At 43.0% G+C, this 71,824-nt stretch overlaps 1 protein-coding gene across 4 annotated transcripts; it reads left to right on the forward strand.

The window, feature by feature from the left end:
* Positions 1 to 24,718: 24,718 nt before the first annotated feature.
* On the forward strand, positions 24,719 to 54,136 carry NUF2 (NUF2 component of NDC80 kinetochore complex). 4 transcript variants are annotated; one of them, XM_053908947.1, is made up of 15 exons: positions 24,719 to 24,832; positions 25,405 to 25,514; positions 28,139 to 28,290; positions 29,542 to 29,616; positions 30,582 to 30,658; positions 31,155 to 31,216; positions 35,898 to 35,995; positions 37,137 to 37,210; positions 38,508 to 38,604; positions 39,889 to 39,951; positions 43,158 to 43,295; positions 45,283 to 45,423; positions 46,576 to 46,751; positions 47,846 to 47,981; positions 53,788 to 54,136. In XM_053908947.1, the coding sequence occupies exons 3-15, from the start codon at positions 28,168 to 28,170 to the stop codon at positions 53,920 to 53,922; spliced, it is 1,395 nt and encodes a 464-aa protein (XP_053764922.1). In that variant the 5' UTR covers positions 24,719 to 24,832; positions 25,405 to 25,514; positions 28,139 to 28,167; the 3' UTR covers positions 53,923 to 54,136. The 4 variants fall into 4 exon arrangements, with proteins under 4 accessions (XP_053764922.1, XP_019321270.2, XP_019321273.2 ...); XM_019465725.2 differs by lacking the exon at positions 25,405 to 25,514 and having other exon boundaries at positions 28,142 to 28,290; XM_053908948.1 differs by lacking the exons at positions 24,719 to 24,832; positions 25,405 to 25,514 and adding an exon at positions 25,613 to 25,810 and having other exon boundaries at positions 28,142 to 28,290.
* Positions 54,137 to 71,824: the final 17,688 nt, after the last annotated feature.

Here is a 71,824-nt window from a genome sequence, read left to right on the forward strand (position 1 = left end):
ACCTTTCTAAACATTATTTTTTATACTTTAAAGTGCTAGGGTTGGATTAGTTGGTTAGTTGGTCTCTTCCCGACCTAAAATTCTAATTATATAATCCTATTACCTTCTGGTTCAGTGAAGCTATGCCCCAATTCATATTTGACCTCACAAACAATATTTGACTATTCTCTCCTCCTATATAATTCTTGCCAGAGCTATTGTGCAAAATTTCTTCATCATTTACTAAGCCATCCGAATGTATTTGTCTCTTTAGGATAATCTAATTATGTCTTTGTTGCTAACAGAAGTTTATGGATTCTCTTGTAATAAATAGCATATTGAATATTACCATATTCAATATTATATTCATCTCTCTCATGGCAAAAAAATCCACATTCAAGTATCTTGTTCAGAAGATACGGCAGCTCATACAGAAAAAAATACATGAAGCTTTTATAGATCAAGACTTTAGGGCCTCCATAGCTGGAAGAGAAAAAGGTAAGCCTTTAAATATCATAAAAAGTGTTTCCATTCAATTCTTCTTTCCATAACTTCACCAGATGAAGGCTATTCTGTGAGATCAACCCAATTTGAATTTTTTTACTTACAAAAAAATTAAATACGGTCCTAGTCATGGCTGTTAAAATAAGAAGTATCACTTGAATAGAATTCTTTGGGCTTAGTAGTAGAGAGAAAAAGGCCCAAATTATGTTTATAAGTGGCAACCACCAGAATTTAATGATTTCAAATAACAGAAGAGTTGAGTCACACTCTGTTGTTCACCCCCTGGACTATATTGACTTAACCAAACGAATCAAAACATTTCTTTTGGAACTATATGGATCCCAGTGCTGCAGACTGTATTTTGAGAAAGAGAAACCAGGCCATTTTAAAAAAGTAGGGTCCTCTGTTGAATCAAAAGACTCAGCTACCTCATGTCAAATCTCTAGGTACAGCTTCATTGTCTTATTTAATGTGTTGTGAATTCCCAAGATAAAAGGCATAGATATGCCAACACAATTACTTTAAAAATTTTTTTTTGTTTAATGTTTATTTATTTTTGAGACAGAGAGAGACAGAGCATGAACGGGGGAGGGTCAGAGAGAGGGAGACACAGAATCTGAAACAGGCTCCAGGCTCTGAGCTGTCAGCACAGAGCCTGACGCGGGGCTCGAACCCACGAACCGCGAGATCATGACCTGAGCCGAAGTCGGACACTTAACTGACTGAGCCACCCAGGAGCTCCAATACAATTACTTTTTAAAACCCAAATGGAAATGGTTTTAATGTTGGACAACATTTAGGGTTAGACAAAATCTTTTCTATTTCCTCCGTCCTTATTTTTCTAGAAATCTGGAATTGTCAATAGGCCTAACAGCCATCTTATTTGTGGGACTGATACATCGATTCTTTGTGGTGCAGACTAGATGGTATTAAGGAAAGTATTGTGTGTTCAGGTTCCATCAGGCACATTATTCTGATAAAGAACCTTAAAAGTATTGGTATCATATATTTTTGCCGTTTAATCCTAGGTTGGCGGTAAAATCACTGGCCGTTGGAATCTGGGAGAATACGTTCCAAGGGAAATCAGGCACTTCTTTTTGGTTTGGTTTCTCGATTTATAATTTAGCCTGGATAATTTTCCTTTGTCTCAAATAACATTTTGGAGAGAACACGAACATTTTAAATAATGTCATTATTTGTCAAAGTAATTTGACCATATTAAGGTCATTCAGAAAATATGCAAGAATAAAAAGAAGTACACGAAACTGGCCCATCAGCTGATCTCTGGAGGCACCTATAATAAATAATTAGGGCTAACCTGTGCCCATAGAGTTTTGTCCTGCCTTAAAAAAAAAAAAGGATATTGTGAGCACTTCCTTTCTTAGCACTTTGAATAAAAAGGGAAGCACAAGATTTTCTGTAAAAAAATATATGACTGAAAACTAAAAATAGGAAAATAACCTGTTGCCTTAGTGGACTTAGCTCAAGAAACAAACAAATCATGTAAATTTGAAAAAAAGCAGGGAGCTTGAGCTATTTCCTCAGAAAGAGTTATAGAATCAGCAGAAACAGTGATGGTATTATGTTAGCCGGAAAACCAAAGGCATTACTGTGCTATGTAGGGAATTTGGAAACCAAACGAAATGGATCATCATTTAGGACCGTAATAACCAGAATTTTTGTCAGCTGATTCAACATACATATGTAGTCCAGAAAAGGGGCCAAAATGCTTGCACACTTTCCTCATCAGAATCCCCCACTGATTCAACAGAGACAAACTTAAATATTTTATAAAAATATTTATTTATTTTTGAGAGAGAGAGAGAGAGAGCACATGGGGGAGGGCAGAGAGAGACAGAGAGACAGAGAGACAGAGACAGAGACAGAGAATCCCAAGCAGGCTCCTAGCTATTAGCACAGAGCCAGATGCAGGGCTCGAACTCATGAACTGTGAGATCATGGCCTGAGCCAAAATCAAGAGTCAGATGCTTAACCGACTGAGCCACCCAGGTATCCCCAAATTTAGATATTAATGGCTAACATTTATAAAATGCTTACTTGTCAGCCACTGTTCTAAGTAATTGACATGGACTAACTCATTTAATTCTTAAAATAACTCTTGGAAGTCAGGACTACTATCTTCCTCATTTAACAAGGTAACAGATTCAACCTTAGCCATTTGATTCCAGAGAATCTCAACGCTAATCACCAGATTATCCTGCCTCCCAGATCGAGACATACAAGATCCTTTCTCTCTCCCTCTGGTCTTCCTCCCCTTTTTTTCTTCTTTTTCTGCCCATCCCCACATACTTGAATCCATTTTGGAAACCCTCTAGGCATTAAGGTTTAAAGCAAATATCCGGGCTCCATCCTTGATGGATGACATCACATAGATACTGTGCATCTTCAGAGCAGGCATTTTGTTTCTTAAATTCCTCAGAGTATGGTATTTAGAAGACAGAACAAGAGTTCTTTCTCTTGACAATTGACTGCCACTTGTTATTACCGTCACCAAGTCTCAATCTTTTTTTTTTTTAAATCAGTTCTCCATTTCACGGAAATGGCCAGAGTAGAGAAAAAGGAATGAGGAAGAAAGAGAATTCCCTCTTACCACACATGTAATTGAGAACAGGGAGCAAAATGAAATAGATCCACAATTGTTTTGTAAAAAGACAATTTAATCATAATTGAGTTTAAGATGAACAAATTATTCTGATAGCATCTGTAACAGCACACATAATGTTTTGTTTTACCCTATTTTATTTTTTGAGCTGGGAACCATTGATCGCCAAGTCATTAAGGAACATATCAAAGGTCGGTTTTGCTTGGGAAGGGGAAAGAAAAACACTGCCATAACTGTTTATCATTATCCATTTGTAGATGGGACTTTTAATTTCTTTCATTTCATTTCTGATTGATTTGACAAATATTTACTGAGCACTAATGATATCCTAATGCAAGGAATGGAAGGGGACCCAGGGCAGAGCAATAGGAACTGTAGAATGTACCTGTGCATCATCTCGTTTGGGGTGATAGGTCAAGTACATACCTGTGTGTATATCACAACTAGTTAAATTCCAAATTACTGTTATGATTGCTACTATGCAGGTAAAGTAGATCATTACTTACCTTGTGGCTTCTGGCAGGAAGAAACAAATTCATACTTCCCTGTAAAAGGACACTCACGTTTCTGTGATGGAAGCATAAAACTGACAAGATGGCCTGTTGTGTGTTAACCTTGTCCCTACTCGGAAAGTCAAACACGTGTTTCCCAAGATGGTGAAGCCAGTAGTATGTTCTCTGTTTTCTCGGGGTAGGCACTGAAGGGATGGAAAAGGAGCCATATAGTACAGCCCCTGGAAACCAGATGATCAAAGTGGACAGGGTGGTTGTACAAGAACACATGTTCCTTTTCGATCCTTTTCTATCTTTGGGCAAGCGCTCGGTGTTTACAATGCCAGTCTTCTTTCCTTTACAGATTTTGCATCTGGTAGGAAAGACCTGTGGGGAAGCCAGTTGCAGAATGGCCTCTGTTCCTTTTGGTATCTTTCCCAATCTTGCAGGGCTTTGCCACACCATAGGAGAGTGACAGCAAAGAACTCAGAGGTCTTTGACCCTGGGCGGAGGCGCACCATGGCAGAGACTTTCCAGTTTGTCTCTGCTCTGCCTCCACAGTTTAGGTACGCCACACAGGTCCCTTCGCTTCTCCCTCTCTGCTTCATGTGTAGAATGAGGGTAGTAACATCAGCACGGGGTTATTATTGTAATACACAATAAAGGAGCACGTACGGAAATACCTTGAAAAATACGTACAAGGTACTGGTCTTTGCTGATGGAGACTCTGCAAGGAAAACCGAGATGTCTTCTCATGTAGGGAAACCATCTGTGGCACCGGGATGAACGTTTTTGAGAAATAATGGTTTGGATTCTGGTTCCCAGAGGCCTCTGCTATCTTCTGAGAAAATGTCACTCATCTATGATTTTGATCTGGGTGTTATTCTTTCCTACCTGAAAGGCAAGCCAAGAGTTTTCTCCTACCAATGGTGTCTCCAGTGTTTCAGGTTACAACTTTAGTCGGTCATTGCTTGGGGAATATTTGGGAGAAGGGGCAGAAATTAACCTTGTAAGATGACTCATCCGTGTTTTCTTAAAAAAAAAAAGAAAAAAAAAGAAAAGCACACACTTACGAGGAGCACAGATTACTTCAGAATATCAAGTCCCACTTTTTTTTTTAACGTTTTTATTATTTATTTTTGAGACAGAGAGAGACAGAGCATGAACAGGGGAGGGCAGAGAGAGAGGGAGACACAGAACGAAACCACGAGATCATGACCTGAATGGAAACCAAGAGTGAGACGCTTAACAACTGAGCCACCCAGGCGCCCCTATTGCGTTTAACTTGTACTTTTTTCAAGGTAAACAGTAAACTTGTCCCTCTTCTAGAGAGGCAGAAAGACAAGGAGGAAGAAGGGGGTCACTCTGATATCTGATTCCCAGAGGGTGACTGACACTAATGACTCCTGTGGGGAGTAAGGCTTGTCAAGCAGATGGGATGGAGGCCGATGGTCTCATCATCGTCACCTCAGCGTCACCTGGAACAGAGAGTGATGGCTTGCACGTGGGGGCCACCCAGACAAACGAGAGCTGCGTTCTAAAGCAGCCTATTCTCAGTGTCCCCAGACATCGAGCCTAAGATGCTTCCATCCTGAATGTGACTGATCCTAATTCCATGCTCTGTGACGGAGCGGCCTTCGCTGTCTCCACCTTGACTTCAAAATGTCCATCAGCGCTCAAGCACTAACCAGGTTTTCAAGCGCCACCTCCAAATCATTTGATAAAATTGTCGTGGGCGTCGCCTGACCATTCCGTTCTTCCTTCGTGTTGCGGTCTTATTTTTACGTCAGCTGTTTTAAGGCTGAAGGTGCTCTCACAGTTAGCTCCTGGGGGCTCTGACAGACCTCAGCAGGATTCATGAGTCTCACGGGAGACGCAGCTTGGAGAAGGGGAAGGTCACCTTTATCTAATTGGAAATAAATCTGAGAGTCTCACAAACACGAACCCAGAACATTATTAAAAACAAAGAAGGAAGCAGGGCCAAGAATGTTACCCAAGCAAATCACTCAAGGGCAGGTCTTCTGGGACTGGTAAAATCACGTACGTTTGCTGAAAGCCTGTAGGAGTCCTCCTGTGTCACAGCTGTGCGCTTACTGAGTTTATTGACCCCAAATACCAAGTATGAGAATAAAGCTAAGACACAACTCACGCTGTGCTGTGCATAGGAATGAGCTCAAAGCAAGCTGCAGGCCTGGCACGAAAGGCAAAGGACTGGGTAGTTTTTCTTCCACTGCAAATCTATTTTAGATGCTCGGTAATGGGGACAGGAATGAGGTTGAGGAGAAAAGATATGAATAAAGGTAGCTACTGGCAATAATTCATTTGTAAAAGAAAAACGCCCAAATGGGGAGGCATTATCTGTAAACACAATTTCAGCAGTCCTGGCTATATCAGACTTTGACAGGATGCTTTGGGTGACTGTTCCTCTTGGTGCTTTTCTCACAGATCTTAGAAATATATCATCAATCTTTGTGGCCCATTCTATGTCGACAACTGAGACAGAATTCTAGCGGACAAAACCAGAAACAAGAAGAATTATCCAGAATGAGTCTCTATAATGAGTAAACTATTCTATTCCTGCTCCAGTCCCCCTTCTCTCGGGCTTTCACAGGCCATGAACACCAGACTCTGTTACCCCATCAAGCACAGAACATCTCTGAGATTCCCTGGTTCACCAGCTGAGCTAAAACTTTCACACCATCTGGACAGAGCAGAGATAATTAAGTAGAAATGCCTACTTTCATTTAATAATTACCCAAAGACACTCAAGCTCTTCCCAGGATACCCATTCAAACTAGATGATGTTTCGGGGCGGGGGGTGCCTGGGTGGCTCAGTCTTTTGAGCATCCAACTCTTGATTTCAGCTCAGGTCATGATCTCATGGTTCTTGGAATTGAGCCCCGCGTTGGGCTCTGTGCTAAAGTGTGGAGCCTGCTTGGGATTCAGTCTCTCTCTCTCTCTCTCTCTCTGTCTCTCTCTCTGCCCCTCCCCTGCTCATTCTCTCTCTCTCTCTCTCTCTTTCAATAAATAAATATTTAAAAAAATGATATGATATTTCAGGACAGAAATCTAGTTTTCCTTTGGTATTGAGAAAATCATTTGAGAGCAAATGTTTCACCCAAACGTTCCAAATATTAGCTTCTTGGCTTTTCTTTTTCTTTCTTTCTTTCTTTCTTTCTTTCTTTCTTTCTTTCTTTCTTTCTTTCTTTCTTTTTTTTTTTTCAGCTCAAGTGGGTATGTTGTTCCTTATTTTAAAAGATTTATTTCTTCATAAAGAGAAAAAAATGAATATTTTGAAAGGAAGTTTTCTATCTCCTAACAGCATCTTCACCTGTTACCACAAAATAAGACACTTGAGGCTAGAGGGGAATAAGTAGTAAGTAAAATAATAATTCACTTAGCAGTTAGTATTTAGTGAGCTCCTCCTGTGTTCCAGATATATGTTGGACTTACTCATAACATCCAAGCATAACTAGAGCGTTTTCGGTCCCAATTATAGATAAGGAAACTGTGCTTCAGAAACCAGAAATAAGATCATACAGAGGGGAAATGCGGATTTGAACTCACAGCAAAGCTTGTGATCTTCTCATTTTATCCCATTTCCCCTCCACTTACTATATTTGTTTTTTTTTTTTAATTTTTAAATTTTACTTATTTTGAGAGGGGGTGCGTAGGGGCAGAGAGAGGGGGGAAGAGAGATAGAATCCCAAGCAGGCTCTGTGATGTCAGCAGAGGGCCCAGCTTGGGGCTTGAACTTACTAACCATGAAATCATGACCTGAGCTGAAACCGAGAGTCAGACACTTAACCAACAGAGCCACCCAGGGGCTCCTTTACTACATTTGTTAAGATGGGCGTTTTCTTTTGTGAACAGAGATGACGCTAACGGACCATTTTTCTTGGAGATGATTGGTTGGGGACGATTCCTTCACACTCTCCCTTCTCTTGGTGTGTGGTGTCACCTCGGATCAAAAACCTTCAAGCACCCAGGACGACGCCTGAGCCTCTTCAGATTTCCAGCCCCCATCCATCCTGTCTCTGGCCAGGCTCCTGTGGTGTGGCCCAACTCTACCTCTCCAATCCCTTCTGCCATGATTTCCCTTCTCACAGGCAGACCACAGGCCCATGAAGTGACTAGTGCCTTCTCTTATTCTGTACTTTCCTACCTCCAAGACCTTTCTTTCTTTTTTTTTTTAATATGAAATTTATTGTCAAATTGGTTTCTATACAACACCCAGTGCTCATCCCAAAAGGTGCCCTCCTCAATACCCATCACCCACCCTCCCCTCCCTCCCTCCCTCCCCCCATCTACCCTCAGTTAGTTCTCAGTTTTTAAGAGTCTCTTTTGCTTTGGCTCTCTCCCTCTCTAACCTCTTTTTTTTTTTTCTTCCCCTCCCCCATGGACTTCTGTTAAGTTTCTCAGGATCCACATAAGAGGAAAACATATGGTATCTGTCTTTCTCTGTATGGCTTATTTCACTTAGCATAACACTCTCCACTTCCATCCACGTTGCTACAAAGGGCCATATTTCATTCTTTCTCATTGCCACGTAGTACTCCATTGTGTATATGAACCACAATGTCTTTATCCATTTGTCAGCTGATGGACATTTAGGCTCTTTCCATAATTTGGCTATTGTTGAAAGTGCTGCGATAAACACACGGGTACACATGCCCCTATGCATCAGTATTCCTGTATCCCTTGGGTAAATTCTTAGCAGTGCTATTGCTGGGTCATAGGGTAGGTCTATTTTTAATTTTCTGAGGAACCTCCACACTGTTTTCCAGAGTGGCTGCACCAGTTTGCATTCCCACCAACAGTGCAAGAGGGTTCCCATTTCTCCACATCCTTGCCAGCGTCTATAGTCTCCTGATTTGTTCATTTTAGCCACTCTGACTGGCATAAGGTGATATCTGAGTGTGGTTTTGATTTGTATTTCCCTAATGAGGAGCGGCGTTGAGCATCTTTTCATGTGCCTGTTGGCCATCTGGATGTCTTCTTTAGAGAAGTGTCTATTCATGTTTTCTGCCCATTTCTTCACTGGATTATTTGTTTTTCGGGTGTGGAGTTTGGTGAGCTCTTTATAGATTTCGGATACTAGCCCTTTGTCTGGTATGTCATTTGCAAATATCTTTTCCCATTCCGTTGGTTGCCCTTTGCACAGCAACGGAAACAATCACCGAAACTAAAAGGCAACCTCCAAGACTTTTCTAGGGCCACCAACTCAGCCAGGAAGGCCCTTCTCCCTGCCCCTTCTGCCTTCATGAGACTCACTCCTGCCACTTTCCCAGCCCTCCTCCAAGGCTTCCCTTACTTCTCGTGGCTGGAAGCAATTTCTCCTCGTGCACTTTTAGAGCATTCTCTGTATATTTTGTGTAAACTTATTCCTTTTCACACTGTAATATGGTATTTATATTTGAGTCTTATTTCACACTTTAGAGCCAAGGGAGGGTCTGTACCCAATTCACTGTTTTCCACAGAGCCTAGCTTATAATTTTAAGGATGCTAGATTTAGAAAAAAACTATATATTTAAAAAGGACATCTACTTAAAATTGAATTTCAAATAAAGTGTAATTTTTAAGTATAATTGAATATATGGGGTGCCTGGGTAGCTCAGTTGGTTAAGCACTGGACTCTTGGGTTTTGGCTCAGGTCATGATCTCGTGGTTTGTGGGTTGGAGCCCCACATTGGGCTCTGTGCTGGCAGTGTGGATTCTGCTTGGGATCCTCTCTCTCTCCCTCTCTGCCCCTTCCTTGCTCGCGCTTTCTCTGTCTCTCAAAATAAATAAATAGATAAACATTAAAAATATTTGAATATGTAAACTATTACATAGAACATACTTATATTTTTTAAAAAGTACCTATTCCTTATCTGAAATTCAAATGTAAGTAGGTATCCTGTATTTTACCTGGAAACTTTAAAAGTAGATATTCAAATTATTTAAAAAACTTTTTATTTATTATTTTTGAGAGCGTGAACAGGGAAGGAGCAGAGGGAGAGGGGGACAGAGGACCCAAAGCGGGCTCTGTGTTGACAGCAGAGAGCCCGATGTGGGGCTTGAACTCATGAACCGTAATATCATGGCCTGGGCTGAAGCCGGATGCTTAACCGACTGAGCCACCCAGGTCTCCCCTCACCACGTGGTTTTTGAATGAATGAATTTCGTGCAAGTCTCCAAATCTGACTGCTGTATCATTATAAGCTCAAACAGTCATAAATGACAGATAGCTTTGGAAAGGGTCATAATGGCAATTAAGCCCAACCTTCTAGTTTTAGGATTATTTTTCAAAGCGGGCTCTCTCTGAGACTTGCTGCAAATCACACGACTAGCTGGTATTGTTTTAAAAATATAACATAGATCCCTGAAGCTTTAGAGAGCTCTAAGGTTGGAGAGAACTTGAACCTTCTGGACGTACTCAGTGGCTCGTTCTGGGGTTTCCATGTATGACTGTTTCAGCCTCTGTTTTGCTGCCCTTATGTCTCTCTACACATCTGCCCATTGTTTCAAACTATGAAGTCTTAAGAATCAGGGACTGTCCTGTCTGTTGGGTCACTGGTCAATCCTGCACGCTAAATAGAATACAATTACAAAAAGACCCCTGCTATATGTCAATAGAACCAGGACGGACCTCAGGAAAGTGATGGAGGCCCCACCTCTCTGTCTCCTTGCCCTTTGGAAACTCAGCCCAGCCCACCGAGCTTCTGTCCTTACAGGGCCCCGGGTCTCTGGCCCTCCTTCCTCCCTTCGGAGGCTTCCTCCTGTCATCCGACTGCCAAGTGGAAAAACAACCTGACAAACTAAGCTGAACGTTAAATGCCGACATGGATTTAGTGGGTTTTGTGTGCACCTCCTCCAAGAACCAGCTCAATCGCTATACTTTGTGTGAGGACTCTATTGATTTCCCCCGGAGATTAACTGCTTCCTCTTGGGGGTCTATCACCACACTTCAATCAACTCCGTGGTATCATTCTTCACGGGCTGAAGTACAATTAGCTGTTTATAAACACACACACACACACAGACACACACACACACACACACACACACACACACACACATACACGCAATGACCTCTTCAAGAACAGGGACAATACCTTCTTTATATGTGTGCTGCTAACATCTAATATAATGTCCATCTAATAATAGGCAATCAGTATATATTTCTCCTATTTTGATAAGTTTATTGAATTGGGATTCCTAGGTGTATAACAGCCAATACAGTGACTCTCAAATGAGTAGAGGGTCGAGCACCGAAAATAGCCAGGAAAGAAGCTTTCTTCTTGTCTCATGTTCTAACGAGCCGTCTTCAGTTATGTCTAGCAGTCAGGCCTGGAGATTCCTTCTAAGAATAGGATTATGACTGGTTCAGGAGTGTTTACAATGCTAAGCATTATAAATCTTAAACTGTTTTTTTTCTTCTAAGTGTTGCCTCCAACGAAGCTGTTTTGAATCTCTTCTGTTTCTTTAATAGCATCTTGGGCAGATTCCATAACTTTCTGGCCACTTTTAATCATTAAAACACAGACTTGTCAGTTCAAAACAGGAGGGGAGAGGGTGAGGTTCTTACCCTACTCTCATTCCTTCATTCTGGGCCCATTTTCTTTGAAGTTGAGGGCAGGGAGGAGGGACAGGAGAATTAAAGGTCAACTTATAAAACCATCCCTATCCTGGACCAAGGTATAAGGCATTTCTGGAATTCCCCTGGTTTGGAATGGCTCTGTCCTTCACTGGTGGCTTCTGTTGAACCAGTGCTGGTCTCTCTGTAAGGAAAGTGTCCTTCGTTTCTTGGAGAGGTGTTCACTTGTCCCAAGGCTAGTCTAAGTCCAGCCCTGCTGCCATATTTTTTGGGGGGTAAGGGCTCCGTCCCTTGGTCCTATGGCTGCCTGAGCTGCTCTAGAGACCCTGCCCCCACTGAACCCCTGTATCCTGTCATTTGGAATGACAGATATGATGGGTTCTCTTCCTAAATACTTACGTTAGTGCCTTTGAGCCCTGCAGGTACAGGCTACACCAGCATACTTTCTGTATTCGTTAATATAAGAATAAGAATACAAATATAAGAATAAGAAATAGGCACTTTTGCCATGTTTACAAACATGCTCTTCCTCTGAATCCCTTGTCAGGTTTCCCTAAGGACTCCCTCCCCACGCTCCACCGTTTTCCAGTGGGAGCTCTACAGTGAGCTGCAGGCTGTACAGGTCAGCAAGGGACAAGGAGACAGACTCTCCCTTCTGTTGGCATCTCCAACTCTACCCAGGATTCTCTTGCAGCATATGCCCCTTGACCATCCTCTTAGGCAACTTTTCTTAAGTAGGGTCAGCGGCCCTCCCCTGGTCAGCCGTGAGCGATGCTCTAAAACTACATCACCAGAGTTGCGCCGACCCATGCTGGTCTAGAACTCCTTGCAGAACCCACTGTTAGCAAACCAGCCTGTTAGCAGCAGTCTGGGGCTTGGGCACATTTTAAAAGTTGTTTCTACGCTGATACTTTGTTATTCTTCTTTTAAAATTTTTTTTTAATGTTTATTTAAATTTGAGAGAGAGAGAGAGAGAGAGAGAGGGAGAGAGAGAACAAGCAGGGGAGGGGCAGAGAGAGACGGAGACGCAGAATCCGAAGCAGGTTCCAGGCTCCGAGTTGTCAGCACAGAGCCCAACGCGGGGCTCGAACTCACGGACCATAAGATCATGACCTGAGCCAAAGTCGGACGCTCCCCTGACTGACCCACCCAGGTCCCCCAGTTATGCTTCTTTCAATTTTAATCTTCACGTAGTCACTAAGTGCCTAGTTTAGAATTCACAGACGCTGTCATTCCTGCGAAAATTAAGACAATCCTCTCTGCTCTGTTGGATACAACAGAACATTTTTTTCTCTATGAAAGAGATCCAAAGTGTCACCAATTCTATCAACTTTCTGTTTGTTCCTTCTGAAGTTATCCAAGCAGTGCTTTTTAAGAGGATGGTTTCTAAGAAAAATAAAATGAATCACATATATTCAGCATGTTGCTCTCAAAGGGCATTAGTAATGCAAACATAATAAGTGATTAGTACTCAATTTTAAAAGTACAAATCCAGTAATTGTATTCTGCTCAGAGGGGAGCTGGTGCATTTGTCCTGGCTCAAGCCCTCAGGCTATTTATGGACCCTGTGCAGGAAGGCTTTTGGTTCATGATGTTGTGAACCTTGTTTTTTGGGGTTAAATGGTGTTCTCCAAGAGAGGTATATTGAAGTCCACATCTACAAAACCTCAGAATGTGACCTTATTTGGAAACAGGGTCTTTATGGGCATAATCAAGTTGAATGAGGTCATTAAAGTGGCCCTGATTCCAATATTACCCGTATCCTTAAAAGAATGGGAAATTTGGACACAGACGCACACAGACAAAGAATGTCATGTGAAGAGAAAAGCAGAGACCGGGGTGATACTTCTACAAGCCAAAGAAAACCAGAGACAGCCAGCAAACTACCGGAAGCCGGGGGGAAGCAGGGAACGGGTTCTTCCTCACAGCCTCCAAAGGAATCAATCCTGCTGACGCCTTGATCTTGGACTTCTGGTCTCCAGACTGTGAGACCATGAATTTCTGTTGTTAAAGGCAGCCTGTTTGTGGCACTTGTTATGGCAGCCCTAATCCATAAGGCCTTTCTCTTAATCTCTTAACTTCTAAACTCATGTACCAAGGGCACTCACCTCCCATTTGGGAGAAGCACCTATAGGAAACGAGGCTAAAACAGAGGGCAGAGCTCCTGGGATTCTGTGGCCGTGCTGCCCGAAGTGTGGTTTTCCTGCCCTTCCCCCTCCAGCCTCTTTACCTCACCCCCTTTCTGAGGCAAGAGACGTCATCACCCAGGAAAAATGAACTATAGTGCATTCTTTGTTCTTTTCCCTGAAATGAAATTGTTTTCTCCAACATAAATGTAGAATTCTACATCGGCAAAGTGGCAAATAGTTGGGGAACGTAACATATTTGTGAAACAGAAATGAGAACTTTTTGGCTTTTTTTGGTGGAGGGGAAGCACCCATCTAGAAAAAGCCTCTGCTTCACTGAGAAGGAAACTGAAATAATAGTAAAAATATACGATGTCTGTCCTCCTCTGCATATTCTCTCCACCCCCACTCCCATTCCTGGCACAGAGCTTCTGAAACCGTCGTAATATCCTCAGTGAAAAGGACACTAGGAAGATCTTTTGTTCTAATATTTGGTTTTTGAGCCTAGTTCCTGACACAGGGCTCCTAAATCCTTTGGAATTTCTCGGGTGATAGAAGAATCTTTTGTTCTAATGAGAGGACTCATGGTGGGCTTCGTGGTGGGCTTCTGGATAGCTTCAGGATGGGGGCTGGTCACCAGGAAGACGAAGCCATGATTAGAAGCTTAGAATTTACAGCCCTTCCCCCGTTCTCAGGGCAAGGAGAGGGATAAAGATTGAGTTAATGATCAATCATGCCTGTGTGATGAAGTCTCCATAAACATTCCAATACTACGGGGTTCCGAGAGCTTCTGGTAGGTGAACACATCCACATATCAGAAGGTAGTACCCCAATTCCATGGGGACAGAAATTCCCAGACCTCGTTGTGTGTCTCTTCATCTGGCTGTTCACCTATATCTTTTATCATGTCCTTTGCTATATAATAAACCAGTAAATGTTTTTCCTGGAGTTCTTTGAGCCATTTTAGCAAATTATTGAACCTGAGGAAAGGGTCATGGAACCTCCAATTTATAGCTGGTTGGTCAGAAGCATGGGTGACAGCCTGGGGCTTGAGACTGGTATCTGAAGTAGGGCAGTCTTTGGGTTGAGTTTTTTAAGTTCTTTTTGTTTGCTTTTTAATTTTTTAATGTCTATTTATTTTTGAGAGAGAGAGAGAGAGAGAGAGAGACAGAGTGTGAGAGCGGGAAGGGCAGAGCGAGAGGGAGACGCAGAATCCGAAGCAGGCTCCAGGCTCCGAGCGGTCAGCACAGAGCTGGATGTGGGGCTGGAACCCACAAACCGTGAAATCATGACCTGAGCCGAAGTCAGACGCTCAACTGACTGAGTCACCCAGGCGCCCCTTAGGGGCTGACACTAACCCCCCGGGCAGATGGTGTCAGAACTGAATTGAATTGTAGGACACCCAGCTGGCACTGGAGAATTAGGTGGTGTGGAAAAAACCACACACATTTGGTGACCAGCAGTGAAATGGAACGTTGACGGGAGTAACGGTCTTCCCTTGTCACTCACCTAGAGAAGAATAAAAAGTTAAGACATTATTTTGCACTGGCCAGTAATCTGCCCCAATTTGGGGTTCTGAAAATACAGTGCCTGACACATAGAAGTGTTCAATGAATTCCTGTTGACAGACAGTGATTATCACTATATTTATAATCTATACAAAATCTTTGCAGTCCTTGCCAAGTGTGATTTATCCTGGGGTTAGAGTCTTAGTTCTAACCATGCGAGTGGTTTGGCACCGTGCTTTCTGTCTCCAAGCCGAAAATGAAAACACAAGAGGGGTGAAATAAAATGTCCTCATTCCCTCACACAACTACACCCTTGCCGCAGTTGGTTAGGGGAGAAATAAAGTGATCTTGAGATAAATAATTCATTGTCACTCCGGGTAGGAGTGATCTCTGAGCATAATATAGCTGTTTTATTTCTAAGAAATAAGGTCAAAATTATGTAAATACTATGACCATGAAGTTTTCATGTAGAGAAAATAGTGGTTTTCTTAAGGAAATTAATGCTTAGGGTGGGGATAAATGACTAAATGTGTTTTGTTTTAGTTCATATTAACTGCAGGAAAAAAAAAAAAAACAAAAACTCACCCTCGGAGGACAGCAGGTCAATGAACGGAACCAGAAGCAAGAGGCAATCAACAAACAGCTAAAGCAGTGAGATTTCCTTTTAAGACAAAGGGAGAGACTGGGAGGTCTTGGGACTTTCCTCCCTTTGGAGAGACGGTAGGTCCTGGAGAAACGGGGGCTGGGAGAGACCTGGAAGCTGTCAAATTGTGGAAGAACAGGGTTGGGTATGAGACGATATCTACACAGGACACCTCTGAAGGCCTAGAATACCCTTGTGAGACTGCCAGCCCACCCAAAAGCCTCCAGAGGGTCATAAGGCCTCGAACAATCGAACAACACAAGGAGGCAAATTAGTTAGGTCAAAGGTTCCATGGGCTAAACCCTTCCCGAAGGAACTGCTTAACGCCCCTCGGGGAACTCTCTCATTGGATGCGTGTGTGTGTGTGGGGGGGGGGGGTGGGGGGCAGGGGTCGGGTTGCAGTAGCTACGGACAGATCTTTTATTATGAGGTTACTCGGGGCCCAGTTTTGGTTCCCTGCTTTCTCAGATACGTGACTATGAGTAAACTGTTAACGTTTTCTTACGTGATTTACACTGTTGGGTTTTCATTGGAAAATGGGCCTAGAAACGACTTCAGGCAGCTGTGAGCATTCATGAGTTAGTGCATGGAGAGGGACTAGAACCTGGGAGAGCTTCTATGAATCTGAGTAATTATTAGTATTAGAACACCACAAGTAAAAGATGTATGAAAGGGAAATGTCTTAATGGGCTATCCTGGGAACACTATTCGGTATTAATTTTGAATTTATATGGCCAAACTCTATTGACCAGGTCGAATCTGCTTGATAACAGTATTTTTAGAATACTGTTACTTAGTACTTACGTAGAAGTTGTTGATAAAACGTGGAGTCTCTTTCTTGAGAGAAAACAGAATTAGGGTCTATGAAAAGATGTTTGCAATTGAGAAGTGATTTCCCTGTAAGGGTTCACTAACTACAATGTGTATTAGACTTACCCTGAAGGTTTACTTGTTTGTTTGTTTGTTTGTTTGTTTGTTTGTTTAGAGGGTGGGCAGAGAGAGAGAGAAAGAGAGAGACCAAGTAGGCTCCACATTCAGCACGGAGCCTGATACGGGGCTCAATTCCATGACCATGAGATCATGACCTGAGCCAACATCAAGACTGAGCCACCCGGGCACCCTTAGACTTACTCTAGGTAAGAGAAGTCACTAGCATAAAGGAACTAGCATAGGAATGACAACACGACACAAGAACTATTGTTCTTGACAAGCTCTTGACAAGAGCTATTTTTCCCCCCAAGTTTTCTGATTTGTGACACTGTTATTATTGGTCTCACTGTAACTTTCTTTTCCAAAATTTGTTATGAATGATACATTTTAACATTATTATTTATTAATAGTTTTTCAAATTTTTTTTTTTTTTTAAATTCCAGTTAGCTAACATACAGTGTAATATTAATTTCAGGTGTAGAATTTAGCGATTCATCACTGACATACGACACCCAGTGCTCATCACAAGTGCCTTCCTTGGTACCCATCACCCATTTAACATATCCCACAACCCGCCTCCCCTCCAGTAACCCTCCATTTGCTCTACAGTTGAGAGTCTGTTTTCTGGTGTTCCTCTCTTCTTTGTCCCCCTACGTTCACCTGTTTTGTTTCTTAAATTCATTAATACTAATGTTTTTTCTTGCGACTCTCATAAACACCCTTGAAAAAACTGGAATTACCACAGGATGTTAAAATATCAACATTGGAAATACCAGAGTATAAAATTTGTATTTGGAAAAAAATGTCACATTGGACAAAGATTTTTATCAGTATCCAATTAGTTTGGGCTATTAATCCCTAAGGTATTCTACATTACCTAAGTTAAAACAAGATGTTGGTGTGAAAGTTGGGGAGAGGACACGAGAGGGGTTAGAACGTAACACACTATGTGTTTGCTCCCTTGGATCTGGTTTAGAGCTCATCGAAAATGAGCCAAGGACATGTATTTTATGGTTCTGACCTAAACATTCCATTTGAGTCCATAACAAAAATAAGGTTTAAACTGTTGCAAATGCACAGCTCAGTTCCCAAATCCACCAACAAAAGTGAACACAGCCAAGGAATGAAGGAGATCAATAGGTCTGGAACGATTAAAAGGCAGTAAAAGCAGCAGCTACTTTGACTTCAATCCTCTGTGTCTTCTTTAGCCTGAACTCTAAACGTGTAGTTTAAAGCCAATAAATTTAGAATCTAATTATCCCCCCCAGAACATTGTGTGCGATGCTTATCACTCTAATTCTGTTGACTTATGTAAAAGAAAATGAAATAAAACTTTCAAAGGGCATAAGGTTAACGTTAATGCAACCACGCCACCCAGTGAATATGCCGTGCATACAAAAATGTTCCTAGAATTTAGCATTTTCTTTAAAATTAGTGCATTTTCAGTAGACCTACAGCCCCAACTTTTCCTATAAAATCATGCACTAAAATAGTAGTTCAAAACAATATAAGAGCATTATACATTTCTACCTACTCATGCAGAATTACAGTTAAAATGTTCAAAGGCTAGTCCAACCCTTGTAAATAAAGGGTTTTGCATATTCGATGTAACCTCTAATGTTGGCAAGCAATAGAGGTTAGATGACAGGTGAAGGAGGCCCATTGTTTTCTGTCTTATGAAATGTTAGGCAGGCACAAAACAATGACATGCCTTTGCAGTAGGAAATGTTGTCTACACCTCACAATAAGAAGTTTCAAAGATTTTGTCTGATGCCATTCAAGCAACATGAGCTCATAATTTCACTTCAGCTTGCTATTTGTGGTTAGTCATCATTTTTAAGAAATGAATGAATATTATTAATAATTCATAGAAGTGGGTTGAATAATGGCATCAGTGATACAGCGAAATAATTTGTGAATTAAGTGACGTGATGTGGTCAAAAATGCTGTCATGATTTCAGGTAGGATTACTAGCCTACCTTCTACCAATCAGGCCATAGATATTGTTTTCAGTTTAAAGTTCACAAAAATTGAATAGACAACTTTTTTGGTCATCCTTTTATTTTGCTTAGAAATATAAGCCCTCTTAAGAGGGGGACGTATGAAAAACAAGGGAAGTACAATAAAAACCTCCTTTCACTCTGACCCCCAGTTTCCCTGCTCAGAGGCTACTACTGTTATTACTACTTTCTTTTGTTAGATGAATCATGTTTATTTATTTATTTTTTAAATGTTTATTTGCTTATTGAGAGAGAGAGAGAGAGAGAGAGAGAGAGAGAAACAGTACAAGCGGGGAAGGGGCAGAGGGAGAGGGAGACACAGGCTCCAGACTCTAATCTGTCAGCACAGAGCCCAACGTAGGGCTCGAACCCACAAAACATGAGATCATGACCTGAGCTGAAGTTGGAGGCTTAACTGGCTGAGCCACCCAGGCGCCCCAGATGAACCATGTTTAAAAAGGAATAGTTAATTTCAACAACAGACGTTTAACGGGGTGTTCAGTTTGTGCCAGACGTAGCGTTAGGTGCTAGGGAATCAAGTCATTAAGAACCAGCCCCGTGAAGTGGTTGAGACAGACACAAAACAGATCATTTCCATGTAACATAAACTTTTATTTTTTTTAAGTATGCAAAGAATCCACTGATCTCTTCCAATTGTCATGTATCTGGACATTTTCATGTGGATCTCCCACAGGCATCTCGAGCTTGACGGGTCCAAAACTCAACCACCACTCACCACCCAAAATGAGCTTCCCTCTGTAAATCAGAGAATGACACCCCATTTATCCAGGCGCTTGAGCCAGAAAACTCTCGCTAAACAGACATTTATCAAGCATCTACAACAACTACGGACTTGTGCTAGGCTATGAATATATGACGGTAAATAGGGTAGTTCTTGTCTTCACCAAAACCTGTTTATGAGACTCTGTCCTTGCTTTCTCATAATTCTGCCCTCCTTGTCCAATCAGTCATCAAGTTCTGCCTCTTCTACTTCTTAAATTCCTCTGAGACCTATTTCCATTACACTGGCAATACCCTAGGACAGGCTGCCCTCTTCTTTCCTCTGGATTACTACACTGATGTCCCAGTTGGTTTCTCTCCCTCTTGGACTGGTTTCCTTGCCAATCCTGAATTCCATTTTTCTCACAAATTTCAGAATCATCATCTGAAATACAGACCTAATCATGTTTATATTAAACCTAAACCTTCAAACTTTCCATCACCTTTAGGAAGAAGTCCAAACTCCTTAACTAGTCCTAACTCCTTATGACTAGAATACTCTTCATGATCTGGTCCCTATTTATCTTCTCAGTCCTGAGTCTACAATCTGTGTTCACAGACTGTGCTCTCCTATCATGCGTGGGCCTTCACACGAGTTGCTACCTATATCTTCAATGCTTGCCTCCCCTCCACCCCTACCTTTAACCTGGCCAATTTCTAGATATTCTCAAGCATGAAGCCAGTGAGACTGAACTGCATTAAAAAAATTTTTTTTATTACTTGCCTCCTTTCCCTATGAGAATATAAGATTGGTCAGGTCAACTATTAGATTGGTTTTTACCACATTTGTTTGTTCACTATTCTATTTCTAGTATCTAGCTCAGTATCTGGCATAAAATTAGGGGCTTAATATTTTTGTATGAATAAATGATTGCTGGGGGCAAGTCAACTAATTCAGACTGTGGAATAGGTAAAAACTTCTTGAAAGACATCTGAAAAATAAGTAAGGATAAGTAAGAGTCAGGCAAAGAAATCAGAATAGTTCAGAGAGTCAACAAACATAAGTCTCAAAGTATAAAACAGCCTCATGAAGGGGAAGTAGGTGTGATGGGGAGGTGAGGTTGGAAACATAGTGACAAGATCATGGAGGTCCCAGCAAGCCAGGCTATAGAGTTAAGACTTGATGTTGGAGGTGAGAAGAAGGATGGGCAGAAGAAATCTAAGCAGACAAGTGAAATGGTCAGGTTTACATTTGAAACTGATCATTCTGGCTGCTACTTATAAGATGAAGTTGGGGGTGTGGGCAGGGGTGGTAAGGCTAGAGACAGCACTGAGATAGTTGAAATGAAAGGGTCAAGTTAAATTTGGAATGGCTCATGCGCCCTCCCAATGTAACTATTTAGAAGGCAAAGAAATTATTGAAGGAGTCACCAGGAGGACATGACCGCTGGTTGACCTACGAGTTGGACGCTGGCAACTGGAGGCTCCCCCCCTGACCACCCTGCCCGTCCTTGGAACGTGCATCCAGCTTGCCTTCCCCCCTCCCAGAGGAGGTTCCAAGGACACAGCCTTGTGACAGTGATGTGGCGTGGAGAGCCATCTGGATTGTATATGTGACTGAAGGATTCTATATAAACTGTTAAGATTTGGCAGGCAATTGTGGAGGTCCACTCCTCTTGTGGGCACCCAAGACAAGCCTTGTGTGTAAATTCCCTTGCCGATTCAATGTGCTATGTACCAACCTGGAGTGGCCCATCTCCCCCAGCCCTCCAAGTATGGGTCTGGTTACACCCAGGTTACACCCGGCCAAGGAGTTTGTGAACCAACAGAAATAAAAGCCTGAATCTCAAGGGAGAAGTCAGGAATAGCAATAGATTTAGGCTCCATGAGCAAACGGATTAAAAAAGTGAGAGTGGATGATAATCCCAAGGAGAAAATATAGACAAAACAACAACAACAACAACAACAACAGGTTGGAACTTACACTGGTTAAGACCGAGAAAGAGCCAGCTAAGAAGTGGGAGGCAGGTAGAAGAAACAGGGAGGGAAGCAAAGGGAATTAAGTTTCAAGGAGGGTCTGTCTGCTCTAAGGTAGCAAATGTAGCCCAGAGGTCTAGAAAGAGAAGCACCGATGCATAGCATTGGTGGAGGTGGTATATTTCATTTTCTGAAATAAGCAAGGAGGTACATGTGGCGGGGAGGGAAAGGGAGAGGCAGGAATGTGTTGCCTGATGGCTTGAGTTTTCTCACTTCCCTGGAAACAAGACTACAGGAAATGTGTGTGGCCCCTAGACAATCTCTGTTCACATGAATGGGTGCCTGATGGCAAGTAGGGAGCAGGATCCAGTCTTAGGATTTCCCCTATTTTCTACCACCCTAGACCAAGTGAAGCGACTTTTCATCCTTACTTATCTCCCCCAAACAAAGCAGAGTAACAATTTGGAACCCAGCACTTAAAAAAGGGATTTACTTTAACCCAAAGTACTAGCTTTGTGTTACAGGATGCCATCGTCTAGCTGAGCATCCCCATCACGTGACTCAAAGGTCTGTTCAGTCCTTACAGGTCTGTCACACAATCTCTCTGCACTCTAGGGAGGGAACATGAAATGGAAATGAGAAAAGGTACAGGCATAAAAACTGCAGGTGAACGTGCATGTGTGTGAAGTGCTTGAAAAATACCTTTGGCCACACTGGCCCCCTCCTCCTAGAGAGAAGGAGGGGCTGGGAAGGGGTTGAGGGAAGTGGTAGTTTGTTACAAAGTTTCCTGAAAGCTGTTAAGATGGGAAACAGAGGAATGATAAATTAAAGGCACGTCAAGAATCAAGAGGTGAGCTGAAGCTGGAGACCAAGACTCTGTCATCTGTCCCCATGTATTATTTCCTCAAGGGTGCCAGGGTAGGGATTTGTGGGATCCATTCAGGGGTAGTTTTGACAGCACCCGGGTCAGAGGCACTGGACGCAGGGAGTTTGGATGCTGATAAACCCTGCAGTTTAGGCTGGGAAGGGAGGCAATGGCCTGAGGGCTAACAAGGATAATGAAATAAAAGTATAGATATTAGAGCATGTGAGGGTACACAGGTACCGAAAAACAAGAGGCCACAGTTGTAAAGAATGCTATAGGTTTCATTGTCTGCTGTAGTTAGTGTCTTTCTGGATGATGATGAAAACTCTAGAAAGTCTGAGATTTCTACCCTTCCAGTCTCTACCTCACTACCTCACACTGCTCAGTGGCAGGCAACTGAATTTCTTTTCTTTTTAAGAAATGTTTATTTATTATTGAGAAACAGAGACAGAACATGAGCAGGGGAGGGGCAGAGAGAGAGGGAGCCACAGGATCAGAAGCAGGCTCCAGGCTCTGAGCTGTCAACACAGAGCCTGATGCGGGGCTCGAACTCACAAACTGCGAGATCATGACCTGAGCCAAAGTTGGACGCTTAACCGACTGAGCCACCCAGGCACCCCTGGGCAACCGAATTTCTAAAAAATCACACTTACCCTTGTAACTGAGTTGATTTTAATAAATACCCATTTGCTTTTTCACACTTTTCATTCTAATAGAACTACCAAATCGCCACAGCTCTGGTAAAATTATCCCCCAACTGAACAGTTATGCTGTAGAGTTCTCTTGCTCGTCCTTCACCTCAGTTTTTCCTCCCCCATTGGGTCCATTCTCTTCTTGGCCTACACAGAGGTCACTCTTTTCTCCTTTGGACTCTCAACAGTTTACATATTTTGTTAAGCTCTTACCATTTGCAAGATATTTTACCAGGGACCAAGTATAAATACTATCAGTCAAAAGAACAGCTAACATTTTTTGATTGCCCACAATTCTTTCTTTCTTTTTTTTAATGTTTATTCATTTTTGAGAGAGGAGGGGGGAGGGCACAAAGAGAGAGGGAGACACAGAATCTGAAGCAGGACCCAGGCTCCAAGCTGTCAGCACAGAGCCTGATACAGGGCTCGAACCCACGAACCATGAGATCATGACCTGAGCAGAAGTTGGATGCTTAACCCACTGTGCTACCCAGGTGCCCCAAGGGCCCACAGTTCTGCCAGGTACTTTATAAGAACTAATTCATTTAATCTTCATGACACCCTGTACGTTGAATAGGAAGGTTATCTCCATTTTTGAACAGGTGGAGACCAGCTTAGGTTAAACAACTAGCCTGAGTCCACATAGGTAGTAGTAGGTAGTGTGATCGGGGATTGAAACCCAGCTACTTCTGATTCCAGACCTGTGCTCTCTGTCCTTCAGTGTCCCCACTTCCCCTGCCTCTGAGGAGATGTGCTCCCATAGAGGAAGTGTATGCACAAGTAATGAATTTTATCTGGCAAGTGCCAATGAAAGGTCGTTTTTCTCTCCTTTCCTCACTGACTCTCTGAGATCTCTAATATTCTATTTTCCTAACCTACTTTTGAGTTTTACTAAAAGTCTGACTTTGAGATTTACCTAAGTACATGGGCTTAGATAGGGGAAAATTAGCCCTCAACTACTTAATATGGAACGTATTTGTTCGAAACGGTATAGACTTCTCTGTGAATACGCACAACAAAGCACCAGAACGTCTACTTCCAACACAAGATTTTCAGCGTTTTCACTTTATCCAGTCCAGACTCCCCATCCAACATACGACCCTCACCAGCTAATACTCTACCCTGCCTGCAGTCAGACGCAGGTCCTATTATGGCCTCTCCGTGTCCCAAACCGCCATAAAACTTAAGGACTTCTCCAATGACAACTAGTCCAGTCTGCAACACTCTTGGCTTGTGATCATGTATGAAGTGCCCTTTACTGGGGGACCGGCACGTTTGGGGAACAGTTGGTGCTGGGAAGCACCTGCAGCGCCTGGCTTCTATGGAGAGATGCACGGAGGGAGGGAGGAGCTAAAATCGGGAGACCTGGGTTCTGCTACAGACAGTGCCGCTTACTGTCTTGGTACAAATCACTGCTAACCCCCGTTCGCCTGTCGGCAAAGGTGAACGGCTTTGACCAGACGTACTCGTGGGTTCCATCCACCTCTCGAAGTCGTGCTCACCAACGCCGGATCAGGGGGCCTGTGTCAGGATACCGGCCGTGCTACTCACAGACTACCGTGCGCGTCCTTGGGCCAGCTCCATAACGTCTCTGATTCAGATCCCTCATCTGATGACAGTATCTATTCGCCCCTCCTTCCTTCCCCCCTTTTAATGTGGCCTAACAGAACGCGTGCGCTCACGGTCAATATCAGATCATCGGTATTATCATCACCCTGGGACTCACCCTGCCCCACGGGGAGCCCTACATCCTCTCCCTTCTCACTCTGAGCTTGGCTCAAGACTCTAGGACGTCTTCGCTGGCTTTTGCTCTTCACCTTGGGCCCCAGACGCTCTCAAACGTCCGGGGGAAGGCCGCAGCACCCCACCCCCTTAACGCCCGACCCTTCCGGCGAACCGCGACGCCCCCACGTCCTGCGGACTCCAGGTCCGACTGGACGTCGACGCCGCGAAAAAGGGTTCCGCTTGGAGTCGGGCGCGCTCGCTTCGCAGCACAAGCCCCGCCCGCCTGGAGTCTGTTGAGCCTTACGGGCACCCGGCGCGGCCGCCGCGCAGGAAGTGGGCTGGGCGGAGGGGGCGGGACTTCCAGAGGAGGCGGCAAGTTTGAAAAGCGTCGACGGTTGTCGTCGGCCGACTTCTGCCTTCGCCTGCAGCACCTCCCGGGGCTCGCTGCTCTCCCGCGGGCGGCTGGCGCGGTAAGTGAACGCGAACGGACACGGGAGGACGGGAGGACGGGAGGACTGGAGCCCGGACGCCGGGCCTGGCAGTGTTTTCGTTGCGCGCAGCGCTGGGGAGGAGGCCGGAGAAGCCAGCCCCCGGGAGGTGGGGGCTCTTTGGATTTGGCGTTGGTCCCAGAAACAACCTAGGCTCCGTTCCTACGAAACGAACGAGTATCGTCTGGTGCCGCGTAGACTGTGTGAGAAGACACTTGAGCTGAAGCTGGCCATGTGCAGCTTGTGTTTATATGTACTGTTAATCCGCTTAGTTAGAAGGCGGTAGGGTTGAGATGCTCATCAACTTCCTGCAGATCTCCGTTGCTCACACATCGCTTACCCACAAAATCAAGAAAGGCAAACATACATACTTAACCCAAACGTCGAAGGAAAGAGCCGTACATGTATGGCACTGTGCCTGCGTGGGACGATCCTTTTCTCTGAACGACTTCGGGAAACTTTTTACAGTACTTAATTTATTGAGGTTGAGAGTCATTTCTGTCTGTTTTTGTTTATCGCCTTTGCCTCCCGGAATTTTGACTTCCATGAACTAGTTTGTGTTAGCAAGACGAAGTGTGTACAATTTAAGAGGTATTCTGCCAACGTCTACTCGGCCCAGCGTCTTTGGTGTTGCAAATACATAAGAAACCGGAGGGAGCATTAGCAGATAATCTCTGCTTCCTTGCTAAGCTCTCTGAGGGTCACTCTATGTATATTATTAGGTCATTTGTATGCTTTATCCCAGGAGAGAGCTCAGACGGTGTAGGTGGGAGGCCTTTCCCCCCACCGGCCAAAAATGAATCGGAACTGAAATTGAAATTGGAAATGGCAGATGATTCCAAAAAGAAGCACTGGGAGTTTGGGAAACATCTTGGAGGAGACCAACGTGAAACAGAAAAGTCATTGAGTTACTAAATACTGGAAGGTTTCAGAAACCAAGCTAAAATTTGAATTTATGTGGTGGGTAGGGTAATTGAAGTATTTTTGTAACGATGTTACTGAGGCATGTGATGTTTATAAGGGTTAATCTGATAACAGAGTGTGCAAGGCAGAGAGGAGAAGGATGTGCGACAATGATTACGAAGGTCTTTTACACCTGCTCTTTCTCTATCGTGACGATCCTTGATCCAGATGTAGCTTGTTGATTTTTAAATCTGTGACTTAGATGAAAATGTGGAATGTGTATTTGTGCTGAAAAGGACACCTAATATGTGAGGTGTGTCAGGATTTGGAGTCAGAAAGATGCGGGCTATGGAATGAAAGCTTGAATTTATGAGGGTCAGTGATGGGAAGTGCAAATCCTCGCCTAAGGTTCAAATAGTTCTCTAAGAAAAACATGGAGAAGTCCTGGCTTCATAAAAGTGGGTCACACTGGAGAAGTTCTGGGAGTTTTTAGTTGATCGTGGGTGTGTGCGTGAGTGTGTGTGTGTGTGTGAGAGAGAGAGGGAGACAGACAGACAGACAGTAAGTGCTACAGCGGTAGACCAGAGCAGCAGTGGCCAGGGTCACTGTATTGATCTGCTGCCCTCGACAAACCATCTCTGGAGTCTCGTGTTCAGTTTAAGCATCAGATTTTAAGAAGACATTGACCACAAAATAGTTGGTTTTAGAGGAAAGTGAGTAGAACGGTAAAGTCTCCAAAGTAATGTGTGAGGAGCGACTATACTTACATCATGCTTAACCTTAGAGAAGAGGCGGCTGAACAGGGACGTGGTAGCTCTCTCTCTTCACACTTTTGAGAGTGGTGTCACGTAAACAGAGATCAACATGCTCTTTGTAGCTGCACAGACTGGAAAGGGGACCGGTGGGTGAAGGTTACAACGCACGGATTTCTGCACAGTCTGCCCAAGAGTTATCTGATCGTTAGAGCCATAGTGAAGCGGGAAGAAGTTGCCTTGAGAGTTAGCGAATTTTGTGATGTTTGCACGTGTTCAAGCAGAAGTGGGAAGTTACTTGCCAATGGTCTTTCAGATTGGCTTTCTACGTTTATCAGAGTTGAGGCAAGTTACCGAAGCTGCTTTTTAACTGTAGTGTTCTAAGAAACATTAGGAACCTAAAGAATTGGGTGTCCAGAATTGTGGGTCACTTCAGTTTGTTTGCAAAATGGAACGTAGCCACACGGGATCTCCTGAGTTACGCTACTGCCTTACAGAGTGGGGGGTCCGTATGTAATAAACCGGGTGTTGTTAACTGAGTGGCGGAGGCAGGGGCTGCTCTCCGGTGCTCCTCCTGCTGTGTTACCTACCACTACTGCTGTTCTCCTGGGCACAGCTAGAAATACGAAGAAAGCGTTGGGTTACCGGGGCTCCAAGTGTAGTGTCAGTTCTGTAAACACAATCGCAATACACTGTGGCAGGCGTTAGAACAGTTAAAGGCTCTAGGGCAGAGTTTCTTAACCTCAGCGGTATCCACAATCGGACGGAATAATTCTTTGCTGTGGGGGGGGGCTGCCCTGTGCATTAGGTTGTTCAGCAGCGTGCTGATCCTCTGCCCATAGGTCCCAGTAGTGCCCCCACTTCAGTCCGGACAACCAAAGATGTCTTCAGACATTGCCAGATGTCCCCCCACTGGGGCGGGGGGGGGGGGGGGCGACATTGTGGGAACTACTGATCTAGGGGCACAGGCCGGACGGAGTACCTCTGAGGGCCCTGAGGGGAAAGTGGTTTTTGTTGTTTTTAAAGTTCTCTTCTCCGGTGATTGGAATTCCTACCAGTTACAGCATTCTATTCCTCCTGTATTGTTTCCCCTCTCTTCTTCCTATGTGCATCTTAAATCTTATTACCCGTCTCACTATGTGTACATTGCATAGAATGTAAGGTCAGAGTTCGGTTTTATTATGTGCCCTCTGTTGCTACTGTTTATATACAGCTTCTGCTGATAGGGTTGCCTCTGTATCTTGGTTTGAAGAATAATTCTCAGGACCAAACTTGTTAAACTCCATGCCCCCCAAATTTAAAAAAGAAAAAAAAAACATGCTTTTTCAGGTATATTCATGCAAAGTCCTCTTTCCCATATGAAAGAGAACAGCGTTAGGAAACTTAGAGAACGATGGTGCCATTTCAGAATAAAAGATATTTTAGGATCCATATATCCACATTTATAATTCAGATGTATGATGTAGGATTTTTATATATATGTCATTTGTGTTCTCTTACTGGGATGTTTGATGATAGTTATCACTACTATGAATATTCAACCTCGGCTTGTTAATTTTACTCCTGTTTATCAGCTTCTGGATCAAGAGATCAGCTGCTCTTGCCAGGTTACTGATTTTTGTTTTTCTTCCTTCAGACTCAGGCTAGCAGGACATTCCCAGGATGGAAACTTTGTCTTTCCCCAGATACAATGTAGCGGAGATTGTGATTCATATTCGCAACAAAATCTTAACAGGAGCTGATGGTAAAAACCTCTCCAAGAATGATCTTTATCCAAATCCAAAGGTAATATGTGATTTGCATGTGGGTGATGGCATTTAAATACAAATGAAACTACTTAGGTCTGCAGTGTTTGTGGAGAAGGGCATGTATGCTACCTTTTGATGTAAGCCAGTCATTTTAATCCAGAAGCAATCTCTCACTTCTTGTAATTTTAAAATAATGTTAAGTCTGTATCTGGGGTGACTTCTACATTTCCATTAGGAATTCAATTCTTTAATATGGTAGTTTTCTTTAAAAAAAAAACAACAACAAACCTTCTAAATCATAAGCGTATTAAAGTATATTAAATTTTTTATTATTATTGGAGTGGTGGTCTGAGTGCATTATTTATTGGTAGGGCTTGAAGGAACCTATTCCAGGTGGTTTCCAACCACAAAAAAATTGTTTAGAAACAATTCTCTTTGGAAGCTTGCAGATTAATTTTCTTGCATTGTGCCCCAAGGGGGGATTGAGTTGTTTTGACAGGCATCGTTCTTATTTCTTTAGTTATTAAATGCAAAAATGAACTATTTATGTGTCACAGAAAATCCCAGAGTCTCCTTCCATTTTCCTGTGTTGGTCTTGAAGTGATAACATAATAAAACCTGGTTTAATGATGTAGAACTCAAACTTGGTGATCTCAGTGCCTTTTTAGTTCTTTAAAAGGGAATGAATAATCTCCCAATAAATGAACTTGTATATGGAACAGAACAGGTTCTACAGGCCAGCGTTTGGCAACTACTGTATTAGAAAACATTTAAAAAATCCCAGGCTACCCTGTTAAGTTTATATCCCCAAGGTCATGGTGTTCACTTAAACTATTAACATCTTGGGAAACCTTAACATCTAGAACATGAACTAAGTTTGCCCATGGTCTTTGTTTAAAAAACGAAAAGAAAACAGAACACCCCACCCTCAGTGTGCTTTAATTTTTGCCACATGTCCGCAATCTGTTTTGAAAGACTAACCCTTCTTCCCTTCCCTAATGTGGATGGATTGCTTGGATTGGATTGGGTTGGATTGAATATACTTGCTCTCATTCTGTTCGGAAGCTGAGACAAATAATCTTATTCACCACCTACTACATCCGAACAGACTGGTAAGTGTAGAAGTGTGTTAAAATTTGGAAAAATTGAGTATTTCAAGGGCAATAGAGCCATTTTGTTTCTCTTTTCTTCTCTGCATCCAGTGGTGACAATATTGGATGGTGACGATGATAGTGACACAGCGTTACAGTCATGCATCCAAGTGTGAACGGTTGTTTTTCTCTTGTAGCCCGAAGTCTTGAACATGATCTACATGCGAGCCTTGCAAATAGTGTATGGGATTCGACTGGAGCATTTTTACATGGTGGGTTTAAGATGAGGCAAAATTACGTTCTTCTGCTGTATTTCTCTCGTTCGCATCGCATGCTGGTTTCAGGATAAGAAGTTCTTGACTTTGTTTTTAACAAAGTCAAAGGCTTATGTAAAATTAATGTCACCTACAGAAGAATCTTAGGCATAATAGTGGCTTATATTGATAGCCTTAGTAAGACAAGAACAGAAGTAAAAGACTTAAATGGCACGACTCCTCGACGCTGTGCAGGTATTCACAGACGTACGGACTGGTCTGCAGAGACAATAATGAACGACAGTGGAGTCTCCACAGATTCTGTTCTCTTCCGGGACAGGACTCCCAAAATAGGGGAGAAGATATGCACTAAGATTGGGAAAAAATGAAATGAGGCAACTGAGCTTTTAGCAAATTAGGTATTTCTAGTAGGAAAGGTCATTTTTCTTAATTTTGTCGTTGTTACATCTTCAGGGCATTATCTGAAGTTTTAACTAAAAATGTAGTATCTTTAGAATCTCAGCAGTATGATTACATGTTGTTTAAAAATCAAAGGCTTTGCTGCTTATTTGCTATGAAATCTTGCCAAGGCTTAGTTTCTTTGTTTATAAAATAGGGTCTTGTAAAAATTAAAAAAGAATATGTCCTAGCCTGTCCTAGGGTTCTTGTGAAAATTAAAAAAGAATATGTAGAAAATGCTTAGCCTGGTTCCTGATACCTAATATGCGCTAGCCTTACCCCTGCATTGTTTCATTCATTTGAAACATCTTTACTGAGCTCCTGCTGTGAACCTAGATTATAATATTAGCAACAACTCTAGTTTTGTGCTAGGATCTATATTGTTGGCTGAATTTAAAAATGTTTTTAATGATAATAGGATTATTTTAATGTTAACTTATGACTAAAGTTATCTTGAGGTTGAAGATTTTTCTCGTTTTGTCCAATGAGTGTGTAACTTAGATTTTGTGATGTGTCACATCTAGATGCCCGTGAACTCAGAAGTCATGTATCCACATATCATGGAAGGCTTCTTGCCAGTTAGCAATCTGTTTATTCATCTGTGAGTAAAGTGCTTTTATTTTCTTAGACCACCTACATGCACATGCGCATTACATTAAGCTTTCTTAATGACAGGGTTTCTTGGAGAGAGAATTTCTGTCATCTCCCTCTCCACTCCATCAGTACGTTCAAAATTGCAGACTTCGCCCCGGATAGAACTAACTGCTTCCCTCTGTGGCACTGTGAACCCTGCTTGCGATGGAAGTTTTGAGATGTTGTGAATCTAAAATTGTTGGGAGTGTTTTGAGTTCTTAAAGAGTCCTAGTACCTCTAAGTGTGTGTTGTTTATTAGAATTTATACCTTGGTATGGCATGAATACCTGTAGAGTGTGCAGAAAACATAGGTTTCTGTACTGCAGGATTATGCACGGTAGTAGGCTTCTGACTTGGTCTTTTGATGTTGAGAAACATCTCCAGAGAGCTCTCTGAAAATGAAATGTTTATGTCCTATGGTTTGTATATAATTTATGACATTCTTTCTCTCCTTCGTCTTCAAGGGACTCCTTTCTGCCCATCTGTCGGGTGAATGACTTTGAGATTGCTGATATCCTATATCCAAGTAAGTGGGAATTTGAAACAGTTTTTAATATCTGACTCCAATCTCATATATTACCTTAACATTAACAAATGTAAAAAAAAAAAAAACTGTAGGAAATTGGCTTTAGAAAGTGTATCCCATTCTTAAGGATGAATTTTTTCATATCCTATGACTGGAATTTTTTCTTTCGTAGATCTGCAGAAAAACTCTTTTCTTGATCTGTTTTTCTTAACTGCTTACATTTAAAAAACACTCTGTAAATTTGAAAATAAGCTTATGAGTAATATACAAGCTGTGATATTGCATAGCGGATTCTTCATACCAATTTTATCAAATGTAAGAATTACTTTTTACCATGAAGAGAATATCTTTTAGCACTGCTAAGAAGAGCCTTGATATTAGATTAAAATGTCAATTTCTCTTAACTATTTAAATGTCCTTAATTCGTTTGACTCTTTGATATATGTCTACTTACTTTTTAAAGTTTATTTATTTATTTTGAGAGAGAGAGAGAGAGAGAGAGAGAGAGAGAGAGAGAGAGAGAGAATCCCAAGCAGGCTCTGCAGTGTCAGTGCAAAGCCGGTGTGGGGCTTGAACCCAAGAACTGGGAGATCATGACCTGAGCTGTAGTCAGACGCTTAACCGACCAATCCACCCAGGCACCCCTGACTCTTTGATATTTCTATGTCAAGTTATTTTATGTTGCAAGAGATTCAGTGTGCCATTTAAAACTGGTTTTTTTTCCTCTTTCTGATGTAATTTTTTGTTTTGTTTATCAATGTATAATTTACACAAAATAAAAATTCACCAATTTTAAATGTATAATGAAGTGAATCTTAACAGGCATATAGAGTTGTATAGCCACTACCACAGTCAAGTACAGAGATTTCGATGACCCTGCAAGAGTTCTCTCAGGTCCTTTGCAGTTGGTTACTTCTGACCGACGCCCCTTCCCTTGCGACTGCTGGGCTGCTTTCTGTCACTGTAGTTTCTTGACTTTCCTAACATCTGATATAAATGAAATAATCTGTAGCCTTTTGCATTTGGCTTCCTCAACTTAGAATGCTTTTGAGATTCGTCCATGTTAATTGTATTTATTAGTACTTTGTTTCTTTTTATTTTGGGATAATATTCTCTTGAAAGTATAAACCACAACTTATTTACCCAATGATTTACTCAGGGACCCGTTGAGAGACATTCGAATTGTTTCCAATTTTTGGCCGTTATGAACAAAGCTGCTCGGAAGGTTAGGTTACAAGTCTCTGTAAGAACACGTGTTTTCATTTCTCCGGGTAAATACCTTGCGTGGTTCACGGGGCAAATGCATACTTACTGTTTTAGGAAACTGCCAAAGCGTTCGCCAAAGTGGCGGCATCGCACCATCGGCAACATCTGGTCATTTCAGTTGTTCCATATCCTCTCCTGACTTGCTTGGTATCAGAAAGGTTTAATTTTGGCCATTTTAGCGGCTACGTAGTTTTATCTCATGGTTTTAATTTTCATTTCCCTGATGACTAATAGCAACATGTTTTCATATACTTATTTACTATCCACGTATCTTCTCTGGTGTAGTGTCTTTTTGAATCATTTGCTTGGGTTTGTTTGTTTAATTAATTAACTAATTATATTTTGAATTGTCTTACTGAATTGTAAGGCTTCTTCAGATATGAAAATACATAACTTACCAGATATGTATTATGCAAATATTTTCTGCCCGTCTATTACTTGTCTTTTTAATTTTATAATAGTGTCTTTTGAAGAGCAAAATATATTTCCATTTTGAAGATTCTAATTGATCAGTTTTTTCATTTATGATTCATAAAACCAGTTTTTTGTATGTACTATTAAAAAAACCTTGGTTGCTAAGATTTACTCAGATACTTTGCTTTAAGCATATTATGGTTTTAGCTTTTACTATTTAATGCTTGAATTTTTATATATTATGTAAGGTCAAGGTTCATATTTTTTCCTTTTTGCATATACTCATCAAGTTATTCCAGCACCACTTGTTTAAAACAATATTCTTTTTTTTTTTTTTTTTTTCTAAAGTTTCTGTATTTACTTAGAGAAGTGGCAGAGAGAATAAGAAAAAAAGAGAGACTCCAAGCAGGCTCTGCGCTGCCAGCGTGGAGCCCGATGCGGGGCTCAAACCCGCGAACTGTGAGATCATGACCTGAGTCGAAATGCTTGAGTTGGACGCTTAACCGACTGAGCCACCCAGGCGCCCCTGAAAAGATTATTCTTTTCCCATGGAATTAACCTTAACACTTTTTGTAAAAAATCAGTTGACCAAACACTGCACACCTATTAGAAGAGGAAAAATCTGGAACACTGATAATATCAAATGCTGGTGGTTTATTGCCAAACTCCTGAGTGAGCTTTGGTGTTTCCTCTTTTTAGGGAACTTATACACTTCATTTAAGTTGGCAGTTTATTAACATAAAGTTGTTCGTAATTTTCCTGTATCATTTTTTAACAGTCTTTGGGCTCAGTAGTGAAGTCCCCTGTCTCATTCTAATATTTATCATTTCTTTTTCACTCTTGTTTTTCCCGGACCCGTCTGGCTAGAGGCTTATCAATTTTATCTTTTTGGAGAACCAGCCTTTGATTTCATTGATTTTTCTGTATTTTATTTCTTTTCTCTATTTTATTGGTTTCTGGGCTTATTGTTATTCCTTCTCTTCTCATGCTTTCTTTGGATTTGCTCTTTATTTTCCCACTGTTTTTTTTTTTTTTTTTTTAAGTAGAAGCTGAGGACATGAATGTGACAGCTTTCTTCTTTCCTAATACAGGTGTTTAGTGCTATAAATTTCCCTTTCGTCCTGCTTTAGCTGCATCCCACACACTGATGACAGGTTGTTTCTTCTGTGTGTTGTGCGCGTGTGTGTGTGTGCACTCATGTACACATGCACGTGTGCCTTTGGAGTGTAAATAAGCTTGTCTTCAACAGTCTGTCTTTAACAGAGTAGTCCTGCGGTCTTCTGCTTCTGGGGTTGAGGCCACATCCCTCCTGAGATACTTTTTTGCCTTTGGCAGTTGTTCCGGGGTTATCATTGGACAAAATCACTTTTTAATTCCTAATTTTGGTAGTTCTCAGACCACATATGTAGTTGAATTCAAACCGGAAATCCCTATGGTAGTCGGCTCCGGGTTTAGAATTCTCAGTGTTTGTCTTCTTGCCAGAGATAAGGCTAAGAGACAGTGTTACCTGACATTTTCCTCACTGGCGTGAGAGATTTTCTTTCCCTAGTCTACCTTTCCACTAGACACGTCGCCTTCTAGCATCCCACGTCTTCTGGGGCCTCTCCGCTCCAATTCCCAAGGCATTTGCAACTCTTCCTACATGAAAGTTCATAATCCAAACCACTTGCTTATTTAGTCTGGACTTACCTCTTTTGGTTCTCCTCCGTCTGGTTGCTTGTAAGACTTTCTCCTTATCGTAAGTTTTTAGCAGTTCGATTATGATGTGCTTTTTGGGGCATTTCTCTTTGTCGTGTTCCCCCTGACCCAACTTAGATTTGCTCACTTCCTTGCCTATGTCTATAGTGTCTATCAAAGTTGGAAAATATTCAGATATCTGTTATAAGTTTTTTCTGCCAGTTCTTTTGGTGGGGCTCCGATGACACGTTTGTTATGCTACTTGATGTCTCTCGGCTCATAGATACTCTATTCATTTTTTCTCTCTGGCCTTGTAGATAGGTTTGATTGTCCTGTCTTCATTTTCACTAATATATCCATCTCTCAGGCCGTTCTGCTGATCATCCCATCTGGTGTATTTTTCATTTCAGATATTTTTTAAGTATAAAAGTTTGATTCGGGCCTTAAAAAAGAAATTCTTCCCCGGGGCACCTGGGTGGCTCAGTCTCAGTTAAGCCTCACACTTCTGCTCAGGTCACGATCTCACAGTTCATGAGTTTGAGCCCCACGTCAGGCTCTGTGCTGACAGCTTGGAGCCTGGAGCCTGCTTCCGATTCTGTCTCTCTCTCTCTCTCTCTCTCTCTCTCTGTCTCTCTGCAACCTTCCACCCCCCACCAACCCTGCTCACACTCTGTCTTCTCTCTCAAAAATAAATAAACATTAAAAAAAATTAAAAATCATCTCTTTATAATGCTGATGTGTCTCTCTGTGTTCCTGAACAAACGATATCTGTATAGAATAAAGGCTGTCAGGAAGATATTAGTTTGGAGAGGCCAAGGCATCTAGAACTCATAAATTCTAGTTGCCTTGGGCTCCCCAAACTCCACACTCTATCTCTGTGACTCAGCAGGACCTGTGAGTTCTGATGGTGTCCTTCCCTCCCAGCCTGAAAAGTCCCAAGTAGCAGGCTGGTGCATGAACAGGGTTCACTCATGCGTTTGTCTTGGGGACTGCTGTCCTGTGGTGCCTGTTGTCCGGTGTCTAAAATCTGTTGCTTCATACATTTTGTCTGGTTTCCTAGTTGTTTAAGATGGGAGAGTAAATCTGCTCCCTATCATTCTCTCTCAGCCAGAAATGATTTGCCATTTTTTTTTCTTTTTTAGTTATTAATGCAAAGATCATTCTGATCTTTATATTAGAGCACATTTTTTTTGCACTTTGGCTAATTATAGCAAATTCTCGGTTTTATTCTATAAACTGAGCCACGTATATAGTGGGAGAGGATGAATTTTTATTTTCACATTGTCTCCAGGATTTATTTAAGGAGTCTTGCTTTCTGTTTTAGAGGCAAAACGAACAAGTCGGTTTTTAAGTGGCATTATCAACTTTATTCACTTCAGAGAAGCGTGCCGTGAGACATACATGGAATTTCTTTGGCAATACGTAAGATTTAAATATATTTTGGGGTCACATAGCAGATCAGTAACATCATTTATGAGCTACTAACCTGTTTTGAAATAGTTGTCGTGGGTATCTAATTGTCGTATGGCTGTTAGAGCCCAATTTATTTTAATATTTATGTGAAGTTGAAGATTTTAATGACTGGAAAGCCTCTCTCAAAAGGAGTTTTTCTTTGCTATTTGATCATGTTAGGGAACTTTTGTTCCCTTTTGTTTTCTTCTTGTAGCTGAGGCTCCTTTTCCTATATTAGGAATTGTAAGGGAAGAGAAATAGTAACGAATCTGTCTGTTTTTATTTAATTAGATATTTGAGGTTTGTATTTGCTTTCTAAAAAATAGCCTAAAAGGATGTTCTGTTTATCAAGCTTGCCCAACATTGTGTTACAAGATTCAAGCCAAGTAAATCACTCTAACAGATGGAAACTCGTTTCGTCAACAATTTAGAGAATTTGGAAAGATTATGGGTCATCTGTGTGATTTGTTTCCATCTGTCCTCAGTGTGGGGTTATCATATTCTTAGAAGAGTGCCAGAGGACCACCAGACAATTAGAACTTAAGCTCCAGCTACACTGAGTGTATATGTAAGTGCTTCCTTGCACAAATCCCGTTAAGCTTATACTTCCTCAACATCACACACTCTCCAGAGCTTACACACGTATTTGCTACACACACAGAAACATACAGTTTTGCTTGGCTGATTTCTCATTTTTTAAGCCACAGCTCAAACATCTGTTGGTTTCACGAAGCCCCGGGGACACTCCTCCCCAGCCGTTACCCACGTCGGGTTTGGGTGTCATTGTATCTAGTCCTGTAGCAGGTTGCTCTGCGGTCTTCCGTGCGTGTGTCTGACTCTTCAAGGAGCTACTTAAGTCCGAAGTGTAACTTCGCCTTCTTGGGTATTGTTCCTGGCACTTAGCGCAGTGCCTGCCTATGGTAGGAACTGGGCATTTGTGTGTGAACAAGAAAGTTTCTAGTTCACTCATCACGAATGCCTGTTCTCATATTTCTTATTTCTGGTGGTGAAAGATGAGGGGTAAGCATTCTGTGGTGTGAACCGGTAGATGTTTTTTGAAACACATCGCTGTTTATATTGAAAAGCACTAATACAAAATTTGCTTTAACAGAAATCTTCTGTGGACAAAATGCACCAGTTGAATACGGCACACCAGGAGGCACTGATGAAACTGGAGAGACTTGAGTAAGTCGGAGATTTACGAATAAGTACGGTTTCGGGGCGCAGAGTGAATCGCGGGTAGGACTTTGCAGTCCTGCGGTCCCCTTCAGGTCTCCCCCACTGCCCTCACTAAATAGCAGACGGTCTAAGTTTACCTGTTCTAAAAAGAAAAACTAGCTTTCCTTCTTTCTAACTCTTCGTACATAATATATTCTTTAACTTTATCCTTGTGGTTAGTGAAATTAGCCTGAGATGTGTAAAGCCGTGAACTTACCTCCTAAGTTGTGTCTGGAGTTACTAGTGTAGGGGACTAACTGGCCTCTGTTCCTTAAGGTCTGTTAATTCTGGGCAAGTTTTACTCCTTCAACAGAGCTTTGTTTTGCTTCGTTGGTCAGTGGGGAGAGTCATTCAGGAGTTGTGATTTCTTGGTCAGGTACATAGACTTTGAGCAGAGGGATTTTTTTTTTATCCCTTCTGATTTCTTGACGGTTTTGAGTTGACCTGCTTCAGGGAGAACATTCATCACCTGTCCGTGTGTAGATTTAGAGACAGCCGGGAGCTGTGAAGTCTAGGGGTAGGAGGCAGGTAGTAAAATGTAACAGGTAAATTTGGCGTGAGCCAAGGGGAAAGATGAGGAACAAACCAGGAGCAGGTGTTTCCAGCATGTGCAGCAGAACGGCCCTGTCCCTAACGAAGCCTGATACACACATGTACAAACCAGGAGCCAAAGGATGAGAGAAAAATGGGCAAAGGTTGAAAACGGGATTTACGGAGGAATATGTGCAAATAGCCAGTTGAAAGCATGTCAAGATTATTCGGCGCGCTAGCAGCCAGGGAAGTGATAGCAAAAACCACAGTTCTAGACCGCGTCTCAAAACCGAAGTTGAGAGCCACGCGCAGGGCAGAGACCTTTACGTGGGCAAGTGCTGGTAGGAAGGACGGGCAGAGTAAAGGAATGCGGGACCCAGGAGAGAGAGGGGAGGAGAGCAGCCAGGCAGGAACCGTCACGAACAGAAAGGGATGTCCCGCCCCTCGTATCAGGAGCCGAGTTAGAAGGGGCAGGTATGAGTGCAGAGGAGTCCATCCATAGATTGGGAGGTGGGAGGCCGAAGGAGCCCATCTGATTTTTATTTTCTGTGTCGTAGAGGTCAGGTCATCTATTTTAAACCCCTGTCACATGAAAGGATGAGAATTCAGACACATGAAAACAGTTTTTTGTTTCTTGTTTTTTCATCTGAGTTATTTGAGGACAGGGACGGTTTTGGCCTTGCACAGTTAAGAACTTGATATGTGTCATTTTAATCTATTTTGCTATGTTTAGTTCTGTTCCAGTCGAAGAACAAGCAGAGTTCAAGCAGCTTTCAGATGATATTCAGGAGCTGCAGCAATCACTGAATCAAGAGTTTCGTCAGAAAACGGTATCAGCTGTGTTGACCGTAAAAATGAAACAGCCAGTTAATCTTATCAGCAAAAATGGGTTTATGTGGGAAGAGCAGAGAGTTGCAGCTTGATACATGTCAGCTGAGCACGAGCCGAGGGCTAGTCGGACGAGGAGAGCGATGTTACTTTATGGAGAAGGAGGGGGTTGGGAGGGGCGACTTTGAAAGAAAGTCCACGGAAGAAAAGCAGAAGTTGAGGCTGCTGGTGGCTTCTCCTTGGCTGAGTGGCGCGGTGGTTGGGGGAGTTGATTCCCAGTGGAGATGCCATGAACCTCCTGCCAGCATTGGGCCTGCGGGTGCCGAGGCTTCCTGTAATTGACATGGAGTGGTGCGGGGTGAGGGCTCCCCCTCCTGGCCTCCCGACTCCATGTGAGCGAGGTCTCGTTTTATTTTCACGGTTGTTAGCTTAAAATTTAAAAACACCGCTTTTTTTTTTTTTTTTTGGTGGGTGTGGAGGGGTAAGGGAATGTTACTTCCAGTTGCTAAAGATACAGGGTACCTTGCTGTGCCCACTTGTGCCCCTTAGAATGGATGTATACTTCTGTTGACCATGAGTTATTTATTCGTGTTGTCAGAGTTACACGCTGTCTCCTTGACTAGAGTTTTTTAGGATTTCCCTTTTTCTGCTCCCGCCGTTCCCAAACTGTCCCATGGCACCCTGGACACCACAGCGAACCCGCAGGGGTGCTTCAGGATATTTTAAAATTTCAAGGGAAACAATGATAAGCAGCATCTGCCATACCCTGCTTGAACCACCAGTTCAAGATAGTCCACAGTTCCAACAACTCACATTAACTTCCTTTCGTGTCTTTGTGAACCTGGGTTTTGACATTGGCCATGCTAAAAAACCAGTACTACGTGAAAAAATCTCAGAACAGGAAATGAGAATGTCTGAGTCCAATCTGATTCCAAGATGTGTGCATTTGTGCAGTGTGCAACAGGTACACACATTCTATTTGGGAGTAGTTGTGGTTATTTGAGAATAAAATAAACATCTATTTCTTTCAATTTGTATATATTGCTTTTTCAGAGGGCTACTGAGTTGTTAGGACATAAGTACTTATGCACTTATTTGGACTTCACTGCTTAGTAGAGGAGCTGTTAGATACTTGTTTTGGAGCAGTGGTATCACAAATAGATAAGTTTGAGAATATATATTATGGTCTAATCCATTTAACTCCTCTTCTTTCTTACCTTTATGTTAGTGGCAAATTTAAATCTATTTTGAATCATTAGAGAAGAGTTGTTTGCTTTTTTCCTTAGATAGTGCTACAAGACGGAAATTCCCAAAAGAAGTCAGAGATTTCAGAGAAAACCAAGCGTTTGGTAAGCTCCTTTTCATATAACTAGCCCTGAAGGTTTGACTGTGTTATGTGAGGAATGTTTGAACTGTGTGTGTTACGGTCACATGTTTCTCCCTTTCTCCTTAAAACGAGACTAATTGAACTTTTCTCAATTTAAATACAATAGCTGACTACTGTCAAAAAACGGAAACACAGAAATGTGTGAGGAAAGCGAAAATCACCTGAAAGCTCCCGCACAGTCTGAGATGTGTCCCAGATGACGCTTGTCTCTGCGGACAAGCACGTGTGATTGTACACGGGGAATGCTAGACCCTTCACGCCTCAGACCTGCCTGCTTTCACGTAACAAAAGAGTGTAGAGAGTTAGCACGTCACCGTCGATCCTCATCATCTAAATGGTTACCCATGGTTGTGCGTTGGGCTAACGTAGCTACTTCTAGTGTCCTGTTGATAGACGTCCGCTGGCTTCTAATTTTTCTGCGATCGGACAGCAGCGTGTACGGGCTACACACGTACGGGCGTCGATATTTGTGCACCTGCTGCCCTTCATCTTGGAATAAATTCCCACATGTAGGATTTCTGGGTTAAGGGGAACACACGTGTAAAATCGACCCACCGAGGGGCCCCTGGGTGGCTCAGTCGGTTGAGCCTCTGACTCTTGGTTTTGGCTCAGGTCGTGATCTCAAGGTTTGTGAGTTCGAGCTCCGCGTCGGGCTCTGTGCTGACCGTGCGTAGCTTGCTTGGGATTCTGTCTCTCCCTCTCTCCTTCCCCTTCCCCTGCTCACTCTCTCTGTCTCTCAAACATAAATAAATAAACTTGAAAAAATATTTAAAATTGATCCACCTTGCTAAACTGACTTCTAAAAAGATATCAACTTGCATTTCTACTGATACAATATGAGTGTTCTTTTCCCTACACTCTTGCCAAAATTGGATGTTTTTAGTTTGCTCTCTTTGTCACTTTTGTAGGAAAAAAAACACCTCATTTTAATTTTGATTTTTTTTGATTCTTAGTGATTTCGACATCTTGATTCAATGGTTTACTGTTATTTCTTATTTTGTAAGCTATCTGCGTTCTTTTCATTTCATTTTTTTAATTTATTTTTTTAATGTTTACTTATTTTTGAGAGAGAGACAGAGCACAAGTGGGGGAGGGGCAGAGAGAGAGGGAGACCCAGAATCCGAAGCAGGCTCCAGGCTCCGAGCTGTCAGCACCGAGCCCGACGCGGGGCTCGAACTCACGAGCCGAGCCGTGAGATCATGACCTGAGCCAAAGTCAGACGCTCAACCAACTGAGCCACGCGGGCACCCTGCTTATTTCATTTTTTTTAAAGAAGATTTATGAGTTTGGGGTATTAACTATTTGTCTTTTAAATTCATCATTTTTTCCCCATTAGAAGGCTTATGTTTTCAATGTGGTAAAATGTATAGACATGGCCTTCATGGTTTGTGGCTTGAATTCTTTACGTAGAAAATACCGTCCCACTTCTCATTTGTTTAATCCCACATTGTCTCGTTGTACTTTTATGGCTTCCCTGTTAACACTGACAGTTTAGATCCACCTGAAATTTACTTTGGTGGAACATGTTCCTTGTTTTTCTGTCACTCTTTTTATTAGCAAAGGCTTTTATCTGAGTAGTATTGGCTGTGGTTCAGTTTTATTATTCATTTCTTTCTGTCCCATTTAAAGCTACATTAAAATAAAATCATTTTGTAATTATAATATCCAATCTAAGCTTTTTATAAAGGGAAAAACTGTGATGAAAGTCAGTATCAATTGGAAGGAAAGTGATCACTAGTTTTGTGGAGCATGAAGGAGCGGACAGTGGGGCGGTCTACTATAATAACAGACACACTGTTTCAAACATTTAACTTGCCTCCCTGAGTTAGTTGGAAAAAAGGTGAGATCAGTTGTGGTACTTTTTAGTTAAAAAAAATAACTTGTAGACAAGTTACACGAGCCACATAGCAGTACCTTCCTGTCGTGAAATACTCAAATGGCATAACGTGTGTATCGTTATATATGCAGGGAGAGACAAGGGACAGCGAGTGAGACACAAAGCCCCTCTTCTCTGGGCCCGCTTAACCTGCAGGACACACCTTCCCGTCCTTTTCCCTGACATGGTGTGCACCTGTGTAGAGGCATATGGTTGTCTTGCTTTTTCATTATTCTGCTTTCGTAGAAACTATTCCGTTTTGTGTTGTATGTTGATCTGTAATTGGTTCTTGCACTTCATATTTCTTGGAAACCTTTCTATATCGATTCATTGAGTCATAGAGTGTTTCAAAACAATGTAATTTATCAGCTAATACTTTGGGAGGAAGTTCATGTGAATATTTTTCTTTTTATATAATTTTAGACTTGCAGAGATTTTTTTAAAAAATATTTATTTATTTTGAGAGAGAGAGAGAAACATGAACAGGGGAAGGGCAGAAAGAGAGGGAGAGAGGGAGAATCCCAAGCAGGCTCCGCGCTTGAACCTACGAACCGTGAGATCACGACCTGAGCCGAAATCAAGAGTCAGAGGTTCAACTGACTGAGCCACCCAGGCGCCCTTACACTTACAGAGAAGTTTTAATAGCGTTTTCTGATGCCCTTCACCTCAGTTCCCCGGGTGGTTTGAAATTCGGGAGACTAAGGAAATTTGTTTTAATTCAGCGAGCATGTGTCGATCACCCCCCCAGTGCTAGTGCTTGGTGTGTGCTCTGGGAACACAAAAGAACTTTACACAACTCCAGGTCACCCAGCCAAAGTCAGCAACACATACGAAGTACATATGGATAGCGTCCCCTGAACAGTGATGGTGTTGTTTATAGAAGGACGTAAAGGCAGTGGGGGCAGGATTTCCAAGGATTAATGGAGCTCACAGGCGGCACAGGGCTGACGGTTTTCAGAAGGACCGTGCTGATCAGAGAGACATCGCTGGCACCTTCCGAGCCTAGGCCTGACGTTAGCAGGTCGTAGGTAGAGCGGGGCCCTGGTGGAAGAGGACCCTGGCGAGGACGGGAGGGGTACACGGCAAAGGGCCTTTGAATGTCCTCCTCAGGGGCTTGGTCTTCGGCCCACAGACGAATGGGAACAAATACGCAGGCGAGTGACAGGGTCGTAGTTGTACAGCCGCCCCCACCACGGCGAGCAGAGACCCCTTTCCTTTGTCCTTTTCCGTTGTCGTAATGGTAAGTTACCAGTTTTATTACTGTATCTAATATAAATATGTTTTCTCAACAGAATGAACTAAAATTGTCCGTAGTTTCTTTGAAAGAAGTGCAAGAGAGTTTGAAAACAAAAATTGTGGATTCTCCAGAGAAACTAAAGAATTACAAAGAAAAAATGAAAGATACCGTCCAGAAACTTAAAAATTCCAGGGTGAATTTCCTTTTTATTTAAAAAAATTTTAATGCTTTTCTCTATATGTATTTTTTCTTTTTAGCAACTCTTGCTTAGTGGTGTGTTAATTTTGTGCTATCCAGTTTATCTACATTTCTTTTTTTCTCAAGCTTCTTGCCCTTGTCTCTAAGATATAGCTCTTCTCTAAAGCAGGTGTAGGGAAAGGAAGTACAATTTTAAGACATTTGTTCAATTATACAACAAAGTTTTGAGACCTTGTCCTGGATGATCAAAATAGAAATTCTTTGTCCTTGTGAGACCTGCTTACTTTATATGATGGAGAAAGGTATTAAGTTTATAATCAATTACATAATTACGGATTATAATATGTATTATGAAAATGCGTAGGGTGTGCATGTGTTGGGGTAGGAAGTACATGGGAAATCCCTGTACCTGCTGCTCAGTTTTACTGTGAACCTAAAACTGTTCTAAAAATACTTTTTAAAAAGTGCCAAAAAGAGAAACGAACAAAATAATATGGGGTTCTTTGAAATAATGCAATGATGGTGGTCTAATTTAATATTTTGGAACTCTGGGAGTAGAGGGGGAAGGAAGTAGAAATTGATGCTGACATCTGAAGGATAAACAATGTTTATCCTACTAAATGCATGGAAGAGCATCTGAGGAGTGGGAACAGCATTTGCAAATTCTCTGAGGTAGAAGGGAGCAAGGTATATTCAAAGAATAACACCTTAAACGTAAGAAGGGGAATGGCATGAGGTGATGATAGAAAAACTGGCAGATTTTTCAGGGTGCTGGATTTTACTGTGGGAGCAGGACATACCACTGACTAGTTTAAAAGGGGGATGTTGGAACATGATATAATTTATGTTTAAAAAGATGATGGGTCACTGTGGGAGATGGATGGAGGTGGACAGGGACAGAAGTAGAAGTGGGTGGACAATTTAGCATCCTTTGTGAGGCAGGGTTTTTAAACTCCATTAAAGGAACATTTCTGGTTTATCTCTGAATTCGTTATTCCAGCCATTCCTGATCATTAAGATCCTATTACAGGAATAGACAGCAGAACGGAAATGAAAGCCAACAAATAGATCTGAGTATTTAAGAGAAAAGTGTAGTTTATTTAGTAAACAGTTCTGGCTCAGTTGGCCATTCATTTAGAAGAAAAGGGAGCTGGGTCTACACCTTGTGCCATTTACAAAAGTAAATTCTATGTGGATTAAAACTTAATTTTAGAAATTTTAGGAGAACATTTGTATAATCTTGAACTGGGCTAGATTTTTTTTTTTTTTAAATTAAGACAGGAAATCCAAATCTGTAGAGAAAAGAGGACCTATGGAACATGTTTATAGTGCATGAGAGGTAAAGGGGTTATATCTATGACACTCAGAGATGCAAAAGTATTTACAAATTGGGAAGAAAAAGACAACAGAAAAGTGAGCAGTCATCTGATGAAGCGTTTCACTGAGGACAAAGTCCAGTTGGCCAATAAGGTGGGCGGGGACGGGGACAGGCCCCTGGGAGAAGGAAAGGAAGCCTGTTGTTCCAGGGGTTGTAGTAAACATGCTCATTTTCTAATTTCAGAAGACGAATTAATCTTTTAAAAAGAATCTGCTGTAGCAATGGTTATTAGAAAGATGAACAGGAAGATTATCATTGGTAATACGATTGCCAGGAGTAATTAGGAGTAGTTTGAATATTAGCAGACACGAACTCTCTTAAACTCACCATGAATAACCTTTGGAAGGTACTTCAGTGAGTGATTTAGTAAAATTGTGGCAGTTCTCCACTGTGCAAGGATATCTGGCAATTAGGAAGCATAATTATATGTACTTAGACACGTGTCAGTAATAGTGCTTTCTCCCTGACCCAGAAACTTAATTGTTCTCTGCTCTTAAGCTTTCAGTATTAAGTGCAGAAATTATTTAAGAGCAGACACAGTACTGCAGTTTCATAAAGGAGACTATCACACTGGCTTTTATGTTTTTTGTTTTCTCTCTCAAAGCAAGAAGTGATGGAGAAATACGAAATCTACAGAGACTCAGTTGAGTGCTTGCCTTCATGTCAGCTGGAGGTACAGTTATATCAGAAGAAAATACAGGACCTTGCAGACAATAGGGAAAAGTTAACCAACATCTTAAAGGAGGTTTGTATTATGTAGCATTTTAATGCTTTTATTATGTAATGGTTTACTATAGTTGCTTGGATTTGCTTTTACTTTTTGTTACTATTTTCCTAAAGAAAAGCAAGGTCATCCTAGAGAATAATAGATGTGGCAGTGTATGCTGGGCAACGAAACATTCTTCTTTTTTTGTTTTTAAATACTTACCTTATTTTATATTTGAGAGAGAGAGAGAAAGAGAGAACGAGTCGGGGAGGGGCAGAGAGAGGGAGACAGAGAATCCCAAGCAGATTCTGAGCTGTCAGCACAGAGCCTAACATGGGGCTCGATCTCCCGCACCGTGAGATCATGATCTGAGCCGAGATTGAGTTGGATCCCGACGGAGCCACCCAGGCGCCCCAAAACAGTTTTCTTGTTGCACACAGTAGTGGGAAGGCCTATGTTAAACTTTCAGATGAGATGAATAATAAATTCAGTAACATGGCATATTGCCATGTGTATTTTGGGGGAAAAGTAATGGAATTTTAAACCTGTACTAATAGTTGCAAATGCGCCGTCCCTGGGGTCTATAAGGAGATTTAGGTTTACAATGTAGGCCCTGCTCTGGGAGTCCACAGGTATACTAATGTTACTTAAGTTTCTCAGGCTGGAAGCTTGAAAATCCTTTGTCACGTCTTCACTCTATCATAGTAATCCAGACTATCCCCAGGATCACTGACTTTGCATTTGATAAAGGACTTCTTTGAGGGAAGAGAGGGGTAGAAGGTGAGGTTGCCTGGGGTAACCTTTCCCAAGCGCGTACTCCCTTATCTGCCGTCTGGAGTCAGCAAGAAAAGAGTGAGGTGCACCTGCTGTAACGGTTCCTTGCACTTCCCCTTTCTCCTTGTTCCTCCTACCTTAGTTCAGGCCCAGCGCCCTCGGCACAGCCTCTCGGCCGGTCCTCCTAGCACATGGCTCTGTCCTCATCCTCACTGATGAGCGACCCCGTACGGACCCCTCGCCGGGTGTCCCGTCCTTTCCCAGGGTCCCCGGCGCCTTCCCGTGCCCTCCGGACGGTCCGGGTTTTTCTCATCTTCCAACTGTATCTTCGTAGAGCTCATCCAAGAAATAGACATTCCTCTTGTTTATAAATCCTAATGGGTTGTATTGACTTTACGTCCTTGTGGTAAAACGCAGAGCCTGAACTTGGAGGACCAAATTGAGAGTGATGAGTCAGAACTGAAGAAACTGAAGACTGAAGAAAATTCCTTCAAAAGACTGATGATTGGGAAGAAGGAAAAACTTGCCACAGCACAATTCAAAATAAATAAGAAGCACGAGGACGTCAAGCAGTACAAACGCACGGTGATTGAGTATGGAGTCATTGTCACTTCAATGTGTTAGAGAAAATAAGCGGGGAAAGCTAGCATGTTGTCACCTCCCTAAGATTCCAAAGCTCCTGTAATCTCAAAAAGGTGTCCCGCCTTTGGGTGACCAGAGATGAATTCATTATGAATCTCCTAATGCTGTGTGTGGATGGAGAGATGTTGTAGGTCCTCGGTTTTTCCTTTTCCGTACATTACACTAGTGTTTCCTTTGCCTGGTTCTCCAGAAGGGCCTCTGGTATCTCTGCTCATATCCGTGCCCTCTCGGAAGATGAACCGCCTGGCCCGTCTTACAGTCCAGCTGGGCTATGACATTATAGCATCCATGTTTTGTTTTGAGAAAAGGTTGCCCCCGTTTTTTAATCTAGTAAGAATTAATACTTCAGTAAGCATGTTATTGTTGTTAGCCAGTGTGCTTCCTGTCCGTTCCCTTTTGTTTGTTTGTTTGTTTATTTATTTAATATTTATTTATTTTTGAGAGCAAGAGAGACAGAGTGTGAGCCAGGGAGGGGCAGAGAGAGATGGAGACACAGAATCCGAAGCAGGTTCCAGGCTCCGAGCTGTCAGCATAGAGCCCGACGCGGGGCCCCAACCCATGAACCACGAGATCATGACCTGAGCCCAAGTCAGACACTTAACTGACTCAGCCACCCAGGCGCCCCAGAGACTGTATTTTTAGAGTACGCACCGCATGTATGCCCATAAGACCCATGTTTCAGCCTGTATATGGTGAAGATTTCCTTTGTTCTGCCTCATGCGGATGAAGAAAAAGGGCAGAAGCGGTGGATTTTGTATTTGTGGCCAATCCGCCTTGCAGAAAAGTTGTACTGATTCACATCCCCACCCGTAGTACAGGAGTGAAGACACCTGGGGGAGTGTAACTTCAAGTCTCCGCTTTAAATAATAGCCCTCGGGGGCTGCACCACACGGAGTTTGCATCCATTTGCTTTTATGTCTTGAGAAGGGGTTTAGGTTTGTCAAACAAATCGATGCGATCACTTCGGAGTCGGTATTAGAGTTAATGTTTTCCTTTTCAGATGCTTGAGTGGAATTAAAATTTAGCTGTCTCTGTTTTCCTTTAGAGATTGCAATAAAGTTCAAGAAAAAAGAGGAGCTGTCTATGAGCGAGTAACCACAATTAATCAAGAAATCCAAAAGATTAAATTGGGAATTCAGCAACTGAAAGATGCCACTGAAAGGGAGAGACTGAAGTCCCAAGTGAGTGTGTGTTCACAAGTGAATTTCACATCGTCTACCAGCTCACAGTGGCGGTTCCGTCACCCTCATCTTCGGGGTTGGTCCATTCTCTGAAGCAGAACTTGACCTCCTACGTCCTTGGGTTCTGTCTCCATTCACCTGTGTTTGTTTGTCTCCTTCGTACCTTTTCTTCACTGGTCTTTCCCCCTGGCCTGACTACAGTTAAGAGCAGGTGCTCCCGAAAGGCTCTGACCGTTTTTTGATAAGTAAACTTGCATAATGATCGTAAGTAATGTCCTCTAAAAAGTTTCTCTCCAAATGATTTATCATCAGTGTTCAGTGTGTTTGAGTTGTTACGTGAAACGAAATAGCTTAGGTTAGTCCCTGTGTGAGGAGACTTTTAATGGTATCTTTATCACAATTCCTGAAAGTTACTTACTGGTTTTATTCTTTGCTTGTTTCAGCGTATTTATTTTATTTCGTACATAGTTCCAAGTTTAATGAGGACACACATCTTGACTTCCACGTTTGTGTCTTCCAAAATGTCAGTGTAGTGCCAAACATAAAGTGTTTACCTTCTGTCCTTTTCTTAACTGCTGATGTCTCAAAGAAGTAATCTATTCCTGATGTGTTGATTAGAGCTCATTTTCTCTTAATCTTTTTTTTTTTTTTAATGTTTTTTTTATTTTTGAGAGAGAAAGAGCACAAGCAGGGGAGGGGCAGAGAGAGAAGGAGACAACAGAATCCGAGGCAGGCTCCAGGCTCCGAGCTGTCAGCAGAGACCCCGACGTGGGGCTTCAACTCGTGAACCGCGAGATCATGACCTGAGCCGAAGTCGGACGCTCAACCGACTGAGCCACCCAGGAGCCCCTCATTTTCTCTTCACTTTTGAAGTTTGACCTATATCCTCAAGACTGGCCCAAACTGCTACCAGAAATCACTGAAAACAGCCCTTTATCACGTGAAATCCCATGGCCTCTTTTTTTTTTTTCTTATTCTTCACCTTACCTATATTGCCATATTGGATCAAGGTTTCCTAAAACCCGAAAGCTGAAAAATGTTTAAATACTTGCCGTCACTACCTTCCACCATCCACATCCAGTTTGCCAGGAGTCAGAATGCTAAAAGCCACTGCAGACACGCCCCTCACCTGTTCTCGGGACTGTCATCTCCTTGAAAGAGGTTGTTGCACGGCCACTTGTAGGTGTGCATGTGCATGCACCGAAGGCTGTCTTGAGGCCACTGTGGAGGGAAGGAAGCAAGAAAGGAAAGGAAAAGGGCTGTGTTTCCCTGTGCCTGTCTGCCCAGTGTGCTGCCCTGACTTTTTCTGCCCTTCCCTTTTCTTTCTACATTTCAACGGCTTCTCTTTTTCCTGCCTCTTACCTGGATATGCACCAAGACTCAGCCTTTGTCCCTCTGTTTATCTCTAAAATGTGGCTTACAAAGATCTTAGAGGAGATACTTAATCCTCCTTCTTAACCAAATCACTCAATCAATTAATATTTATTTGTTATCACAGGGTCAAGCACAGTTAGTGAAGCAGTTACTGTGGGAGGACTTCCTGCCCCTCAGCCCTGCTTGCCTTATGTTACTGTGTGCAACGCAGAGATGTCTGGCCAGTAACATTTCAAGTTTCTCGACAGCAGCAATTACGTGTTTTTTATCATTGTACGTGAAACCGTGCCTAGGCGGGTGCCTTCTATGTAGTGTGCTTTTCATGAATATTTGTAAACTTGGATGGTCCTCTAGCATGAAATTGCTAAAACTGGCTCTGTATTAGAATTCAAACAGGAATTGCAAAATAAACACAACCCCCCACCCGGATGTCCTGAATTAGAATCCTCAGCAGCGGGGTCCACGGACTGGAATTTTTTATTGTGGCTTTTGAGAACCACTGATAGGTTCCGCTTCATTGTTTTCAGTATCACCGAGCCCATAACCACCCAAGCTGTTTTACCAGGACAGCTTTGGTTGTTAAAATGTTACTTGTCGTTTTTAGTTTAGAATATAATTTCTGTAGCCTAGTGAACCAGGATCTCTCTGGAACAAATCTGTATCCTCCTCTGCTTAATATCACTGCAGACATTTGAGGAGAATGATCATGGGTTCCTTCAGCCTTCTCATCTGGGTTAATGAGCCCCAGTTTTCCAGCCACTCTTTATATAGCTTAATTTTCAGATTCATTACTATCCTGTTTACTGTCTCTCCCCCCCACTCCGCCCCGTTTCCTGCTTGTCATTATTCTGTTTAAAATGTAGGGCCTGGTTCTAAACATAGCCTTCCAAATAACGGTGTGGCCAGCCCCCGAGCACGGCGCTCCTGTTAATGAAGTGTGATCCTGGCTTGGATTTGTAGAGCAACAGCTTCCTTGGCTCATATTGAGCTGGTGATCAATTAAATGACCCCTGTCGTTTCCACATGTAGTTCTGCCTAGTTAAAATGTCTCGCCGTGCTTTAATGCAGCCATTTCTTGGAACTTTTAATTTAGAATTTTATTACTATTTTTTCAAGGCTTCGTTTATTTCCTTCAGTGTGGATTTCAAAGGATCAAGGTCGTTTGAAATCTTTGTATCACTCACATTAACTGTTTTTCGTGGCTTAGCTGTCACCCGCACACTTGACCGACATGCCTTTTTCTCCAGAATAAGAATGTTGACTAGAATTGGGCCCTTTGCTGTGTTAAGTTTTTCTTCCTTCAGACTGGCAGAGAACCTCTGATCGAGACTTGGGAGATAGTTGTTGAAGGTGCCTGGTGGTTCTAACCTTTACCCAGTCTGCACTGTGATATCCGTTGGTTCTGAACAGGATGGGGGCGTCTGAATCCTTGGAGAATCACGATGCATTTTGCCAAAGAGCTCCTTTTAGCTTCTTTCATAAGCACCCTCCGTGGAAAGGAAAAGATGCACTGCGGTTGCCCAGTTATGCTGTGTGCGATTCTCTGGGACCCTAATGATCTTCACATTCCTTTCTTCCTTAAATATCCTTTTTCCCAGAGATACCTGCCTCTTCTGCTTCCAGTTACCACCTTTATTTGGACGGGTTTTCTCATAGTCTCTTCCTGTTCCGTCCAGTGGCCTCAACTGTGCTCTCTTTTGTAACTGCCTGCTGGATATTTTCCGTGGGCTTGCCCACCTCGACAAAAATAACGTTTTCAGAGTGACATCCAGATGACATCCAGCATCTTCCAGCAGCCTTCCTCCTCCTCACTTTTTCTTTCCCCCTGCCCTTTGTCTCTTTCCCTTTTACTCCATTTCTTCCCAATGTCTTCATATGATGGCATCATCACTTTCTATCACAAAGAGTTGAAATTTTGGACTTTGTTTCGATAATCCTGGTGTCCAGTCACCAAGTTAATGTTAGGATTTTTTAAAAGTCAGTGACACTGTTCACAACCACCCTTTTCTGGTCTACTTCTGTCGCGAAATTCTGTGATGCTCGTGGATTGTACCAAAAACTTGCTAAGTTTCTTCCTTGACTTAGGATTCTCTACATCAGATCTGCCCTAAGTGCTGCCAGATTCATCCCGCTGAATATCACTGTTGTTACACTTCCCTGGTGAAAACAGGAGCTCCCTGTTTTTTCTGTACTTTATTCATCCAGGCACTCGTTCTCCAAATGGCCTGTGCGCCTGCTGGGTGCCAGGTGCTACACCTGTCTTGGAATAAGTTGTGACTAAGGAAGGCATGATCCCTGCCTTCTAGGACTTTTATTTTAAATGTCTGTTTATTTTTGAGAGAGAGAGAGAGCAAGCGTGCGTGTGTGCACGAGCAGAGGAGAGGCAGAGAGACGGAGACGGGGGATCCAGAGTGGGCCCTGCGCTGACAGCACAGGGCCTGACGCGGGGCCCCAGCTCGCAAACCGCGAGGTCGTGACCTGAGCCGAAGTTGGATACTTGCCCGACTGAGCCACCCAGGTGCCCCTGGATACAGAATTTAATTGGAAACTAAAACTGCATTTGTTTGGGCTGTGGTTTCTTGTCATTAACGTCCTGTGAGGGCCATGAGGGTCGGCTTGCTTCTGTTGCTGTGCCCTGGAATGGGCTTTGATGCGTCACTCATTTAGCTGGCTCCATCTGTGGGCTTTGGTTCCTCCGTGAGAGTCTGTTCTCAGAAGGAGGGGGTTTGGGGGTGTTGAAGCGGTGGGTTCAGATATTTAGATTGTGTATCTTTATTTAAACACTTAGTTTTAATAGTTTTTCACGAGTACTGCCTTACTACCAAATTTATTCAGCTTCCTTTTTAGTAAGAATAAATGTACATTCCTATGGAACTGGGAAGGTAAATTGATCTATGGCTGCTGAATGTGCTGAGTTTTTTAAAATGGTGTTTACACAAGCTAGCAACTAATTCACCTTGTTTTTCCTTTAAGACTTAAGAAATAAAGCTTTCAAAAATGTTTGATTTATTTTCTTAATGATTCACATCCCATAGTTGTAGTAATTTGATGCCCAATTAGATCTTAGAAATCTAAATAAGACTCTTCTGTTTTTGTATTAGGATTTAATGACTATCTGTGTTTGGATTTGGGGAAGTGTTTAGCCTTAAGCATCTATTTGTATTCACGGCATCTTGAGCAGGAGTGCTCACACTTGCATAGATGTCAGAGTCTGGAAATAGTTTTGTTCTTTTTGGAAACACTGTGAACTGCAGTATATTAAATTATAATCTATATAGTTTGTTCAAAAACAGGTAGTGTCTACACTAAAACTTAAGCTTAGGTAAGTAGTGGGGCACCTGGGTGGGTGGCTCAGTTGGCTAAGCATCTGACTCTCCATAGCGGCTCAGGTGGTGATCTCAGGGCCCTGGGATTGAGCCCTGCGTCGAGCTCCACGGTCCACGGTCCTTGCTTAGTGCAGAGCCTGCTTGGGATTCTCTCTCTCCCTCTCTCTGCTCCTCCATCGCTCGCACGTGCACTCTCTCTGTTTCTCTTAAAACAAATACACGTTTTAAAACAAACAAAAAACCCCTAAGGTCAGTAGTAGACAAAGTATAGGTTTAAGAAAAAGTTAATGGGAGGGACGATTAAAATTAAGAACATTATCCCCGTCACACCCATTTACTGCTTTTTCTTCCCGTTGGAAAAGGACTGCTGTCTGCTATTTTGTTTCAGTGATGAAACTATAAACTTTCAGAATGCCACTTTTTCTTGTACCGAGGTTTGAGAATTGTTTTGTTCAAGAAAAAGGAATAATATGAAGGTCAAGATCATTCTATGTAAAGTACGAGAGAGAAGAGAATGCATGGAGGCCAACTGGCTTCTTTTATTTTATTCCATCTATAAAAATTGTTCTCTCGTGGTTTTCTAAATTCTTAGCCCATCCCCATGTTTCTATGAAAACTCATTATTGCTTATTAGAATTACCTGATGGCTTTATTAAAGCGGCTCTACCATGTATTTTCCAGTCCTCCCGATTACTTCTTAGACCTGCATACACAGCTTTTTAGTGGTGATCGGGGCCAGATGCACAGGGTGTAGTGGTATATACAGTCAGTAACCCAGGTACTTGCCTGGTACAGATGAAAAGCTCCAAAGTAGGAACTGTTCCTTGACAATTAGAAACATGTTCTTGACATCGTGGAATCCAAGGCATTGTTGTGCACATCTCTGCTTTCTTCTGAGTAGCAGACTTTTTCGTTGTGTCTGCCCAGCTTGCAGAAGGAATTTTTAAAACGAGCCGGTACACGTGTGCGTGCGTGTGCACATACGATCGTTGGGGCTTTAAAATATGACTAATGCATATTAACGAGATGGTTCGAGTTCTTGCCACTCATTATCAGGTTAGCTTGATGCATGGGATAATCCTTACTCCAGTTCATTTCCCACCTAGGAAATCTTTCTGAGTTTGAAAGCTGCTTTGGAGAAGTACCATGAAGGCATTGAAAAGGCAGCCGAGGACTGTGGTGCTAAAATCGAGGAGAAAACGGCTGAACTGAAGAAGAACATGTTCAGAACGTCGGCTTGATTAACGCAGGCACTTGTCTTTCCGCAAGCAGCTAGCCGCCTTCCTTTTACATTGGGAAAGAGGACAGTCGGTTGAAGTTCTTGGAAGTATCGGAAGCAGCACGTAATGTTGGCTCAGTCGTTTTCACGGGCTCTTATAGGTTGTTATTTTGTAAGAGAACACGTGTGATGTAGACTTTTATTAACTTACAATTAAAATAACCTGTGCAGCTGTTCATGTGTCTCCTCTGCCCCTGGTTGTCAGTAGTTGGAATAAGACAAAAATGGGTGCACTGGAATGCAAAATCTTCCTGTTGCCTTCTGCTGCCTTTGCTTGCTTTGTGGACATCAGGAGGTGTGGTATCACTGAGCAGCGTGGTCCGGGTCTTGTTCGCTGCTCACTTGGGCAACGCGCGTACATATTTCTGTTACTGCTCTGTGGGTCCTGAGAGACGGAACGGGTGAGCCAAGATTTGAACCGGGCTCTGTTTGGTACTGGAGTGCGGAACGTGTGTGCTGTACCACTTTCTAGCGTGATTACTTGCGAGAGAAGGTTTGAGTGTGGCGGTCCAGTTCTTCACTGATGCTTCACTTAAAAATAAACTGTCAGTTTTTCCACCAGCAAAAATGGGATTATTCAGTAATAGAGAATTGCAGTTCAGGACGTGCGGGCAACGGCGGGACCACAGGCGGGTCCGGCAAACGAGAGGAACACTGTCTCCGGAAAAGATGGATGTCGGGAGGGGTCGTTTGATCCCAGGTCCGTTGGAGAGAAGTGAGAGTTGAAGGCGATGATGGTTTCTCGTCGTCTGAGTTGCCAGCGTGGTCTCTTCCTGGTAGGAGATGCAGAGCTCATCGCTCCCTGTTGGATGACGATTCCTTACTGTGGACGATTCTTTTGTTGGGATCTGCAGCTGGCGTTCTTCCAGTGATTGATGTTGAGAGGTAGGGCTCCCCCTTCTAGCCTCCAGACCCCACTGTGGCGAGGTTTCCTTTTGTTCATGTTCACGGCGCCACGACACCTTTATGAGGAAAATGAGGTAAAATGTGCCAAGTGCCTAGAAGAGTGCCATGGTAGATATCAATACGTATTCCATATTAGCATCTGGAGTCATGGGAAATCCGGGTATTTCTGTCTCTGTCAGAGATAATAAAATATTAGTGCAGGTAGAGACCAGCCTTTCAGTGAGAGGAAAAGCCCTGGAATGGAGGCACTGGAGAAATCTGGGTGTCCAGGGAGGGATAGTTGGGCTAAGGCTGAACTATTGCGCTGTTCCTTTCTTGCTTCTTTTTAAATAGTTAGAATTTTAAGCCTTTAAAAGGTCTGTTTATGAGGCTAGGTAACAGGTGTAAACATGACCATGTCTCTTTTTATTTTATTTTATTAAAAAAAAATTTTTTTTTTAACATTTATTTATTTTTGAGAGAGAGAGAGACAGCGTGGGAGCAGGGGAGGTGCAGAGAGGGAGACACAGAATCCGAAGCAGGCTCCAGGCTCTGAGTTGTCAGCCCAGAGCCCGACATGGGGTTTGAACTCAGGAACTGTGAGATCATGGCCTGAGCTGAAGTCGGACGCTTAACCGACTGGGCCACCCAGGCACCCCTAAACAATTTTTTTAAATGTTTATTTATTATTGAGAGAGAGCACAAGTGGGGGAAGAGCAGAGAGAGAGGGAGACACAGAATCTGAAGCAGGCTCCAGGCTCTGAGCTGTCAGCACAGAGCCCGATGTGGGACTAGAACCCATGAGCTGTGAGATCATGACCTGAGCTGAAGTCAGACACTCAACCCACTGAGCTACCCAGGCGACCCTCTCTTTCTTTTTATATTTAAAAGTTTAACCCCCTGGACCTATCTCCACCTTTAAGCTGTTGTCTCCCACCCCTACGCCCAACCAAGATGCCATCTTACACTTGTCAGAATGGCTAAAATAAAAAAGAGAGGGAGGAAGCGTTGGCAAGGGTGTTGAGAAAAAGGAACCCTCATGCACTGTTGGCGGGAATGTAAATTGGTGCAGCCACTGTGGAAAACGGTATGGAGGTTCCTCACAAAATTAAAAATAAAATAGAATATGTCGCAGTAATTCCACTACTGGGTATTGGAAACACGAATTCAGGGAGCCACATGGGCCCCTATGTCTATGGCAGCATCATTTAGAAAGGCCAAGATAGGGAAGCAACCCAAGTGTCCATCGATGGATGAATGGACACAAGGTGTGTGTGTGTGTGTGTGTGTGTGTGTGTGTGTGTGTGTGTGTGTTTCAGAATATTACTCAGCCATAAAAAAGAATGAGATCTTGCCATTTGCAACAAAATGGATGGACCTAGAGAGTATAATGCTAAGTGAAATTAGACATATTATATGATTTCACTCAGGCGGAATTTGAGAAAAAAAAGGGAAAAATGAAAAACAGACCCTGGAATCCAGAGAGCAAACTGCTTCTCACCAACGGGGAGAGGGTGAGGGGAGGGGGATCAAGGGCACACTTCGCATGATGAACACTGAGTCATGGACAGAATTGCCAAATCGCGATATGGTACGCCCGAAACTAGTAATAGTTACCGTGACTGGTTAATTAACCTTCAAAAAGAACCGGATTTCTAGAAACCGTAATCCTATCCACGTGAATCTGCGTCCTTCTCTGCCCTTCATGACATTGTTCCTTCTATCCATGCTAATTTATTGGACTTTCTAAGATCACCAAAACATTGCTGATATCCAAGTTCCCTGGATACTTGTTCAAATCTCTATGTTTCTTACATTCCACCTGCCCGATACTTTTTTCTCTTTGTCTCCGTAGCACCACTTTCTTGGTTCTCTTCACTCCCTGTCCCTTTAAATGTTTTTCCCCCGGGGGCCACTTTCAACGTTCACCTCTGAAGTGTTTGTGTTCCAGGCTTCTGCCCTTGATCTCCTACCTCTTACTTTTCCTTGAAAACTTTTATCTACACCCATAGCTTCCACCACAAGCTAGAAACATCTATGCAACTCTTACTTGCACTACGTACGTTTAATTACATTTTTCCTGTTTCCCCTGAATTTCGCACTTGTATATCCAATAGTCAGTAGATGGTTTTAACCTTTTGGCATTCTGGTGGAGCTTAATGAGCCCTCTCAAAATGATGTTTTCTGTGCATGAAATAAAATGCAGGATTGCTAGGGCAACCAATTAGATTCAAGCACGATTATCAAAATACTCAACACACGTTCTGCTAAACAGTGTCACTAACTACACTCTGCCCGTGTTGGAAAAGTAACTCCTCTGCTTTCCCTCTTGTGACACTCGCCTCACTCCTTCATATCATTTAGTTGCAAGAGCTGTGGCTCGATGGACCCCACTCTGCCTCTTGTCACGTCTTCACCTGTGGTGCAATTCGCATCCTCATTTCCTGCCCGATGTTTGCCATGATCTTACCAGGATCCTGGTCTCACCACCCTCACAAAGGCATCGGGGCATTTTAAACATGCAAGTTAGATTATGTCAGCGATTTGTGCAAAGTCTTTTTGGATTTTCCAGCTGTGCCAGGGTGACGTGGTGACCCCACGGGGGAACCACAGGATAGTTGCGATTTGCAAAGGAAAACAGCGATAGTTGCTCCCTATTGGACACCATGGAAACTACTAGCCCAAGGTAGTCCAAGGTTTCAAAGTTCGATCACCCTGCATTCCTTTCCATGATACATCTTTATAAAGTGGGTTTCTGGCATTTGCTATGATAATAAGTATCACATGGAAATCATTAGGGAATAAGAAATGAGGGTAGTGAGGTCTAATCTGATTGCAAGCTTCCAGAGCAAGTTTCGAGAATGTGTACAATGCCCAACAGGCATGCGTATCCACTTAGTAACTGGTTATTTAAGAGCACAATAAAAACAGTCTTTCAGTTTTTGTGTTATTTTTCCTAGGCACACATTGTTAGGACATAAATGCCCCTTAAGTTGTTCTAATCTAACTACTTCTTAATGGACCTGTTTTGTTTGTTTGTTTTGTTTTGTTTTGGTTTGTTTTGTTTGGCCAAGGGGCACAGTGAAAGAATCTCTGAAAGACGAAGGGCTTCATGAATGAGAAAGTCATGGGACCCCTCACTTACAGGATAAAGTAAATGTGATGAGTTCTATTAAGACCCTTCTTAATCCAGACTCTGGCCTTGTCTCTCGCCATTTCTCATCAGAACTTTATCCTGGAAGCGGTAGCAAACTGGTTGAGTGTCCTTTTGGCGCATCTCACTTCCGTGAACTTGCTGTTTGCACGTGTTTTCTCCCTCAGCTTATGTTTCTCCTTCGTATGTTCATGTGGAGAGTAGTCCGTTTTCAAGTCTCAGTCCAAACTACAGCTGATACACCCTTTTAAACTTTATATCAGGTTTTCCTTTATGTCTGTTATTATTTTCATTAATTTATATCATTGTGAGTTTTTACACATCTTCACTTGCTACACTTAATGTTTCTTGAGGCCGTGTCTCCCCCAGTTCTCTCTAGTACTTTCTAGGGCAGCATCGTGCTAAGCACCCGGTAGTCACTTATGTTTAGTTAAGGCACTGCCATTTTTTCCTCCCGTGACCAAATAGTGTATCCATCGAGGTCAGGCTTATCTGAATCCAGCAAGAAACTTATTTCTCTCATCCTTTATTTGATTTATTTTTTATTTTTTTGTTAATTTTGAGAGAGAGAGAAAGAGAGAGAGAGAGAGAAGGCAGGAACAGGGGAGAGGCAGAGAGAGAGGGAGACACAGAATCTGAAGCAGGTTCCAGGCTCTGAACTGTCAGCACACAGCCTGACACGGGGCCCGAACCCATGAACCACGAGATCATGACCTGAGCCGAAGTTGGACACGACTCACTGAGCCACCCAGACGCCCCCATATCTTTGGTCTTTTTTCACACCAAACACCAATATATGTTCCGCTAGTTGAGAGCTTTACTCTCCCCCCCCCCCCCCACAAACAGGTAAAAAAACAAACACATTCAAGAAGCCCTCAGTGTAATCCAAATGATAACCTGTATTTGGCTGTTAACATTGAAGAATACAGTACAAAATTTGAAGTTTTTGTCCCAAAGCCTTCTTGAACATATATGACTTATGTGAGCGGCGTAACGTTTTCAAGTTTATTCGCGGGGAAACTAGTGCTCTGAAGGAAATAAATGGCATTGTGTGTGACACTCACTGCGGCCTGATCTTGAGGGACGTTCTGCACGTATTTAGACTCTAGCCCCTCTTGTAGGAATCCAGCCACTCAGCTGTATGTAGAGCAAATATTTAATTTCCAATTCAACTGACATATTTCAAGGAGCTAATCCATTTTATGACAAAGCAAGGGAAATTGAAATATGCACCTTGCAGGCTAAACTTAATACATCTGATTTTAGCTTCGCGGGATGTTTCCTATTTTTAGTAAGACCAGAAAAGTTTTATATGAAATTCCATTTCAAATTCAGGGCCCGCCACCTACTTCAATTAAGTTGGCTCTGTCCCTTTGATTGAAAACAGGACTCTGTTCTGCCTACCCATATTGCCACCAGGGGGCATAACGCAACTTGCATAACCAATGCTAGAATAACTTGGTTTTCAGATTTGAAAGCTGACAAATTTAAAGTGATAGCAACGACTGAAAAAAAAAACAAACAAACAAACAAAAACCAGTGTCAGAAAGAACTGAGAGACAATCTAGAGTCAAAATAGATTCGAAACAGTAACTTAAAATTATTTAAAATTTCGCTACATGGATAATTCATCCCAAAGCTCCAATTTCTGACCCAGTTTTATTATCTTTTTAAGATTATTTTATATTTTTTTATTAGAGTGTGTGAGCTGGGGAGAGGGACAGAGGAAGAGAGAGAATCTCAGGCAGGCTCCACGTTCAGGGCAGAGCCTGACTCGGGGCTCGATCCCACGGCCCCTGGGATCATGGATTGAGCTTAAATCAAGAGTCAGACACTCCACTGACTGAGCCACCCAGGGGCCCCTTAAGATTATTTTATCTGAGTTATCCTCCTACTGCTTGGTTCTGGAATTCTAGCTCAGATTCCATGCAACTCTTAAAACCGACTTTTCCTGAGACAAGAATTTGAGATACCCATACGACGATGAGCGAGTCACTTAGGAAACAAACCCAGATCGCCACTGGCATTGATAACTCAGGGACATTCTTTTTTTCCGAGAAGATTACTGGTCACATCAGTCCCTCACATCATCACCATCCTCTAATCCATTCACACTGCCTCCCCATAGATCTTCCTGAAATACAAACTTGGTCATCGCTTCCCCCACTGCTTAGGAATCTTTGCCGCTCGCCATTTCAGGATAACTCCAGGGCCCTTCGAAGGTCAATGCCGCAACGGAGGCAGTATGGTGTAGCACAGTAGTTCCCAGACTGTCACGTTTGTGAAACATGCCTTGATTTGGTGCGTCTCTGGGAATCTACTCTTGAAACAAGTGACTAAGCGACTCTAATAACAGGGAGCCTTGGGGATCGCTTTATGAAGCTTTGCTCTGTGATTTCTTTTGTTTCCTTCTTAATTTTATTATGTTAAAATTATTTATTTATTTTTATTTTTTACTTTTTCTCTAAATAGAATTTATTGTCAGGTTGGCTAACATACAGTGTATCCAGTGTGCTCTTGGTTTCAGGAGTAGATTCCCGCGATTCATTGCTTACATACAACACCCAGTGCTCATCCCCACAAGTGCCCTCCTCACTGCCCATCACCCATTTTCCCCTCTCCCCCTCACCCCCCATCAACCTTCAGTTTGTTCTCTGTATTTAAAAGCCTCTTAAGGTTTGCTTCCCTCTTCTGTTTGAAACTATTTTTTCCCCTTCCCTTCCCCCACGGCCTTCTGTTGCTATGTGATTAAGAGCATCGGCGTTAGAATTAGCCCTCACATTACTTTCTTTATCATAAAATGGGAGTAATAACTACGTCTCTAGCACATAAGGACCGAGGGAGTTTGGGAAAGCAATTAGCACGGTGCCTGCCACATAGCAGATATTCAAATGGCAGCAGGTGCCGCTATAGACATAACTGTTGGTAGATCGCTCCGGGGACCAATCTGATATGCTTTCTATCTTCTGCCCCACCTCTACTGCAATCCTTTACACCTACTTGGTGCCGAATGAGTAAATGTTTGCCGAATTAAAGAATCTGGTCTGCTTGACCACAATGGGCGCAAGACCCTAAAGCAAATAGTTCATAGGGAAAGAAATCAGCCTTGTATTTTCAGTGCAGGGAACAAAGGTCATGACAGTCTTATCTTACCAGGGAGAAGGAGCAGGTGCACGCGTAGAAAAGGCGCAGACTTCCCTTGGCTCCACAGGGTGTCGCTGCTGACTCTCCTTTCCAGGTTAAGCGTAGGTGTAAGAATGACATCAGGAGGGTTCTCAGACCTCGGGTTGATCAGAATCACCTGGAGGGCTCAACCAGCTTATTGCCCCAGCGTTTCTGATTCCGTAGGGCCGGGTGGGGCTCTAGAACGTGCACTTCAATCAAGTTCCCAGGTGAAGTTGGTGCTGCTGGCTCGGGGTCCCAGTTGCAGAATCACTACTTTAAGGGGCATCCACCCACAGCGGGGTGAGGTTTTTTTACAGGTCTTATGCGTGCAAGTCAGCTAGAGCTCTTCTCTTGTTAAAATAGTCATTTAGTAGGTCTGGGTGGGACCTGATACCTTGCATTTCTAAAAAGGAGGTGATCCTGGGGCGCCTGGGCAGCTCAGTCGGTTAAGCATCCAACTTCAGCTCAGGTCATGATCTCCGGGTTTGTGGGTTCAAGCCCCGCGTCGGGCTCTGTGCTGACAGCTCAGAGCCTGGAGCCTGCTTCGGATTCTGTGTCTCCTTCTCTCTCTGCCCCTTCCCCGCTCACGCTTTGTCTCACTCTGTCTCTCAAAAATAAACAAATGAAAAAAAAATTTTTTTTTTTAAATGTCTGTTTTTGAACGACCTTCAAACCCCGTGTTTACAGCTGACCAGCCGTGTGAACTGGGACACCCAGCCTAAGGTTCCTCGTTTGCGAATCAGGGACCGTAGCGTCTTTACCTCGCAAGGTTGCTGTGAGGGTTAAAATCAGATGATAAATGCGAACTACTTAGCACTCTTTGTAAACAGCTGTCATCACTAGTAAAGTCCAAGAAATAGAGGCGACGGAAATGGCTGTGGCACGTGTGAGGTGAGATTTTACAGTTCGAAAGAAATAGAATCTAACCAGAAAAACAAGTCCTACTGTACTCGTGATTCCAGCCACCCACTACCAGTGTTGACGTATTGCTTCAGCTCTATCACCAGGCAAAGGAGAGAGGATTCAGAGAAGACCGAGATGCTTAAAACCTTCCTTTCGACCAGATTCGAAGAAAAAAAATGTCATGGGAGCGTTAATCCCTCTTAAAAAGTTCTCCGAACTCAATTGCATTTTTCCGGGAGGGCGAAGTTGTCCAACGTCACCAAAGCAACTTTATATATCAGTTCTTTGGAAGCCAGAGACTGTGTTTTTTAATCTTTAGAACTTAGCACATAATGGAAGCGAAGTCATATTTGATGAACAACTGAGTGAAGAAACTTCACCGTATTCAAAGGTATAATAGGGTTGCCCCTCATTGGTTTCTTCCATGAATTCTCCTCCTTCCAATGGCTCCCCATGGTCGTAGTTTTAGAGCCACACATCCCACATTCCGGAAACCACTCCGTTCTGGGCAAACCAGGATGGGTGGCCTCCCTAGACATGTCTTATACATGAAGCCCTGTTCGCCCCTCGCTCCTACCCCTGGCTGGGCTTTCTTCAGTTTTACAAAGCCTAGGCTCCCTCCCCCTCTTCTTTTTTTTTTTTTTTTTTAATTTTTTTTTTAACGTTTTATTTATTTTTGAGACAGAGAGAGACAGAGCATGAACGGGGGAGGGGCAGAGAGAGAGGGAGACACAGAATCGGAAGCAGGCTCCAGGCTCTGAGCCATCAGCCCAGAGCCCGACACGGGGCTCGAACTCACGGACCGCGAGATCGTGACCTGAGCCGAAGTCGGATGCCCAACCGACTGAGCCACCCAGGCGCCCCCCTCCCCCTCTTCTTCACTCGGTAACTCAAACCACATCTACTAAGAGTCCACGTTATACCGGGTCCGATACGAATGCCTTGAAAGAAGTGAATGCGTGATTCCTGCTCTCAAGAAGGATCCCTGGATGTTTGTCAACTCTTAGACTTTCTCTCCGTCCACGTGTTGTTAGTTGTCCCGTTTGCTCCAATCCGGGCGTTAGTACTCCGTGGCTGTGTCACCAGTTAGGTCACCGGGGCCGATTCTTGTGGCACAGCTAGTCCGGCCTCTGCCAACAAAGAGAAGGATGACTTTTTTGCTTCACTTTTTTATGTCCAGGGCGAAGGGAAACTACCAAGGTTCCTGTGAGTGAAGATTCTTTTTCCAACTGCCCAGAAAGGTGGGCAGGGGTGCAAGGCCAGAGCGCATGCTCTCATACCCTACAGAGCATCTGCCCAGGGGTACACCTCGCCCCTCACACCTGTCCCTCTGTGGGATCTAGGCATTCGAGGAAAAAAACCCCTCTCATCTACGCACTCAGCCATAGAGCCCTTCAGCCCCTGTACCACATCCCAGGGCCCCCCTTTTGTAAGTGCAGTACCTGGAAAGGGAAAAAATACAAACCTTGGACTTTGGCTGGAGCTACTCCCCCTGGCTGTGACTTTTAACTATGTAATGACACAGCAAAAAGGTTGGTGGTATTCTAGAACTCTGTGTAACTTCTCTATATCTGCAATTTGAAATATAAAAATATGAGCGCTTGGGTGGCTTAGGCAGTTAAGCGTCTGACTTTGGCTCAGGTCATGATCTCGAGGTTTGTGAGTTCGAGCCCCATGTGGGGCTCTGTGCTGATGGCTCAGAGCCTGGAGCCTGCCTCGGATTCTGTGTCTCCCTCTCTCTCTCAAAAATAAATAAACATTAAAAAATTTTTAAAAAGGGGCGCCTGGGTCGCTCAGTTGGTTAAGCAACTGACTTCACTCAGGTCATGATCTCCCAGTTTGTGATTCGAGCCCCACGTCAGGCTCTGTGCTGACGGCTCAGAGCCCGGAGCCTGCTTTGAATTCTGTGTCTCTCTCTCTCTTTGCCCCTTCCCTGCTCGGGCTCTGTCTGTCTCTCTCTCAAAAATAAATAAACACCAAAAAATTAATTAATTAAAAAATAAAATATAAAAATATTCGAGATTTTAGTTATTTGGAAAAAAAAAATCCTCCAAATAGGATCTGACTTTTTTGGTCACTTTTAACAAAAGCGGTCAGATATTTATTAGCCATGTTTCCAGAATTTTGGAGCCCAAAGCATGAACTCTACAAGCCAGGGGCAATGCCAGCGACTTAGATCTGTAGATTCTGGCGAGCACGGTTTCTGGGTTCCCTTATGGGAAATACAAATACGGTTCTTTTCCCACCGTTGTTTCTTCTGTGGCTCTCTGGGATTTACCACCAGCCTTTTGCCCCATATATGTCTTGGTCCACTGACACATATTTTTTTTCTTTGAAACTCAAGACCCGCCTATCCTACCCCAGTCCCCGCGATTTGGCAGTTATATAGCATGCCCCGAATAGCTGACTTTCCTTAGCAGGCCCACTAAGTCTTTTCTGCCTCCATCAACCCCACGAGAAATGTCCCCTCGAAGTCTTTTAAATAGATCATTGGCATGTGTGGTGAGGCAGCCCTGTTCTAATTGGAAGGGGGTTAGGAATCCAGGTCAGACTTAGAGTACCCACTGAGAAGTTTTCCCTAACTCTTACGGATACAAATATTTCTCATTTTCTATTTTCCTGAAGGCGACGATTTTTTTTTTCTGGTTATAAGAGAATTTTTCCTAAGGAATTATAAACATCTGACATGGGGTCCCAGCCCAGAAACCCTGAAACAATAGGCTATGTTTTAATTGATACAAATCACAGTAGTGAGCATTAGTTTCAATATAATGAAAACTCTATAATGTGCTTCATTTCTCAAGAGCTAGTTGAATCTACTCTGCGTATTCAGAATATCAAGCAGACTCTTTAGTTTGTTAAATATTTGGTTGTAACACTTAAATAACCAAAATCTTTACATAGGGATTGAACGTGAAGACATTTCTGTTGTTCCAAAAGAAAGGTATTATATTTCAGAAATCTGCAAGGCTACTACATTGTGAAATATAATAACAGCATCCCTATACTGTCACCTAATTTAAAAGAGAACACATAGGGATACCTGGGTGGCTCGGTTGAGTGTCCAACTTCGGCTCAGGTCACGATCTCACGGTTCGTGAGTTCGAGCACCGCATCGGGCTCTGTGCTGACAGCTCAGAGCCTGGAGCCTGCTTTGGATTATCTCTCTCTCTCTCTCTCTCTCTCTCTCTCTCTCTGTCCCTCCCCTGCTTGCACTCTGTCTCTCTCTCTCAAAAATAAACATTAAAAAAGATTTTTTTTTTTTTAAAGTGGTTATCAAGCTGGAGCAGGAGGGGAAATGCTAAACAAGGAAAGAAAAAGGACAAACACAACGATCTAGCTCTGTAAACAGACAGTATATGGGGACCTATGGTGGAGAGACTTGTCAGGAAATGTATTTTGGATTTTAATAAGGTCTTCATGAACTGAGGCAGTGTTTATGAACTAAAGTAGCCAAGGGATCTCTATTGGTAAACAGTAAGCAGAAAAGTCGCGGAACTAACACTCTGTACCCCCTTAAAAACCCAGGGTCAGGGAGGGGCCCCTGGATGGCTCAGTCGGTTAAGTGTCTGACTTTGGCCCCAGTCTTGTTGTTCTTTGGGATGATAAAACGATCATCTGCCATCTTCTGCTTTGATGGCTTTCCCAATAAAGTTGCTTTCTTTATGCCAACATCTTGCCTTTCATCCTACTCGCCTGTCATGTGGCCGGCAGGACAAGCTTGGACTCCGTTATCTTTACAGAGGAAGGTTGTAAGCCCTGGTCCAGTAGGTAAAGGTGAATGTACTGGAAGGCATGCCACTGTCACATATGGCTTCAAAAGAAAAAGTGCACCTAATCTCTTCTGTCATTTTCTTAACATCACCAGCCTATATATGTTGCAACGCCTTACCTCTTCCTATTTTAAAAGAGCCAATAACAAAATATACAGAATATTTAAAAGTAGTCTGATTTAGGGGCGCCTGGGTCAGTTGGTTTTGTGGCCGATTTCGGCTCAGGTCATGATCTTGCGGTCTGTGAGCTCGAGCCCCGCGCCGGGCTCTGTGCTGGCAGCTCGGAGCCTGGAGCCTGCTTCGGAGTCTGTCTCCCTCTCTCTTTCTGCGCCTCCCCTGCTTGTGCTCTGCCTCTTTCTGTCTCTCAAAAATGAATGTTTAAAAACAAAAAAAAAAGTAGTCTGGTTTAATGTAGGTCCCAAATAATGCCATCATTCTATCTTCAATCTACCCATACAGGAATAGATTTTATCTCACAAACATTTCTACCAAAAATTGCCTCCAGGGTCATCAACTATTTAGGGACGGAGAAAGTGTCTGAATTCCTTTGTAACCCACGCTTGCCTGCCTACGACCCCCTGCACCATGATCAGTGCCGTTCACGGAGGCCACTCCATGAATGTGGACTTTCGGCAGGTGGTTTTTATCGCGTGCTATTTACCTGCTTGAACTTTGTAGGAAATAATTGGGGCCAACAGAGGGGCCCTAGGATGGGAGGGTGGGGGTCGGAGGGACAGGGGGAAGCTCTGAAGAAAGACGGTCCTAGAAGCATTTGCTAATTTACCACTTCTGGGGCTGCTGAAGCCACTTTCAAATTTTGCAGCCTTTGACATTTCTGCAATTTTTTCCGTGTCTTTGCTGCTGTTCCGGTACCACAGATAAGAAGACCCTCAAACCTTGCTCTGTTCTGTAATAATGAGATTGGAAAGAAAAGATCTTTTTCATCTTTTTCACATTAAAAAAAAATACTAGTCAAAGCCCAGCAGCTCCACAAATATTACTCATGTCGTTGGCAAGAAGAAAAGGGGACTTCTGAATTAAAAAAAAAAAAAAAAGGGAAAGACGAACACGGAGGCATTGTTTGCATATCAGGAAAATTAATCTACATAGGAAAGTGTAAGAGCCTGCAATTCAGAAAGCAAAGAATTAGGACAGCCCAGCTGAGAATAATTTCCTAGCCAGTTAATTTAATTGCATAAATCATTCCTTTGTTAGCAATAAAGAGATATAATTAAAATGAGATTACCTCTAGTTCCTATTCTCTAGAAACTAAAGGAATTGATTTTGGGCAAAGCATTCTTCCAAATACCGGATCGGCAAATTACATTTACCTTTTTAGAAAAGCTAAATTATTTTGCCCGTAATATCATGGTGGGTTTAATTAATTATAGATCTGCCATATGATCTTAAAGAAATAATTTATTTAATGTCCTTAGAACAGAAGTTTGCAATCATGTGTGTATCCCTTTGGTAGATGGTGTGCAGATTTTTACAAACAGGTCAGAAGTTGAACAGGCAGCTGTCGGGAGGAATTGGAGGCAATATAATGATTGTTTGGGGTTTTGGTTTGCTGTCCTTATTTAAAATAAAAAACGCCACTACTAAGTATTGCATAATTTAACTGAACTCATTCAGGTTGGCTTTATTCTAAAATTGCTACTGGTAATTATTTGCTGTCTCCGAACCTGTGGGATTTAAAGAGCCTATAATTGTCTATTAAATAGGGGGAAATCAGATCAAAGGGAAAGGCAAAAAGTCTCCTACTATAAAGCACAGGTCTGCTGATCAGTCAATTGAATGTCAGAGAGAATTTGCAAGCTGTGACAGAGAAGAGGCTCATTTTCATGGTAATGAACTTGAATTTTTAAAAAATGTACTAAACGGTACTTACTTGCTGCAGAGTTTTAAAGTTCGTTGGCATTACTTGGCAGCATGGATCTGAGCCGTGGTGGGAGGGAATCTCACCAGGCTTCGGAGGGCCTGGGCTCCGGGAAAACCATGCCCCGGTGCTATGACTGCCTGGGAAGTTCTCGGACCAGGTCCCCGCCTCGCCGCAGGTGGCCATCTTTCCCTTTGAAACTGCAATCAATTTCAGGTTAGGGGTTCCTAGAGATCGGTGACGGTGACGTGCCTTGTCCTCATGGAGGGCTGTAATAAAGGCTTCGACTGTATTCCTAATGTTTTCTTTTTTAAGTTAGGTGATGATGGTACAGGGATGTTTGTTATTATTCACAATGTGGTAAACTTACATATTCCTGAAAGATAAATACTTTTTTACAAAAGTTTTATTTATCCATTTTTGAGAGGTAGAGAGAGGCAGAGAGAGAGGAGAGAGAGAGAATCCCAAGCAGGCTCCACGCTGTTAGCACAGAGCCCGATGCAGGACTCAGTCCCAGGAACTGCGAGATTATGACCTGAGCCGACATCAAGAGTTGGTTGCTTACCCGACTGAGCCCTCCCAGGCACCCAGTTAAATACTTTTCTTAAAGGAAAACAGAATGTTGTAAAATGCTCAGATTCATTTTTATACTGGATAACATGGTTGGTGTGGCTGTTGGAAGTTGACATTATTGACCTGTTAGAACAAGAAGTGCACCACCATTTATTTGAATTCCTGGCTCATGAAGGCAGCCAGAGGAGAAAATTAGCCCAGTGCTCAGAAGAAGTGAGATCTTCCTGCATGATTTCCACTGCTCCCTGAAGATCTTCCGGAGGAGCTGGACAGTGAGAAAGACCATCTAGACACTTCCGCACTCTCCTGTTCACTCCCCAGGACAGAACAGGTGGATCTGAGCTCCTTCTGCTTAAAAAGTCACAGAAGGTTCCCATCTCCACCAAGGTGGTTGCTATGAGGGACATCTGGATCCAACTGCTAGAACAGGGTCCAGCCCTTAGATTCCCAAATGCCTGCTAGACCTTTCACCTAATGCCACAACTTTCAGTGTCAAATTCCCTCTCTTTGCTCGCTGCTTGGCATCATGACCAACTGGCTGGTCCCTTGTCACCCTTTCAGTGCGTTCAAAGCTGGCGTCACCTCCTTCCGTATGCCTAGTCTTTGTGTCTAAAACCGGTGACTTGAGCAGGCCGTTAATGCAGCAAAAGTAACTAAAAAGTAATGTGAGGTTAACCAACAAATGCTCTCCTTTATTTGCAAAGTCTAGACTGAAAAATTAATGGTGGAGGACATATTTAGTGTTAAAATTGTGGCTTCAGCCAAAATTGCTATGGACTCGAAATGACATTACATTGTTAGGATTAGAAACAACTCTTACCCTTGGGTGGTTTCAACCTTATTACCTGATGCTGGATAATCTCTGCTAGTTAATCCCAACTTTAGGCAACTTGGATCCTGTTTTACATTTTGGTTTTCTTAATCCACATCAATCGGATGGAGATTCTGACTTGCTCCCCCAATACTGTGGTTTTGGTCATTCTATTTTCTATTCAGTAGGTATACTTTCCATTCAGTAAGTTTACTCATGGGTGGCACAGATAATGTGGCTAATGAACTCGAGTATACCGAGGGATATCCCAAGATGCGATACCCAGTCCTGAAGATACATCTGAAAGTATTTATCAGTGTTACCGAGTGTGACTAGAATACTTGGGATATCCTGGGCCATCTCCTGAGTGCATTGGTCTGATTTGGGGACATCATGACATTCATCCTCATCATGTGGAGAGTGTCTCCTAGGCTGCCCACCTAGATTACAGATGAAGGAACTTAGGGTCAGAGAAGTTGAACAGCCCATGGGTAGCCCAAGTACAAGAAGCAAATTCCCAGCAGTTCCCGATGGCAGTCTCTGGCTTTCCTACTTCAGACCCCATTCAGTTACCTGATGTGGACCAGGGAAGAGTGAGCTGATGTTTCATCAAGTTACTTTGCCATAGAAGGCTTTCATTTTTGTAATGTTTGAAAAAAGCTTCAAAATACCCACCAGCCCACAAGTATTTTATGAACTGTAAAGAGTTTTAAGGGCTTTATCTTTGCGAGCCCCAATGAGGCTTGGTACAATCTGTCTCTGTCCTAGCGTTGGTCATTTGGCTGCACCCACGGGTCAAGCGCATCACTTCCTCTCCTTAGTGGTCCAGACCATTACAACCACCTCCCTCTTCTGTGTCCCACAATGTCCTTTGTCCCACAATGGTCCGTTGTTATTTCCCTACGTGCGTAACTTCCCTTCCATCTGTGAGCTTTTGGGCTCATTCGCTGATCTCCAACAACCAGCACACTGCCTGGCATAGAGACACTGCGTCACTCGTTACTGTGCTTATTACCAATACGGTTGGGGGTCACCCATATCCTTGGCCTTGGTGGCATCCTCTTCATGCCCTTGGCCTCCTTATACACAATTCTTATCTAGAGATACGTTACACGTGTTACACATTGCCTACCGAAGAACCTTTTCATGCTAGATATATAATAAATTTTGCAAAATGAAAGTCATCCTGAGCTGTGCCTGAGGCTCTCTTTTCTTGGTCCACGCTTCCCCTCGGCTTTGTTATCTCCTCTTCTAATAGCCCCCAGTTCTACGTGTCCAACCCAGACCTTTCTTCTGAGCCTAGACCCAGGCATGTGCCTTTCTTTCGAGCACCCCCACTTAGATGTACCACGGGGACCCCATTCCAACACATCCAAGATATAACCCATTATTTTCATCTCCCCTTCTTAGCAAATGCTACTACAAGCTACCCAGTTGCACAAGACAAAAAAATAAAAATAAAAAAGGCCTTCCCCCCTCCTCTCCCTCCCTTATCCTCAGTATAAGCCAGTCAACAAGATAACCAACTCTCATTTCTAAATGTTTCTGGACACAATCCCTTTTCCCATCCCTTGGACCACCTGCTACATTCCGTCTTGCTCCTCTCCAATCTAGACTCTACAGCAAAGCCAAAATAATCATTATTTCAAATCACACTACTTATCTCTGGAACAGACTCAGCTGTCTTCTCATTACCCTTGGGATAAAGCTGAAACTCCTAAACGTGGCTCTAAGGGTCCCTGCGGGTCTTTGTCTCATGGCATTCTTGCCTACCCCGGCCCTTAAAATGGCTGCTTCCTCCCCACATGCAGCCCTCGTTGCAAGTGTCATCTCCTCAAAGACCCTCTCCCGGACCCCCTTGGCTGAGGCAGCTCTACTCCCAGCCCACTCAAACCCAAAGTCATTATTTTATTGTTTCCGTGAACTTATCCATGCGTGAGGTCATCTCGTCACTGGCTTCCTGTTTGTCGTCTGTCTTCCTCTGCTAGGATTTAAGGACCTCCTCAATGTCTGTCAGGCTCCAAGCTGTACTTCCAGATTCTAGAACAGTGCCTGGTACACAGTAGACACTTCCTAAATATTTGTGGACCTCCTGAAGCCTCCTTCATATTCTGGTTATCTTTATGACCCATCATACTCCTTGCTTCTCCTGAGGGGCGTTGACATATGTTGTTTCTGTTTCACTGCCCACCCTCCCCCAACACCCACGCATTTTTCTTTTACATTTGCTAACTGCTATTCAGCTTAAATACCACTTCCTCCAGGAAGCCTTTCCCAACCCAGGTTAAGCCCCCTGTGGCATCTTCACGGATATTACACTTTTCCTATCAAAAACACTCAACGCTGTGGAAACTATTAGATAAATATCTGCCTTCTGCATTAGGCTATAGGGGGCATATTGCTTTTTTCACGTCAGTTTCTACAGCCTCATACAGTGCCTGGCACATAATAGGTGCTCAGTAATAATTCGTGGAAGAATGCATGAGTGAAATCAATGTTTCTGCTCTGTGGGGAATTTATTTTCAGATCAGACCCCAAATAGGAAACGGCTCTTTGTCCCAAGAGTGCGGACAGACATCCTCTGTCACCGTGGCATGCAGACAACCCAAGGCGCCAGAACGCGGAGCTGTAGCACCAAACTGACAGACCGAGAAGCGATTCCTGGGGCGGGAAGTAATTAGCACACATTTGGCAGAGTGTATTGGAAGGAGCAAACATCCT

The sequence above is a fragment of the Panthera pardus genome, unplaced genomic scaffold (assembly GCF_024362965.1).
Source record: "Panthera pardus isolate Hobbes unplaced genomic scaffold, ASM2436296v1 HiC_scaffold_21, whole genome shotgun sequence".
Taxonomy (NCBI): domain Eukaryota; kingdom Metazoa; phylum Chordata; class Mammalia; order Carnivora; family Felidae; genus Panthera; species Panthera pardus.

Coding starts and splice junctions, on each gene's coding strand:
- NUF2 (XM_053908947.1), top strand. CDS start 28,168: ATGGAAACTTTGTCTTTCCCCAGATACAATGTAGCGGAGATTGTGATT. Junction 29,617..30,581: donor GACTGGAGCATTTTTACATG/GTGGGTTTAAGA, acceptor TGTCACATCTAG/ATGCCCGTGAACTCAGAAGT. Junction 46,752..47,845: donor TACAAACGCACGGTGATTGA/GTATGGAGTCAT, acceptor GTTTTCCTTTAG/AGATTGCAATAAAGTTCAAG.